The sequence below is a fragment of the Ochlerotatus camptorhynchus genome, unplaced genomic scaffold, assembly GCF_037179485.1.
Source record: "Ochlerotatus camptorhynchus isolate MF236.1 unplaced genomic scaffold, CSIRO-AGI_Acam_v1.1 ptg000177l, whole genome shotgun sequence".
NCBI lineage: Eukaryota > Metazoa > Arthropoda > Insecta > Diptera > Culicidae > Ochlerotatus > Ochlerotatus camptorhynchus.
In genome coordinates this window covers 1,994,173-2,058,436 of record NW_027040667.1, presented here as the reverse complement: position 1 = coordinate 2,058,436, position 64,264 = coordinate 1,994,173, and the positions used below count along the sequence as shown (strand labels likewise).

Genomic DNA, 64,264 nt, shown 5'->3' with positions numbered 1-64,264 from the left:
GGAAAATCGGATGATACATTCAGAGGAAGTCAGAACGGTTTCGAAAATCGGAAGACAGTTTCAGGAGTAGCGGTTTCTAAAGCAAGCTAGATGAAGCTCGAGAAAACCTGCCAATATAAGTCGGAAAAAACCTCCGAACCATGGAGAGGAAGACGAAAGAAATTTCTGGGATGATCCGATAGATACTTTCGGTAGAAGTTTAAAGGAAGAAACTTCCTGATCTAGTTTGGAAGAAACTTCCTGAGATAGTTTGGAAGAAACTTCTTACGAAAATCGGAAGCTTCTTCCTGTGGGAATCCCAGCGCAGGTGTACACAGGTTATCCAAACCGAACTACCGGACATTAAACACCCGTCCCGGGAGTCCCGTGATAACGACGAAAAATAACAACCGCGGACTACGTTCTACGGGCGTCTTTATTTACAAGTTACAATGGACTAGTCAACAAACATAAATTGTACACACATCAGCAATTTATGCTTCGTCAAACTCTCACTCACGCACTCATACACACTCATACTGGCAGCTGTCATCAACGTTCCCGGAGCTGCTATAGACACTCTTGTTATAGACACGCATCCAGGGGCTTTCACTACTTACTTCCAACACTTCCGGTGTAGCCAAAGGTTTTGGGGACAGTCAAAAGAAACTTCTAGGAGAAGTTCAGAAAAATATTTCGGAAGAAAGATTCCTGGGGGATTTCGATAGAAATTTCCGGTGGAAATCGGTAGAATCTTCTAGGGAATGTTAGCACACTATTCCGGAGAAGCCGAACAACCTGGCCAAAGAACAAGCGAAGCCAGAAGATGCTTCTGAGGGAAGTCGAAAGTAATTTCCGAACAATCGCAAAATAAGATGGAGATAAAAAAGGGAACAGTACACTACCATCACAATAAGTTGCAGCAACTTGATTGTAATTGGAATAAGTTACATATAAGTAACCACAACTGTTCGGGGAACAAGTGTGCTGCTAGGGTACTTCCAAGGGATGATTAAATAAACGTCAATATTAAAAAATGAACATTCTGACGGAATTTTTTGGTAATATCAAAGATAAAAATATTTCCCGATTCCCAGGAATTACCAGGATAAACCGTCAGCTGTTTCTTGATTCCTGGTGTGTGGCATACATTAGCGCTAGTGTAAGCAGGTCTTAACTTGACGATTAACGAGTCTGCAAGCCGTGTGTGCAGCCCCCAGTTGTAAGCGCAACAGTTCAATGCCGGTAAACGGAAGTCTCTATGGCAACGCTTCACAAACACACACGGGCAACTCTTCACTCACTTTCGGAACAGCTCTTGACAAGGTAAGTCGCACACCTGGGTAACCGAAAACTTAGAGGAAATGGAAGCACTAGTCGAAAGAGTATCAAGCATAATATATTATTAAAGCAAGGCTCAAAAACTTTAACATATTCCAAAAGATAAACGTTTGTTACAATAGTTTTTTTTTCTGACACGCGGTCATTTTTTTTTTTAAATCGGTATGATAGGGGAAATGTATATCATGTCGGCCTAAGTGTCCCTAATTTGGGCCAAACTTAAATTCAGTAATCGACTAAATTTTCAATAGCAACCAAAAGTATCCATTAGTACCATCCCAATGACGCGTTCATCTAGATACAATTGATAAATAGCAGATTTTAGCGATGGACCCACTATTAGATCTATAGGCCAACATTAGAGCCATTTCCCCTATCTTAAATAGGGTAGAGAGCTACTTCGGACTAATCTCCCATTGTCTATCGAGCAGAACACATTAAATAAATCCATTGTTTCAGAGTTAACAAGTCTTTTTAACGATACTTTTGTTCACAATCTACCGAACTAAGTTAATAAGAACGTGTGATATGAATGTTTGCACCCATTATTCTCAAAAACAAAAGAAGCGCTCTGACCGAATCAATTTTTATCTTCATTCGATAGGCCGAATTGAATTCAATTAAGTTTCAATGCGTTAGGCCGAGTTTAGAATCCGTAGGCCAAGTTTGGGGTCAAAAGCAGTGTTAGATTTTCAACAATATCCAGAGTTGGTAAATATCACGGTCGTCATGTGACGATGAGAAAACAGGCCCTTCCCGAGACGAAACTACCTAGGGAAAATGTATGTAATGTCGGCCTGAGTGTCCCTAATTTGGGCCCATACATAATTTCAGCAATCGACTAAATTTTCAATGGCAACCAAAAATATCCATAAGTACCGTCCCAATGACGCGTTCATTTAGATAAATTTGATAAAGAGCAGATTTTTAGCGATGGGCCCAATCTTAGATCCATAGGCCAACATTAGAGCCATTTCCCCTATCATTAGCTTTCTTGTCATTTTTCAATGATCAAGCACTCATGAGAATAATTCTTATGCGGTTTTTACATCAACATTTCTAACTGATTTAGATGAATTTAAGCAAACAACCGTATGTAATCGGTAGAGTGAATGTATTATTAAGATTTCCTCGGTACAAGTAACTTTAATAGCATTAAATGAACTAGTAATTACGTATCTCTGTATCTCTGAAAATCACTAGCGTGCACAGGAATCTTGTTAAGGAGGGGCATTTTTTTATATGGTGCATTTAATCTGGGGATGGGGAGTACTCCAAAGTATGTGGTGGATGGTGCTGTCCTTCTCCCACTATTTTCCTACTGTTCAATTTAGCTAATTTTATTTATTTTTTGCTCCGGTGGTGGTTCATCCTCTTTAACGCTTACTGCTTTCAGACAGCCAATGGAAATTTGCAATTTAATCCCATCGACGATGTCGATGATGATCGGTTCGTCAAATGGTTGCGATATTAGGGCTTTAACCGAAATGATATATTTGCTGCAACTTTGTTGCCTTGGTGGTTGGATTCAGCTGAAGTCACGAAGTGGTGAGAGCGCCGACAAACCGACATGAATGCCCAATAAGAATCGCATTCTCCTTTCGCATGCACACTGCTTCGACAAGTACACACTTAAAATCAAAATCTTTCCTCGGTGAAATATATTGCCGTAACCAGGCATGGAAAATCATTTGCATTCATTTCGTGCATTCATTTACAGGGTGCGTGACGAATTTTTGCAGTAAATTTCAAATAGTAATTTCTCATGCTTGTGCGTCATGATTTAGATATATTTGGCAGCACTGGATAGCTTATACTGTTAGGTGTAAGATTTAAACAAACAATGTTGAGTAAACGTAAAGATGTCGAAACAAGAGAGCAATCTGTCAGCCGTTGTCGCTTTGTTGCGCACCGGAGTATGCATGAAAGAAATAATTCTTTCGGTAAATGTGTCTGAAAGAACAGTGTATAATATTTAAAAAGGCTTGGGAAAGTGATAAGACGTAGCACCTGCTCATACTGCTAATAAAGCACAGAAATGGCTTACGGAAAATATTTCGTAAATTTGGGAGGAAGAAATTTGGCCCCCAAGCAGTCCCGATATCAATCCGTTGGATTATTTTGTATAGGGCGTCGTCCAACGGGATACCAATAGAACCCCTCACACCACACTTAAGTCGCTAAAAGCTAAAATCAAGGCAGCGATGACATCTATAGATCGAAACATTTTAAAACGTGCATACTGCAGTTTCCGGAAGCGTCTAACTACAGTCGTCGAAAGGGAAGGCAATTTTTGTTGAATAAATTTACTTACAACTTCCATATGTTGCGAAAGAAAATAAATCGCACAAAATTCATTGCTAGAATAACTAACTGGTGTATTTTTTCTCAAATATGCCATTTACTGCAAAAATTCGTCACGCACCCTGTACATTCATTTGCCTCTAACTTTTTTCTTCAACAGCATTCCGCAAAATGATGTATAGAGCTTTTGTAGGTTTTTTTATTAGCTTGACTTTTTCTCAGAACACCTTGGAACTGAAATTCCCTCAGAGTTTCAGAGGAATTTCCTCAGTATTGTGCAGAAATTATTCCAGGAATGAGCTAGAAATTATCGGTACACCCTTGAAATTTCCCTCAAAATCCCTTTGGAATTTCACTCAAAATCTAATTTTTCTCGGTATTCTTTTCGGAATTATATTGGAACTATCTGCAGGATTCACTAGAAATTATTCACAGAATTTTCTTAAAATACTCCCCAGAAATCCTTTGGAACTGTCCTCAGAATTCAATAACCTTAAGGTTCTTCTCGGATTTTTTTAGAACTCTCCTAAGAGCTCGTTTGAAATTCTTCTCAGAAATCCACTGGAATTATATTTAGAATTCTTCATGTTTTTTTTTTCTCAGAACACCTTAAAACTGAAATTCGTTTAGAGTTTCAGAATTTTTTCCCGGTATGAGTTTGAGATTATCCTCGGAATTCGCTTTAAATTTTGCGTAAAATCCCTTGGAATTTCACTCCAAATTTGATTTTCTCGGTATTCTTTTCGAAATTATCTTGGAACTATCTGCAGGATGCACTGCAAATTATCCGCAGAATTTTCTTTGAACTCTACCCAGAAATATTTAAGAACTGTCCTAAGAATTCAATATCCTTGAGGTTCTTCTCGGAATATTTTAGACCTTTTTTTCTCAGAACACCTTGGAACCGAAATTTCCCTAAAGTTTCAGAAGAGTTTCCTCTGAATTCTCCAGAAATTCTTCCCAAAATGAACTTGAAATTATCCTCGGAATTTCCTTGAAGTTTTCCCCAACATACCTTTGTAATGTCATTCAAAATTTGATTCTCTCGGTATTCTTTTCGGAATTATCTTGGAACTATCTGCAAGATTCACTAGAAATCATTCGTTGAATTTTCATGGAATCATCCCCAGAACTCTCAATATCCTTTCGGTTCATCTCGGAAGTCAAGTTTAAGTTGTCCGTCCATCCACCAAAACGTTGTAGGTTTTCTGCCAGAAATGTTAATAAAGCTTGCCCCTCCATTCACCAGTGCAATTTTTACATCAGGAATTTTCAATTCAGCTTGACCCTCCATGCAGCAGATTGTTGCAAATCTTACACCAGAAATTTTCAATACAAACTTATCCCCAGAAAACCTACACCTACACCAGAAAATTTCAGTTGACCACCACGATGCAAATTTTCCACCGTTAATCTATCTATCTATCTATATACAGGGTGTTTGGTTCCGGGTTTCACATATTTTCAGGGTAGATAGGGCTCCTAAAGTTATGAAAAAATCCCCATGAAACATAGGGTCGGAAATGACTGCTAAGTTAGTTATTCAACATTTTATGTTTTTTTGTATTGCCAACTTTGGTTAGCTATATTTTTTTAATCTTAATGTGATTTTCAGAATTCCACCTTATTAAATGAAAGATTAAAGTCTTAGCTATCAATGCTCTTTGAAAAAGAACTCGATTAAAGTTAATTATCATACATTAAAATTGAAAAGTATGTTGAAAGTTCCAAAAAAATTGGTGAAATTTCGTACATTTTAGTGTTTTTAAGTTGAAAATTTTCATTTCTGTTTATTTAGTTCTTCTACAAAACATTTTCCATGCAGTTCCCTAGATTTGTGCCTTTGGTAACCTTGTAGGCTTTATGGTTTCTTCGTAATTATTGGTTTAAAACAGCCATAAAAACTTGTGACGTTTTCATAAAATGCGCTATAGTCACCCTATTCGTTCGTACGTTCGGCTGTTGCAGTGGTCAACGCACATGAAAATTTGGTAGAATGTTATTGTAAATGTTTAGCTACATTCTTAACTTTTGATTACCGCACATCTTCTGCGCCGAAAGAAAACATAACTGCGGAGATGTTTCGCGGTATCGAATATTGCTCAGTCTCAGCAGAAAACACAACGAGAGACACCGAATCGGTGAATTCTGAGAGCGGAAGGGAGAGAAGTAGGTAGCGGTAATAAGTCGATGTCCCTTTTATTTCATAGCACTCGCAGCTCAGCTGCGGTACTGTTTCGATGGAGGAGTGTGGAGCTCCGCTGCTTCTGTATACACACTTAGTTTTTTTTTTGCAGGAGTCAGTATTTTTTACTGGATTTTTGGATTACTGAAAAACTTGGTTAAAATTCAAATGACTTATTCGTAAAGATTGGATAAAATCGAAATTTTTTATTTTTCATCATTACACGGGGTTAACAATAGTTAGTCTGTAAATGTTCGTAACACATTTACTCAACTTTGAATTTTTCACAGATTTTTTTAAATTTTACCGAAGAGTTCCGCAATTTAAAAATTCGGTAAAAACTACTTACTCGATAAGTGTGTACTGATGTATGGTTGGTGAAGAGGCTAGCATGTGGAGGGTATTCTCGGGCTAGTGAATACCACCCATCCCCACTTTTAATTTAGTAATACACTATTTATTCATTTCTGTTTGATATGTTTACAAAGTTTACAAACAGAAATGAGCATTGCAGTGTAGTTACCAATTTTCCAAGTCATAGACTTCAGATAACTGTTCAAAGTCCCAGATTTTTTTTATAAGGAATCATGAACAAAAAACCAAAGACCACTATGACAAACGCGATCGGTCTGAAGGGATCTTTACATAGAAATTGTTTTAAGGTGATACGATCCAGAACCTCGGGCTCTGGTTCCACTTCGCTTTTTCCAGGAGTCCATTATCTGCTACCGGAAAACATACGATAAAAAAACTGTGATGACAATTGAGTGCCTTAAATCACAATAATGTCCGAGATTAACTCCCAAGAAAACTCGAAGTGGCAGTGAAAGTGCCTGTGGACGCTGAATCGTATCACCTTAAGAACTCAGTATGCCTTAAGAACTCAGTCACAGTAATTAATTGAAAGCTTTATATGCCAACCAATGTATGAATCTGTATTATTACAAGCACAGTGATACTCTATGCCCAGGGAAGTTGAGAAAATTTCCAACCTGGGAATGGAACATACTGAGTTCTTAAGGTGATACGATTCAGCGTCCACAGGCACTTTCACTGCCACTTCGAGTTTTCTTGGGAGTTAATCTCGGGGATTCGTTCATTGTTGTGTTGCAGATTTTCCACCAGATATTTTCAATATAGCTTAATTTTAAATAAAGCTTGTGCCTTCATTTACCAGACCAGTGCAAGTTTTCCACCAGAAATTTTCTGTTCATTTCATTTATCAGAGCGATGCAAATTTTGCACCAGAATTTTTCAATAAATCATGATCCTCCATTCATCAGAACGGTGCACCAAAAATTGTTAGTGAAGTTTGTTTCACCATGCACCTTTGTGGGTCAATTGAAAATTGGCTTTACCTTTTTTCATGCACCATAATGGTGCAAATTTTCCACCATAAATTTTCAATGAAGCTTACATTCATCAGAACGATGCAAATTATGCACCAGAAAAATGAATAAACCTTGCTTCTACCACAAACGAAGTGACAGACGACTAACTGGCGAAGAATAATGAATGATAGTATTTTTGTTTTGGTTTTGCACAAAGCTAATTTTGTGTACAATGATTCTTTGACAGTGTGCAAAGAGTGTATCATTTTGTCATTTTTTTATGCATTTCAGTTTTGAGTAGAGTGAAAGAGATAGAACCAAAACATTCTAGTACATTTGGTGAAAATGCTAGTTCAATCCAGTAGTAGTGTTGCCATGTGGTACAATCCAGTAGTAGTGGTGTTGCCATGTGGTACACTGAAAAATTGCAATAGCAGATTAGTCACCAAAGTTTTCGAGCCGCTCCGTCTGTCACTTCGTTTGTGCTTCTACTCTACATTTACATGTTGCGAGCTTTCCACCAGAAATTTTCAGTTAAATGTGCAGCTCCAGATTTTTAGCGTGATTCAATCAATTCATTATTATTAGTCATTCATTTTGATAAGTCCCTCCATGTTATTCAGTTTGGTTAGTCCCTCCATCCACCACCTTGATGATATTTTTACACCAGAAATATTCAATAAAAAGCTTTTTCTTTGATTTACCACCACGAAGTTTAATTTTTTCAACTATTTTTTTTGCCCCACCCTGTGCACGCCAGTGCTGAAAATATCACGTGAGATCTTTCATTGAAAATGACATTTGCCAGCCTTGCTCCAGAGAGCATACGACGGACCTTACCGTGTGATCTATCGGACAGGCAAGTACATGGACGTATTGGTAAACCAGAAACTTCAAAGAATTTCAATCGATCAGATTAAGCCAGCACACACTAGTGCAGACATCCCATCCGATTGTCCTGAAAGTAAAAAAAAATAACTGTAGCTACACCAACGTGCCACAGCGTTAGATTCTTGGTATAACTGGGGGTGAAGATTGGCACACCCCTGGTCACTCACATCTAGAGAAAGAGAGTCACCACGCGAAGAATTTATCGGGAATAAAAATATAAGTTTAATCGCTGATTTTGCGTTCCTTTATTCGATCTTCCATATTCGTCCACGTTTGCACAACATAATTATAATATGACTTCCCCTATCTGATGGTTATGTTGGTTTGCCTGGGCGTGCGTTGAATTTCTAGAAATCATCGAGAGAAATCATTGTGTACAAAAGCTGTTACGCCCTAATTCCAGCTCTATCTAGATATATCTAGATAGAGCTGGAATAAGGGCCTAACAGCTTTAGTAAACAATGACTTCTCTTGATGATTTCTTTTCAAGGCTCGTTACGCCCTAATTCCAGCTCTATCTAGATATGATCTTTCCCGGTGCGATTTGAGTTTTCCCGCATATTTCCCCGGCAAACCTGAACCCTTTTTCCGGTTGGAAGGACGCCCTGTTATTAAAGCTTGCTTCAGATAGAATTGGAACAAAAACAATTGCCTGTATTTCAGTTATTTATTATTGAATTCAAGATCTTTTTTTATACAAATGTAGCGTTTTCTTCATACTTTTAAGAAAAAAATACGGATATAATTATTCGTCACGGTTTCGTTGGAATTCTCGAATTTTTCCTGTAACACGGCTCATTAGGCGGCGCACACCTTCTTCGTCCATCGTTTTAGCTATCTTATTCCATCAGGTCTTCATCTGATTGATGTCTTTGACAACCTTTCCCTTTGCCTTGAGTCTCCTCTTCATGATTGCCCAGTATTTCTCAATAGGGCGGAACTGGGGGCAGTTGGGTGGGTTAAGGTTTTTTCGGAACAAACTGGACCCCTTTCTCTGCATACCATTCTTGAACGACTTTGCTGTAATGACAGCTTGCCAAATCTGGTCAAAACATTACGGGATGGTCGTGGGATCGAATGAACGGCAAAATTCGTTTTTGGAGACACTCTTTTTGGTATAGTTCCGACGTCATTGTCTTATTTGTAACGAAAACTTTCGTTTTTTTGCCACAGCTGCAAATGCCCTGCCAAATCATAAATTTTCGTGCAAATTTGTCGGCAAAAACAAATTTAAATTTGGCTGGAACATCCCCCCGAGCCGTTGGCAACTAAAATTTTTGACCTGGGATTTGCCCGAAGTCAGCCTTGACATAGGTTTCATCGTCCATCAGAAGACACCCGTTGAACTTGGTCAGCACCTGGTCGTATAGCTTCCGCGCACGGATTTTGGCCACACTATTCTGTTTTATGGTCCGATTTGGCTGTTTGCTAGCTCGATACGACTTGATTCCTTCCCGGAGTCGAGTTCTCCTCACGGTACTATGGGCAGCACCGAAATTTCTGGCCAAATCACGGTCCGACAGATTGGGATTCCTCTTAATCGTCTTCAAAATCTTACCACGCAGTTTTCGGTCGACAGTTCCACTCCGACGATTGGCTTGAGGCTTCCGAATCGTCGTCAATGTTTCCTTATACCGTTTGATAACGCGCCATACGGTATTTCTGGGCAATTTCAGCTGTTTAGCTAGCCTAGATGCAGACCACAATGGATTTTCCAAATAACTGTGCACAATTTTTTCCCTTCTTTCGGCTTCCATGTTGATTGCATACAAAGTACAGTCGATTTGCGGAATGTCAAAAATACATACGTGAAGCTGACAAAATTCCCGACACGTGGGTGCCAAGAACTTCCAAATCCGTCCACCAGAAGCACCACAATATGATCAAAAGTTTGTTCCAATTCTAAATGAAGCAAGCTTTACGTTGAAATTAAAAGCTTTGATATCTTTGATTTCCTATTTTAATAGGACTGTTTTACTGCTCACATAAAAATGTTTTTTATGCGTAAAATGAAAACGACCTGCAAAGGTTTGAACCAGATTTTTATTGCAAAAATGTAATTTGTCGGTGTTGTATTCTATTTCCGGTATTACATTTTTACTCGAATTTAATCGCCCGATTACTCAACTACATTATTCTTCATTTTCGTCAACTCTGTTCCAGACCAACAGTTTTAAGGTGGAACAAAATATCTCTCCCGATACACGGTGAATGAAACATAACATTCTCCTCTTCTTCTGGGATGCTCTATTGCTGTCCATCCCGACCATAATCTATCTCGAAGTCATTATATCTCAACGGGCGTTTGATGTGTCTCTTTGGGCGATCTTCCATCAATGTTCTCGTTGTTGCAGGTTCCTCCATTGAATAATCTGAGGACTCAAACTCCAGAACTGTACTTTCAGCTGACACCTGAGTGTTTGAAGCATTGGGGGTTGGGGGTAACTTCCTTAGGTGTGCCGAATTTCGGCGAAACATTCTTCCAATTGGGGTTTCAATAACGACTTGGTTGCCCTCCTTCTTGACGAGAGTGCAAGGATCCGAGTTGAATGGTGTAGATAACTTGTTTTGTTTCAGAAAGCTTCTTGAGGGTACTTGATCACCCCTTTCAATATTAGATTCATGAGCCTGATTAGCTTTGTCATGTTGCATCTTAGCTGCAGTTTTGTAAGAGAAATCCTTGTCGCGAATATCTCCATCCTGTTCATATTCTCTAACTTACAGCTCGGGTATCCAATCTTTGAATTTCCTTCCGAAAGCCAACTCATCTGGATAACAACCTGTACCTGGATGAGGAGTAAGCGAGTAGACATAGCTAAACTCCTCTAAATTGTGTTTCCAATTGCACTGGTTCAAAGCAGAGATGCGTAGCTGTTTAAGTATGCTTCTGTTTTGCCTCTCTATTTCCCCGTTTACAAAACTCCATCACTTCAGCGCTGGAAAACTTGGTCGCATTGTTCGTCGTTATCATTTGTGGTATACCAAGCCGCATTACCACAGGTCTCACACGGTTCACGATATCAGCTGTGGTAGTTTGTTTCATCACTTCTATGATTCTGTATCTACTGTACAGGTCAATAATGACTAACAAAGATTCACCAGAAGGCAATGGTCCGAGAATATCCATGCTGAGGCTAATCCATGGTGCAAGTGGTAGTTCGCGTACAACCATTGGTTCTGGAGGTCCTGGTAGACTAACCGTTTGACAGTCAATAGAGGAACGCACATTGTTCTCAGCTTCTGTATCCATTGTTGGCCACGAAAGTTTGGATCACAATCTTTGCTTCGTCTTCTCGATTACAGGGTGTCCAATGTTCGCCAACGCCAAAACTTTATTTCGAAGACTTACGGGAATCACTAAACGCGCACCTCGCAGGACTTCACCAGCTACAATCATCATCTCCGACCTGAATGGGAAAAACTTCTTGATCGATGTTTCCCATTGTCCTGACTGTAGTACTGTGTAAGCGAATGATGAACAAACTGTCAACCACGTTTGCTCCTGAAGAATATGAAATCAAATCGAATCGTGAAGTGCATCGAAATGTCGCACATCTGAAGCGGTTGCCAAGTAACAAACCTACTCAACATCAAACAGCGGAAGGATTGACATCAGTACATGAGGACTTGAATTCATTCATTCATGATGACATCGTTGGTGCTAAATCTACCAGTAACGTTACACGACCAATAAGAACACAGCGTAGGCCTGCTTATCTTAACGAATATCATACGGATGCAGCTCATGACTTTTTAAGTATAGGGGGGATGTCGGGGCCAACTAGGCTCTTTATGAAACAGTAGCGATAAGTAGGTAGAACTGGGAACACTCCACAACGAGAGAGGGCAGTTGAGAACGAGAGTCGACAGTGACTACATCGTGTACGCGTGTACGGAGAATAAAGTGCGTTTTTGTAAAGATCAATTTCATGTATTATTATTCCAGTGTTCACTCGGCTATCGACAGAAGCAGACCACTCTCAATGTGTGTCACGCGATCGTCTGTTTACTCGGCAACCATTGCAATGCATTGTGTAGCCACCCCCCCATTGTTCTTCATCAGCAGTTCTTTCAGTCGATGCATCGTCGACTTTGCAAAGCAACCGTTTCGTGATGAATGTGTGAGTGCTGACCACGTTTTGCGTCCATTACTACAATGGAAGCGCTCTGACCCTCGTTGGCGAATCTGTCATACAAGTAAACCACTGGAAGTGGCTCCCGTTCTGGTAGAGGAGGCTTATTGGATAGCGGAAGATAAAATGTTTATTGTGTTGTACCTTTTGACTATAGTTTTAAGATGTATTGTATAGTGAACAAGAATCCTCGGCTCTGTAAAGTTAATTCGGTTGAGCCTTATCAAATAAATTATTAATAATAATGTATTATTTTTCCGTTACTAATATCTAATATTACTAATATCATAGATTCTCCGTGTGGATCGTATGCAATTGTTCAAACTTCGAGAGGCGAGATAGCGAATCCGCAATGTTCATTCTTCCGGCGACGTGTATGATTTTGAAGCGAAACGCTTCAATTATGTGCATCATATTGACCAGAAATTTACACTACTTTTCGAACTGTGTAAGATAGTTAACCAACTCCAGAAAACTACGAACTTCCTCCACCATGCGTGGCTCCCGAAATTTCATAATGACTTCTACCATAGAGGTACCTCTAAGACTAGTAGGTCTCGTAGAAACGTGCTTAACTTTTTGGCTCATCTCTGGTACTATCTTCGGTCCCAAGCAAATCGATGCACCCCTCGAAACATAGGAAAACCCCGAACTCCTCATTTTATATGTAAAACTTTCATAGCGTATCAAAACAAACATTGTGTAGTCCTAGAATTTTGACTGGAATGGGGTTAGTTAATCGATTTGCTTGGAACCAATAGGCTAGTAAAGTAGTGGCCAATTTAAAATCGTTGATTTCCATCGGTTGCTTCTACCTTCTCTTCCGATGGACTTATTCCATTTTCAGACAACTGATGTCCCAGGAACGTGCCTTGTCGTTGTGCAAAAGCACATTTTCTTCCGCATGACTGAAGTCGATCCAACACAGTTCGAAGAATGTAGTCATGTTCTTCCTTGCTTTTCGCAAACACTAGAATATCGTCTATGAACGGCTTTACACCCGGGATGCCACACAAAATCCTCTCAATGATGCTCTGAAAGGTTTCGGACGCACAGCTGAGCCCGAACATGAGCCGCTTATACCGGTAATAGCCGTTATGTGCCGCAAAAGTTGGATGTTCTGGAATGCTTTTCCAAGAGGTACCTGATGGAAAGCCTTTATTTAATCGATTTTGGAGAACCACTTACAATCACCCAGGTGAGGAATGATGCTATCAAAGGTCGGCAGTGGATAGTGCTGTGGAATGATTTCAAGGTTTGCGGCTCGCATATCCACGCACAACCTTACTTCTGAAGGATTTCCAGTCTTCTGCTTGACTACGAGACGTGAGATCCACGGCGAGTCATGAGGTGCCGGTTCACTTCAGCATTAACGGATTTTTCCTTCGTTGCTATGTCCGTCCGAAACATCTCCGCTATCTTGATCGGATGGCTTCCGTACGCCTTCAAATATTCTTCGTATGTTTTGTTTGGTGATCCACTCAATTACGTTGACTCCAACTCCAGAATCTACAATCCATTCAATCATGATTTCTCCCACAGCACAAGTAACCTTTTCACCACAATTGTAACTACATTTTGAAAGATTTTGAACGTTAGCTGCCCCTGGACCAATTTCAATAATTTTATCATCAATGGGTCAGAAATATTTCTACGCATATGTCAAGGTCATGAATCGGATGTCAGTTCCCATATCAAGATAGAGCTGGAGTAAGGGCGTAATAGCTTTAGTCACCATCAGGTAGGGTAAGACTTCCCCTACCCGACGGTAATGTTGGTTTGCGTGGGCGTGCCCTGAATTCCTAAAAATCATCGAGAGAAGTAATTATTTACATAAACTGTTACGCCTAATTCGAGCTCTATCTAGATATGTTTAAATCTAACTTACCATGTTCTCGATGGCAACCCCCAATGGGGGTACAATTTCAAAAACCAAAGTCGGTCGCGGCATGAACGTGGTCCAGAGATGATGGATTCTAATTCTTAATACACCAATCGATAGGATTTTTTCTACGATTCTGTTAAAATTAAGACTTTATCATTTTTCAAAATGTTACTTTTGAAAACTGCACGAATGTGTAACTGTTGCTATGAAAATTAAAATTATCACCGACTGCTTGCGAAAAGCGATTTCCCTAACACAGATTTCAGAATTGAATTCCATTCGGTCTCACCAAACAGTGTTTATTCAATCACCGCGTGGTGAGTGGTGGTGTTCTCCAGTACACAACGGAAAACTGCCTGCAAGCAGCAAGTTGCAGCCCACATGAGCATCCATAGAAGGAGAAAGCAGCCGCACCGCTTTTGATCGGAATCAGTAGCTCTTCGTAAGTCGCTGTGGGCCATCTATGTCAAGCGCGTAATATTAAAGAATATAAACAGAGAGAACCCCACTCAAATTTCTATTCCAACACAAAACACAAGCTCCTGCTGCAGTTAATAAATTAGATTTTTTATATAAGACCACGTAGTCCTATAGTTCGTATACGTCACCATTGCGTACAATTTCATAGGGCTGTCCCTTGTAGTTTTTCCATCTTGCCGATACGAAACTGCTGAAACTTCGACTTTTAGCCACCGACTGATTCCGTATCCGTTCTACTCCCGGTAGGTCCGAACCGACTCGTCGCCAATGTTGTATTCTATTTCCCGTATTAAATTTACAGAATAAAACTCGAATTTAATCGCCCGAATACTCAACTACGTTGTTCTTTATTTTCGTCAATCAAGTCTGTTCAAGACCAACAGTTTAGTGTGGAACAAAATATCTCTCGCGATACACGGTAAATGAAACATAACAGTCAGTATGCAAGATTTTTAATCAACTACAAGACAAGTATATTACGTTCAGCACCTTCTGATTTTAAGGATAATGGTGAATTTCGAATCCGTCCGCTTATTATTCAGCATTGTTTAGGGAGCGATCTATCAATTGCAATTAATCGGCAAGCAGATTTGGGACGTCCTTTTATCAGATATTTTAGCATCAATAACAAATCTTATAATATACCAGCTGCGTGGTAAAATTCGAGTGGTAAGAAACGTAACTTCCAACAGGCTCGACTGGTGTGATCCATTATCAGCGACCGCGAAGCCCAGTACCAAGTAAGTGATATTCCACTACTGACTTAAGCCAATAGGCCAAATACACAACTTGCAAGCTCAAAAACTTCTTGAATCATCGTTATTATTTCTATAGTTTTCCAGCTGTTCGCTGCTTATCTGCGATACAATTTGTTTCTTCCATTTCTTCCAGTTGTTTCACAAGATACTAACCTACGCTTTCACACATCGCACGAAAAATGGTAATAGGTGAGAATTGAAAAAAAAAATGTTTTTGAAAGAAAAACTATTTAAAAAATAAATCACATCTTCATAGTCTGATAATTGAAAGTTTTTAAAAATGAACGTTGGAGAATATCTGATCGTTTTTCTACCGGATAGTAAAAAGTCGTTAAAACCTATACTTTGCGATCGAACGTGTGTCTATCGCATGCCTACAATTATGTACCGCGAAACTAAACGAATTTCACTAATCCTCTCTGATTTTACTCTTTTTTCGCCCCTTGTAATTCTTATTCTTGTCTGTCTATTTCCGTTTTTGCTTCACTCTGTATGTATATTGTTAAGAAATTGCATTAAAGTACGGATAGTGTGGGATGATGAATAGGGATGTGAGATCGGGGTTTTGAGGGGAGGGGGGTTTAATTTCAAAGCTGCTATACTTGAGTCTGACTACTCTGTAGAACCATACATGGCCGATGAGACTTAGCTTTTTAACTGAGTCAAATTCAACTTCAAATTGCAAAATGTGGGGTTACTCAGTGAATGAGAGAAATTTTTCTCGCTTTTCCAGGAAGAAAATCGACGAAAATTTCATTCAGTCTAGGAGATTGAGTGAAATATCTCTATACTTCCCGCATATTAAAAAAAAATCTTGAAAATCTAGGAGCGTTTTACTAACTATATGAACCACCACACTTTTTGCACTTTTGAGTCGAACTTACTGAGCTACTCTCATTGGCCGTGTATGTGTGAAACAGGAAAATCTCGAGCGAAGCAACTACGAGTTTGATTGACGAGTAAGTAGTTCGTACGGTTTTTGAGACAGCAAATTAGCGAACAAATTTAAAATACCGTAATACACCGGATGCCGGACGGTTCGTTAATCCGGACACTTATTTTTTAATCAACCCTAATAAATATGTGCCATGATTCTTAAGGATACTAGACTCATTCCAGGTGACGTGACACGTGATTACTCTTTCCGTTTAAAACTTATACTAAACTTCATAATATGGCAATGTTCTGTGCATCAATAGAAAGTAGACATGATTTACTTTGTTTTCCAATGAATAGTTATGAATATAGTCACTAAAATCCTGCTACTACAGGGCTACTTCAATTCATTTGGCATATAAACATGTTTTATGGTATTATGGAATCATAAGATGTTATAATGGGCTGTAAGACATTTCGCGAAATTTCTTTTGGCGGAATATTTCTAGACCAACAATTGAAATAGGCGGAACAACCAAACGCAAATTCCTTCAGAATCAAAGCACATCCAAGCAATCTAACACCGTCATCTGATAGAGCAAAGTTCCTTTATCGAATGGCATTGTTAGATTGCGTGGGAGTGTTTTGATTCTCGAGAATTTTGTGTTTAAAGCCATTGTTTACGTTTGGTTGTTCCGCCTATTTCAATTGTTGTTCTAGATTTGTTGACTGAATAACTTGAAGTATGTTTTGCAGTGGCGTTTCCTTAACCTTAATCTACCTGTGCACCAACTCTCAAAACATAAACAATTATCAAAATATTACTTGCAATGGATAGATATCGAGTAAACTAGAAGATTAGGTGTATTTTTCAGCCGATTCGAGTATGAATATGGCATTAAATCTGGTTTTGAAAGTTGGTGCACAGGTAAAAGTGAGATTACGGGACCCCACTGGTTTTGACTATTGATCTTAATCATGATAATATAGGCCAATTTTCCTACTTTTAAACATGAGCAGTTCTTTCTAATTATGTGAAATCTGAATTCAATGATTTTAGGAGTGTTTCCTTTCTTTTAAACTTGAGTTATAATAGTTCTTTCGAGTTTTCCTGCACACTTAAACAGAGATCCTGAGTTCGGTAAAAAAAAATTACCGTTTTAGTTCGGTAATTCTAAACATCACAGATGTTTCGGTATTTTCTCGCTTTATTGCTGAAAACTGTAAATAAAATTACCGAATTTCCGTGATTTCATTTCAATTCAACGAAAACGGTAAAAAAAATTACCGGCAGATCTGTAAATCAGCTTCATCACTGACTTCGGTGAAATATTTTACTGAAGTTTCGGTAAACAACCCGTTCCATTACCGAGTTCGGTAGTTTTCACAGCGAGAAACGTCAAATTCACCATGTTGTGATTTTCGACCTTCTTAAAAAAAATCACGTGGTTCCAAACGAGCCAAGACTGATGACGCAGTATTGAACAATCCCCTATCAGGTGTTGTAAAATGGATACAGGTGAGACGTATGGTATAATAAAAATTAGTTGCTTTATTGATATTTTTTGTTCTAGCCCGAAGATGATTTTCCGCAGGATAGTGGAAGCATTCCACTATTGGTAGTGCGAGGAAATTTCCCCGACGTGACGGATGGATGTGCAGTATGCTGGGATACCATTGCTATTCCCGTTGGCGACGATCTAAAATCAGCATTTGGGATCTTCATCCAATGCTTCCCTGTTTTCGGTGTACCACTGAATCCTTCCGACAAAAACTTTTTTTTTTGTTCATCGGTTGAGCAGTTTTCAACATCAACACATTGACCACAACTGGAGCCAAATTTTTGCATGGATTGCAATAACTGCCAGCTACGTGTAAGTTTTACATAAAACATGTCCGTAAGAATTGAATAAAATAAAGACTAAGGAAAAATGTATTTAATTTAAATAATTGATAAAGCCAAGAAAACACCTTGAAACAATATAAAGGCGAATTAAATTTGAGTCGGTAAACTTTTTTTTAAATTACATATCTTTCGGTCATTTTCATTTTCCATATCAGCTCCAAAATTACAGTTCTCCGGTAAAATCAATTACAAATCAAGCTTGTTTTTTCGGTAAACGTTACCGATCGTTCGGTAAATTTGACAGCTAGTTTTGCTGATTCAGTTTACAGATTTTTCGGTAATGTTCTCGATTACCGAACACATTACCGACCGTTCAGCTGTTGAGAATTCGGTAAATGAATTACCGAAGTCGGTAATTTTTTCTAAGTGTGTGTACTCCTAACCTCCAACACAAAATGTGTGTAAGGCAATAATCAAAATAAAATTCGTTTCACGAAATTCCGCGAAATGTCGTACAAACGTTATAATGCTATTTTGTATTTGTAAGTTACAATAAGAATTTGTACGGAATGTGTTGTACACATAAAACCTGTCAATTTTGCGTTTTTCTGATCGCTGTTCGCGAAGAATGAAGAATGGGTGCGAGAACATTATAAAATCGCTTATTACAACCATCATAAAGGGAAATTGGCAGGTTTTATTTTTGACAGTGGAGGCGTGGTGGGGGGGGGGACACACACCCCTCACCATCCCTCTCCAAAGGGGGAGTTTGGTAAAGAGAGATGAAAAAACCGATTTGTACCTTCCTTAAAAGTTGTCCTAACTCGCTGTCAACTCTCTATATGCAATTTTCACACTGCCGTACTCTAACGGAACTATCAACTCTATGCTTTCATCTACTCCATCTATCGTATAAAAATTACCACTAGTCTGTTATTTGAAATTAGCATCTTCAACTAGGTTTTATTTATCAAACTTCTTGTTACTTTCAAATACAAACTATCAAAATATTTTATGATTCCATATTTCCATAACACATTTTTAATGCGAAATCAATGGAAGTAACCCTGACAGAAGTAAAACACTGCGTGCCGTGACAACATGACCTAATCATAGCATTATTTCGACTTTAACTCCATTTTAAGAGAAATGTTCGGTAAATATAAATGTTGTGATATTACTAATATAATTTCAAACATATTTTTTAAGCATTGTCCAAAGTAAACATCAATTTAAAGCAATTTCAACACAGAAAATAAGAAATCTAGTTGAAAATTCACGGTGAAGATTCTCATGGAATATCCAGATTTCGGTGCATTACGGTGCTTAATGTTTAAAGAGAATTTTAGAATGTTCGAAAAACTGTCTGATATCCGAAAAAAAAAAGTTCAATACACATTGTGCCTGACGTCAAGATTCGTCTGTAAGTAGCCGCTTGAAAACCTCATATTCTCGCCGATCAAACTCAGCACTCGAATCAACTCGATAAGGTAAATAGGTAGGTTTGTCGATGTATCTTAAGTCGTGGTGAGGGACTGAAGAAAATAAATTATACACTATACCTTTATTTTCCTACTTGAAGGAGCCTTCTGCATATCACTCCCAGGGTTGGGTTTGTCATTCGTCTATTGCCAAATGCCCGCGTAGTTACCTATGAGCGTAGCCGGAAGGGGACCTCCGGCCGTAAACAGTCTGGTACCGCTGCTATCGTAACAGTGTGTGTAGATAGCCGGAACGTATTTGATTTGCTGGAAGTTGTCGATCTCCTCTTCGGGAAATTGTGCCTGTAGCAAGGGAAACACACATCAATTTAGACACTTACTTTTCGAACCCAGTTCAGCGTCGGATGTCACACAGTATACTCACTACGTAGCCTCGGCTGGCCTTTAGCACTACCGTGCGAGAGGCGCTGGTTTGCGATTCGAGATACTTTCCAGCACGAATGTCGTAAAACATCAACATTCCCAGTCCCGTTCCGATGGTCAGAATGTTACCCTGGAAACTGGCCGAGCGAATACCGCAACCACTATAACGGGAGGCGATCTTTTTCACTGCCTGTGGATAAGAACATTTCGATTAAAAACTGGATAAGGAGTGTCCTTCAAAACGCCAGCTACGAACCTGCAGTGTTCTCGGATCCAGCAGCAACGTATACGACCGACAACCGACTGCGTACAGGCCGTTAGGTTGGCAAGCAATGCATACATTCTCCTGACAGTTCGGTAGCTTTCGGGACAGCTTTTGCGAAAACGTTTCCGCATTGAACAGGTGCATATATCCGTTGAGCGAAAGCAATGCGATTTCCCGATACTCTTTGTGGAAGCAAAGTGCCCGGATCTTCTGTGCTCCCCGGCATTCCTTTATCGCAACCGGACTAATGTGTGCATACTTCGGGACAGCTTCCTGTTCTTCACCTTCCTTGGCGACGGGAAATTCCATATTGTCTTCATTGATGCGCCACAGGGCAACTTTGGTATCGCGAGAACCGGATACCAGAAATTGATCATCCAACCAACACATATCGAAAACCCAATCTCGATGGCCGTTCTCGCCAATGCACAAGGGATCAAGCGTTGGAAGTCGATATATGGCAATATCCGCCGAATGCCGAGCTCCCGTCGCCAGCCAACTGTGGCTCGGATTAATCTGACATGCGTGAATTCCGGACTGAGTATCTGGACTTGCTCCACGGCTATTTGGCAATGTTGGAATCGCATCGACTTTTCGGGTGTTTACGTCGTACACCATCAGCTTGTTACATTTCGTACCAAACACCACCTGAAGAAGGAAAACAGTCACTTTATAGGTACAACAAATCCATAATCCATTCGTTCCTACCTGCCGATTACTGAGCCACTGCGAACAGAAAACCTTGTTGATGTTCCCCAGCGCGATAGGGGTTTCCTTGAACATATCATGGGTCAAGATATGCCTGCTGGCATAAGCCGGATCTACGCTGCGTACTTCCTGTAAATCAGACTCCCGACTGCGAACGTAGTCCACAAAATTGAACGACGTACTTAGGACCTGATGCTGTTGAGCTGGAGTTTCCTCTTCACTATCACTGTCCTCGTAGGTGACAAAATCATCCGGTTTGTCGGGTTTTCGTCTTCGCTCCTGTCGCAGAATCCGTGCCCTCTGCCGTCGGTCGTCCAAACGAGAGGGAATGTAGCAGTTTGGATAGATTCCAGCCGCGGGTCGTTTCACAGTTTTGGACATTTCTTGCGTTTGCTCGTTTGCCTTGATAACCGGGGTGCTCTGCCACCAAAAATGGAGCCTTAAAGTACGCAGCACTAACGAGCTCTCTTTGTGTCGCACTTTGCTGTCGATATCAGAACATTTTTCACGGTTTGCTCACACTCACTCCATACGGTATAATATCCGCAAACAATACAATTCACCAACTAAGATCGAGAAAATGATTTTAATCAAACTTTTTCGGATTTTTCGTCGACAAAAATTGATTTAGGTGAAAGTTTATGATTATCGAAAAATAATACTCTGATTCAGATGTCTTCTTGACAATTCTGGCTTGTACGGGTTTGGCCGAATATACCGAAGCGGGCGTTGTTCCGAAGTCGGTACAAACTGGAATATTTTTCGGAACCTAACAAATGCCAATTGATTGGACGTTATAAGCTACACTCCAAAGATTTTTAAATCTAAATAGATTAAAAGTTACGCTAAATCTAGAAAACGAGATAAGTATAAAAATTGATTACGCGTCAGAATGTATTTTCTGCATGTATTAGAGACTTCTGAGTGGATTCTGTTTATATGTGGACACATGAAAACCATGTGGAATTTAACATGGAAGCCAAACAAATGTGTCGAATTTTATGAGTGTACACTCAAAAATATTACAAAACCAATATTGATTAAATTTTATGCATTTTATTATTAATCAAAATCTATACATTGGTCCGATTAATATTTTCTTCAAAACTATACTAAGTCCGATTATCGGAGTGGAATTCGATCAGTGTATACTAAAACGATCAAAAATGACAATGTCAAACACGATGGCACTCGTAGTCGTTTTTCAGTTCACGTTGAAGGTGATAACGTTCTCAAATGGTTCTGCAAACATCGTCCGCTCATTGATCGAAAGAAGCATACACAGCAAAAAAAGTTGTTGAATATTACATCAAAACTGCTGCAACCAGGCCAATCCATCGGTTGTGTAATATCACATTGTATGATGTACATCGATTTTGCGAACAAAATTACATCCATTGATGTAATATTGTATCTGCTTTTTGCTATTACATCATTATTTCATACATTAGCTTGAATTACGTTGATAGATATTACATTTTTTTTTGCTGTGTATAAGCCTGCCGGAAGTGGAATCAGAGCGTGCCATCAATGGCAACCCTGTATCGATTAGCCAATAAACTGCTGATGCACAGTAGTTTCTTCTATCTGTTCGACTTAACGGCCAAAGCGTTGCATATAACAATTCCGGTGGACCCAAGTTTTAGCCGCTTATCAAAGATCAAAACGGCGGGTAATGATAAACCTGGGTTTCGATAATGATAATTTATGGTATGCTTTTGCTTTAATTAAAACTTTAATTTTTATTTGAAAACAATTATATTAAGCATTAAACGAAAAAGAAGCAGAAAATACATTCCCTCGAATAAGCCGTATGTATGCATTGCAAGCATATTTCGATTTTATACTATGGCAGGTATAAATCATTTTTAAGGTATTAGTACACGAGACAAATATTTGTCTTAATTTGACAGATACATTAAATGTATCTGTCAAATTAAGACAAATATTTGTCTCGTGTACTAAAACCATAGAGGTAACTCTAAGACCAGAAGGTCCCGAAATAACGTGCTCAACTTTTTGGCTCAGCTCTGGTACTATCTTCGGTCCCAAGCTAGTCGAATCACACCTCGAAACATAGGAAAAACCAATAACCCCTCATTTTATCTGTCAAACTTTCATAGCGAATCAAAACAAACATTGCGTAGTACTAGAATTTCGAATAGAATGGGATACGTTAATCGTTTGCTTGGGACCAATAGGCTAGTCAAGTAGTGAGCCAATTTAAAATCGTTAGTTTCGTATTGATTGTTGCTAATACCTTTATACTAAGTCTGTATTCTCTCCTTTTATACCGACCTTTGCGTCGGCACGGAGAGTTGCGATTTAGCGTAACTTTTATACTATTTAGCTTCCAATATTTTTTGAGTGTAGGAAAATCCACTCACCCCTTATTTTATCTGTCAAACTTTCATAGCGGATAAAAGCAAACATAGTGTAGAACTGGAATTTCGACTAGATGAGGTACGTTAATCGATTTGCTTGGGATCAATAGGCTAATCAAGTAGTGAGCTAATTTAAAATCGTTAGTTTCCACCCAGGGGTAAGTCACTCTGCCACCTTGTGCTAACACCCACAAAAACACACTTCGATACACTTCAAACACCCACTAACACACGTCCGTCGCATGAAAAGCTAATGTTTTCATGAATTCTGGCACCACTGCTATTAATTTTTACGTTTGTTGATCAATTGGCGTTGACTACGACTCTGTAAACGTAATACTGTGCGTGAAACATGACAGACTTTGTACTATCCTTTCACTCCACCCAAACTTTCCCATAAGAAACTGTCTAAATTTGCTGGAAGAGCAAATTTTTCAACGGTGCCGTCAACGCTAATTTAGTTGTTTTCTTCTTCCAAGAATCAATCTCTTCAAATAGAACAGTGAAGTATTCTTCGTCACCAGTGGTTGCTGCTGTTGCGGTGGCATTTCAAATTTGTCGAATTTTCTACCGGGGGACAGGTATCAGAATTTCATTTAATCTTCAGCGCGTTTGGCTTCGCTTTCCCTGAGTTGCTCTACGGACGTACGGCTGTTTATTTGGACTGTATAGAGATAGGAGCATTGTCAGGACATATTTTGGGAATCTAGCAGGTAAGTGTTAGATCTCATAAGTTAGGATTATAGCTAATGGAATATATTATTTTCTAGATGGTTTGCAACATTGTGCAGATGAACTCGTTCCTAGAAAGCTACCTAATCAATTTGGAACGAATTCTCATCTCCACTAAAAATGTAAAATAAATCGACATAGTGAAACAAGCTGGACGAGAAAGCAGCGGAACACCTACGTGAAGATGCCAAGGATGGTGACCATCTGGAACAATTTCGGAGGAAATTAAACGAGAGAGGTCCTAAAGTTGGGTAAAAACGATTAATACCAGAAAAGAATAAAATGTTTTATAATTTAGTTGTGATGAGAACTTCTAATGATTAAAATAAACTGTTAATGAAAAAAATCTTCCAAAATCTTGATATTCACCGATTTCACATTGATCGAGCCATTCTCATTCATCAAAACGGATTGTACAGCTTCTCAACTGTTCGCAGGGTTGGTCATGAATTGTCAATTTTCACATTCAAAATGAATCTGAAACTAGCATTAAAAATATAGTATATGAGTCACGCTTGAATGCCATGATTAAATGACATAAAGTTTACCTTATTACATGACAATTGATTCCATATTCGTTGAAGGTCTCATCGATGCTCATCAGCAAGATTTTGTTATCCTTCATCACCAACAACCCGTGGATGCCGCGTCTACGCTCCGGATCTGGTGGCTCGGCATTGTTCTTTTTAGCTTCATCCTTTAGCATTCGCTGGTCGATGTGGAACTTTTCTTTTATCTTTTCCTTCAAAACATCCATATTTATCGCTACGACCAACATTACATTCTTGGGTTCACACTACTGGATCTGCATTAGCACTGAAACCAGGACTGAAACTCATGTATTCGATCGACATCTTAAATTCAACCACCTGTCGATTCTCGAACTCCGACTTTTTCGCTCCACTGAAAATCTTGTGTCCGACCGTTCCCTGGCCCTAATCAATTTGTTATGGTTATTTTGCTCAACGACGTTTTTGGGGTATCATCCAAACCATTTGTGGAAAAGTTCGACTGTTGGGGTTATTGTTTATGGTATTTGTTTATTAGGAGGACGCAATAATATTATTTTTAGGCGTTTATTTCGTCTTCCTCCTGCAGTGAGAGGGCCAATGCCCGTTTCAAGGACAAATCTGTACACAATCAAATAAAAAGGAGCCGCAGGAGGATCTGTCATTATCAGTGATATGTTATGGTTCACACAGAGAAATGGCTGAGTGGTGCGAAGTGAAATTTTCTTCATGTTGGTAGTGTTGAAATAAACGTTTCATCACCGTCGGTTGGTAGAGAGAAGTGTCAACCGGCTTTTTGTGCAGAGCCGATTCGTGACTTTGTGATTGTTTGTTGACATTGTTCATAGCTGGAGTTTTTACGGAGTGGAATAAAATTCAGAATGAAGTATTTTGCTCTCTTTTGCAATTATAAAGATGGACACGACGAAAAGCGAAGCCTATTCAGGTTTCCCAAGGATTCAGCAGTACGAAAAGAGTGGCTCAGTTTCTGTGAGGGGGGGGGGGAGTCAAGAAAGAATAAAACCCTGACACATCCTCTACCTGACTTGCAATCAAACATAGTAATTTTTATTTGTATAAATTGTTGCAAATCAGATGCAAATTTAATGTGGCCGACGATATCTATGGAAGTGCTGTCGAAATTCCCTGGGACCTCCAATGGCAACGATTTGACTTCCCTCCAAATCGCGTGAAACTCGAACATGAAAACTCTATAGAACCCCCGTAGAACCTCGCTGGCAGCAACTAAAATATCCACTGAAACCTCTTCTGTCGCGGGAAAAATCTGTTGAAATTTCCTGGAACTTTTGTACTATCATCACAAATCTCCTTAGAACGTTCTCCGAAGTCACAGTCGTTCCTGAGCGAAAAAAAATCGGAGGGGTTTTTTTTCAGCGCAGGAGTCTACTTTGGTCCAAAATACGCAATAATACTGTTATTTTTAATTGTTTGAGTCGTTTCAAATCACGAAAAACATTACTGAAAAATATTTATTTTTTATTTTGGACGATAACAATACTTCTATCTATTTCAACGAACCACAATGATAAAAAAGTGGTTCGATTTGACAGCTCGAAAGTGGTTCGATTTTGAGGTCCGTCTTCGCACCACTCAGAGAAATGGTTTTTAAATTCAAATGGATATATTTTTGACTCAGGGCCTAATATATTTGTGATATTGTTTCAAATATGTTATTCGGTTAATTCAACGAAAAATATTTTTGAATCAACAAACCGGTTGTAGAGTCAATAATCTGCTTGTTGATTCTAAAAACTATTTTGTTGAAATAGTGATACAATATTTTTGAATCAATAACCGAGGGGCAATTCACTGCTCTCAAGAATGAATCGAAAATACGTTTATGAAAAAAATACACAAAAATTCATCATTACTCGTCATTACTAAAAAAAATGCAAAAAAATACAAAATTCGGAAAAAAATACAAAAATATTCGACGAATAATAAAAATACACGATAATTCGTCATTTGGACGAAAAAATCGAAAATATGTACAATCAAAATGCTGAATTCGAACAAAATGCGTAAATTTATTATTTTGTATTTTAATCCGAACTCGAATCACAAAACAATGCATTAATGAGTAGAATTTCGCCCATTTTTAAGAAAAGTGCCTTAAATCATTTATTAAATAAAAAAAAACATTTTGAGTAGTTGTGAGCCACAAACAAGTAACGATTATTCATTAATGCGTAACAGATGCTTATTAATGCGTAATGAGCGATGTAAGGGGCTGTTCATAAACTACGTAGACAATTTAGGGGGGGGTATGGCAATTATCCGCGGCCCATACAAATTTTAAAAATTTTGTCTGGACAATTGTCTACGCAGGGTTTGGGGGCGGAGAAACCTAAAAAAACTGTCTACGTAGTTAATGAACAGTTCCTAATGAGTTAATGAGTTAAGCCTCTTTTCTTTAAAATGGGTGAAATTCTACTCATCAGTGGGTATTTTAAAGTTAGCGTGTGTTGTGCATTTGTCAAACAAAACGTCAACATTGTGAGTTTGATCCGTTTGATCCTCGGTTCGAGTGGTAAACATAAACACTGAAATGGCAGAATACACTTATAACTGATTTCCAATACATTAATGCATAAAAATACACTTTTATTTTTATAATACACAAAAAAATACATATATTCAAAAAATACAAAAAAATACATTATTACACAAAATACACGTTCATTCGATAAAAAATACTTCAATACGTTCATCAATGCGTTGGCCTGAATCGAAAATACACAAGTGAATCGCCCCTCGTCAATAACAAAATACATTAGGCTCTGAAACAAAAATCCATTTTTCTGCGTGTTGAGAAAATGGTTGCCAGTAAATATTTTTTCTTCGGTTGTAGTTTTGACAGCTCGGTCAATAGGATGAAACACCTAGAAACACCTTCCAGCTAAAGCCCTACAGTAAAAGTATGGACGACTGTCACCACAAAACTGAAAAAAAGCTGTTCCAATCGAGCAAAGCGGTGCATTTTGACGGTTCGATTGGAACAACTTTTGACAGACGTCCATACTTTTACTGTAGGGCTTTACTTCCAGCACCCAAAAACACACATGAAACACAATAAGCACAGACACAAGGTGTTAGAGTGACTTAACCCCTGTTTCCACCTGTTGTTAATACACATTTAAATTTTGTTGCCGAATTTGGTACAGTGAAAGACGTACCGAGATTCAGCTAACAAACGGGAATTTTGCAGAGATCTCCAACAAACAGAAATTTTCATGAAATCTCTGTAAAAATAAATTGCCGAGCTGCTCGGTGGTGCCAATTTCGGCAAAAAATCTAAGTGTGTAGTATTCTTTATTTAAGAGGTAACTCTAAGACTAGAAGGTCCCGAAGAAACGTGCTCAACTTTTAGGTTTAGCTTCGGTCCCAAGCTAATCAATGCACCCCTCGAAACATAGGACGAACCCACGAACCCCTCATTTTATCGCTATGAAAATTTATCTATATTCCATCTCATCTAAACTTTCATAGCGAAACATAGTGTAGTAGTAGAATTTCGATTAGAATGGGGTACGCTTAAAGATGTACTTGGGACCAATAGGCTAATCAAGTAGTGAGCCAATTTAAAATCGTAAGTTTCCACCGGCACTCAATTTTGCATGCTGTATGGAGTAAAATGAGTAAACTGGCTTTGTTCCAATGAGTGGAATCTATCCAGATTCTGGGTGAAAGATTCTGATATCAATTTTTTCTAAGTATATTTATTCATACAAACAGGCCGCCATTACCGTACTGATAAACCGACATGAATGACCATAGCAAAAACAGTAAAATCACAGACAAACAGACATAACACATTGTATATTTCTCACTGTAAAACATCGTCGCTAAAACATTACCGCCATCTGTTGAGTACACTGTTGTGGGTAGTACGCTGAACAGATGGCGGTAGTGTGTAAACGTCAAACGCAAGGGAATTGACTATGCGCGCCACAGGTGGCGGTACTACCAACTACGATACTTTTAAATTGACCGTTAAATGCTTGTTCGATGAACAACTTGGGAGAGTTATGTCTGTTTGTCTGTGGTAAAATTATTGATCAAAGAACACTATTGACATCTGGCTCCATGTTCGCGGGAAATATTTAACTATGCCATGAACCCGCTTGCAAAAGTTATGGATTGGTTCGTGTCTGATCTATTCTGGACAAATTATTTTTATCTAGATAAAAAATCCTACACGCTATTTCAAAACTACCCAAATTTGGGTAAGATCCACCCAGATCCGTCAAAACTGAACCTACCCAAAAATGGGTAAACTGTGTTGGAGGTGACAAGTTGACAAATGAACAACATTAACATCAATCCGATCGACGTTGTTCATTTGTCAACTTGTCACTCCCAACACAGTTTACCCATTTTTGGGTAGGTTCAGTTTTGACGGATCTGGGTGGATCCTACCCAAATTTGAGTAGTTTTGAAATAGCGTGTATGGTTTTGACAGTTCGGAGCACTGCACATTTAAATCGGCCGTTTACAATTTTCGGGCATAAGTCAGAATTAAGTGTCTTGTCGGTGATTACCAAGCATGGAAAGCTGGATAAGTTAGATTCATTTGCCGTGATTCTCTCTTTGAGTTGCTCTCTGTGGTCGTGTAAAACCCTACAATTGCCATTTATGAAGAATAGCCCTGTGGCTGAAATCATTTAACAATAAATCAACAATAAACAAGAACGTACGTTACATGTTCCTTCAATATTTCTTAAAAGTGAGTAAAAATCTACTCTCTTTCGGTAAAACTGGAACTACTCTAAAGTGAGTAAACCTATAGTTACTTTGTGCAGTATTACCATAGAGGTATTACTGAGAAATGAGTAAACAATGTTTTTAGACAAACAGAGGAGAAGTTACTCACTTTGCTAAATCAATGTTACTCAGATTTTGACATTTTGTACAAAAATATCAAACTGAGTAGAAGTTACTCACTTTTGAGTAACATTGAGCAAGCGTGTATGAAAAGGGATTTTTGTTCTTTTTATTTGATGCTGTTGTTAATAGTGAAGAGGGTGAAGAGTGATATTAGCTTTTTAATTCGCGTTAAGCAGAACTAAAAATCAAACATATAGGTATGGTTCCACAGTCAGCAGTGCAAGAGATCGAGGATTTCTTCGGAGTGTACTTGTTGGTGAGCAAAAATGCTAACCCAAAGTTTGCCGGTCAAACGTACATCGGTTATACCGTTGACCCCAACCGCCGGATAAAGCAGCATAATGGCGGCACGGACGCCGGCGGGGCTAAGCGGACATCCAAGCGTGGTCCTTGGTGAGTCCTTGACATTTCTTATTAACCATGTACACTCAGGTCTTTTTTTTACACGGGGGATATGTACCGTGTAACAAAACCTACCGAGATTTTGATTTTTCACATGCTTAAATGTTTTTCAAAAATCGGATTTTAATGCCATTTGTAATTATAGCATGCTATGGTCCATATATACATTTGAAAAATTTCTGTATTTACACCAAAAATTGTGATTTTTTTAAAGTATGCCATTCGATTACCATTATGTCGGAAATTCGAAGTCACCCAAATTTGAGATTAGCTTACTTATAACCCTTAAATGCATGATTTTTTATTTTGGAATAATTTTTTTTCTTGTGATATATATTGCGCTTACTATTAAAATGTTGTTTCACTATGTTTAAAGACAAACATAGGTATGTTATCAATTGGCAACACTATGCATTTAAGGAATAAACCACATAAAGTGCAGGAATCAAGGAGCTGCCAGCATGTTTCTGTTGTCTGCTATTGATCACATGCGGTTTAAAAGTGGAAAAGCTTCGGCGTTCACCTCTTTGTTCACTCTTTTGTCAACCTCAAATATTCACAAGCATTCCCAGCAATCAAGAGTTCATGAATAATCGACGAAGCATTATAATACACTAGCAACCCCGCAATCAGATACTATCGTAATTTTCAGGAACGTCAGGAATGCATTGAATATTATATTCTAAATGCTCCGTATTGCGAGGGGCATGCTATACAAAGAACCGGTGCGTTGAAGTTAAAATCGTTAAAATCCAATCAAAAGTACTTTAAGTAATTATTGTGTTTTGAATTAGTACTGACGGTAATTAAATTGTAACTAGCCCCGTAACGTGGGTAGATCACCTTTTCGTGGTACGTTACGGGATGTAAGATCTACCACCGATTCCTAGTCTTGACTACTTCAAACTAGGGGAACAGGATTTTACAGTAATCAAAGGAACACATCTTAGTCCTTGTTACTTTTTATGCCTTGTTGATAGTGATAAGTCCTCGGGTTGCGTGGACCGAGGATGATCTTGAAACAAGGAAAAAATGAGTTAGTTAGTCTTCACCTATGTGATTCCTAATCTTCTATTCGTTGTTTCCTAGTTTGAAGTGGTTAAGACTAGGGTTCTGATGCATGGTCATTATCGGTGTCATGTCTTGTTTTTTTTGCTAAGGAATCCAATTTTGACTGACAAAGGGGCGCGCCTTTGGAGGGTGTTTCAACATTCCGAAGGGTATAAATAGCGGGACCTTTCAATTAGAATCGATTCCTTGCGATAAAGGCAAGAATGACAACTGTATCAAAACCGAATACTTCATCATTTCTCAATAGTGATGGAGTAATACGACATGCACTAAACTAAGGACACGGGATATACTACAATAGATCAAATTACTGGTCGCAGTGGTTTTATGTCCCGAACAGAGGAAAAAAAAAATTAAATTGTACTATCCGCACTTAATGTAATTAAAAGTATGGAAAATGTAATCAACGTACTTTAATTACAAAATTTCGACTGTAATTAATGGACTTAAAAAGTAGTTAGTGTTCTACTTTGTGTAATTTATGTAACTAAAGCAGTAGTTACTGGAATTAATTTAATTGCAGCCGTTGCCTGCGTTGGAGTTAAAGGTTATTGCGTGCCCCTAGGCGTATTGGTCGTTCCGCTTGTAGTGTAATATTACGTTATACGATGTACACAGATTTTGGCAACAAATCATTTTAGTGATTGTAATATTGTATCCCTTTTTTACCATCAATGAGTTCAATACATCATCATGAATTTTTTTCACATTGATTGATACTCTTCAAATTACCCTACAATAAGCGTTTGTCCTCAATTAGCTCTAATCCCATATGCTACGTGTATTCGTTAATGCCGGTTCCTATAGTGCGGTCCTGAGTGGTGCGAAGTGAAATTTTCTTCATGTTGGTAGTGTTGAAATAAACGTTTCATCACCGTCGGTTGGTAGAGAGAAGTGTCAAACGGCTTTTTGTGCAGAGCCGATTCGTGACTTTGTGATTGTTTGTTGACATTGTTCATAGCTGGAGTTTTTACGGAGTGGAATAAAATTCAGAATGAAGTATTTTGCTCTCTTTTGCAATTATAAAGATGGACACGACGAAAAGCGAAGCCTATTCAGGTTTCCCAAGGATTCAGCAGTACGAAAAGAGTGGCTCAGTTTCTGTGAGGGGGGGGGGGGGAGTCAAGAAAGAATAAAACCCTGACACATCCTCTACCTGACTTGCAATCAAACATAGTAATTTTTATTTGTATAAATTGTTGCAAATCAGATGCAAATTTAATGTGGCCGACGATATCTATGGAAGTGCTGTCGAAATTCCCTGGGACCTCCAATGGCAACGATTTGACTTCCCTCCAAATCGCGTGAAACTCGAACATGAAAACTCTATAGAACCCCCGTAGAACCTCGCTGGCAGCAACTAAAATATCCACTGAAACCTCTTCTGTCGCGGGAAAAATCTGTTGAAATTTCCTGGAACTTTTGTACTATCATCACAAATCTCCTTAGAACGTTCTCCGAAGTCACAGTCGTTCCTGAGCGAAAAAAAATCGGAGGGGTTTTTTTTCAGCGCAGGAGTCTACTTTGGTCCAAAATACGCAATAATACTGTTATTTTTAATTGTTTGAGTCGTTTCAAATCACGAAAAACATTACTGAAAAATATTTATTTTTTATTTTGGACGATAACAATACTTCTATCTATTTCAACGAACCACAATGATAAAAAAGTGGTTCGATTTGACAGCTCGAAAGTGGTTCGATTTTGAGGTCCGTCTTCGCACCACTCAGGTGCGGTCCCTATATATTAACCGTGCTATAGGAATCTTGACTGTATTTTTTTGCTGTTTACATAATAAAGTGATGGGCGGTGCTAAAATTCCTAAAAATAGACTGGGCTACTCCAATTAAAAATAACATAATCGAACAATAATCCAAATGATTGAACTATTCCACAAATGGTTTGGATGATACCCGAACACGCCGTTAAGCAAATTAACCATACCATTTTTATTAGGGTTTTATCATACGGGTCCGTATTTCTGATAAATTCAATCAATACTGAATATTTCGTAGAACCGGCATCACTGACTTGCATTTGTTTTGTTTTTATTCAACACATGCTGCAGCTGACGCGTTGACAGACCGAGGGAAAAGCAACTAGTGAAAAAAATGCATGGACGAGGGATGTTTCGTTTGCAAATCAATGCTTCGGAATGTGCAAGATAGAGGGTGCTAGCACAGACAAACAGACATAACACATTGAATATTCATCATTGTAAAACATCGTCGCTAAAACATTATCGCCATCTGTTGAGTACACTGTGGTGGTTAGTACGCTGAACAGATGGCAGTAGTGTGTATCGTCAAACACAAGGGAATTGACTATGCGCGCCACAGATGGCGGTACTACCAACTACGATACTTTTAAATTGATCGCTAAATGCTTGTTCGTTGAACAACTTGCGAGTATTATGTATGTTTGTCTGTGGTGCTAGTGTGCACGCTTGATGATATTTTTTGAAGAATTTTCTTCTAAGAGTTACTATGTCTGTTTGTCTGTGCTGATACCGTCGAAGCTGATTGAGCGAGTACCTGATTTTCTCGAACTATCAGAGCCGACCAAAACTTTAGACTTGCCTCACTAAAAGTAAGGCCTATGCTTCTAATGTAGTACGACTAGGGATCATAATAAAGCTTGAGGCTAGTTTCCCTTCTAAAGTGAGAGTAAAACACTACTCATTCAATTTATTCAATCAATATGTTTATATATATGTTGGCCTATGGATCTAAGATTGTTGGGCCCATCGCTAAAAAGTTGCTATTTATCAATTTTATCTAGATGAGATGCGTCATTGGAACGGTACTAATGGATATTTTTGGTCGCTTTTGAAAATTTAGTCGATTGCTGAATTTATGTATGGGCCCAAATAAGGGGCATTTAGGCCGACATTACATCCATTTCCCCTACTAGTTTCAAATATTAAAAATTCTACTCCTGCTAAGATATGCTCATGCTATGCAGAGAGAAAAAGACGAACTTTAACTTTTCTAAAACTTATTCCTGCTTCACTATCAGTTACTATTGTAGATGCATTTGAGACCAAGGTAAATCTTATCTGCGCATAGACGAGCCCGCATAAACAATAACCATAAGAAGCGCTTAAGCACCATTTCGGGATATCATCCCAACTTTATGTGGTATGGTCGTTCCATCTATGATATCGTATGTGTAAGGTACCCGTTTATTAGGGAGTGCACCGATGAATTTGAGTTCATGCACTGATGGAAATTTGACAGGGGAGCAGGGCAATGTTTACTAAAAATGAACACTAAATGTTCATTATTAATGAACATTGCCCCACTCTCCTGTCAAATTTTCATGAACCCAAATCCGTCGTCTATAGACGAGTGCAAGGGTGAACTTTTGTTCATCTACTGAAATAAAAATTACACAACAGCGGGGCCCTGTTTACTAAAAATTAACACATGAATAATACTCGCGTAACATTTGAAAAGGGTCTATCATCTTTTATAAATAATTTGCTAGGTCATTTTCACGAGAACCGAAGTACGCTCACGCAAACCAAGAGCACTATCGGGAAGGAGAGAATTTCCCCTACCCGATGGTGTTGTTAGTTTGCGTGGACGTATTCGGTTCGCGCAAAAAGGGCTTAACAAGTTTTGTGTACAAAAGTATTATTCATGTGTTCATTTTTAGTAAACAGGGCCCCGCTGTTGTGTCACTTTTTGTCGAGTGAATGAACTCAAATCCATCCATGCACTCGTCTATGCGCTCCGTATACACTAGACTCTCACGCGACTCCTATGATGCAGACTAGAAACATAGAAACATGAATTAAGAATTTTACTTATGCTACTTTCTAATCAGTGTCTGTATTTATATCATTTACCATCACACGCAGAGAGTAGCGCTTCAACCCAGTGTAACTGAGTTGCGTTTGTTTTGAAAATCCTCGCTGTTACATACGAGCGAAATGAACAAACGAGCTCATTATACATTATAAATTCAAATAAGCAATGCCCTTGCTGTATCTCTTCGAACCGACAGGGGCTCCAGATGGATCAGTTGCAACCGACTTTCATAGCTAGGCAATCGGAAGGGATCCGTCCACGATAGTTTACGTAGCGCATATCTCAGGGGCCGTCGCTGAACAGACTCAACTCTTTTGACACCATTGTTGGAGTGAGGAGTCCAGACTACCGAGCAGTATTCTAATATAAAGCGAGACAAGGAGTAGTACAACGATTTAAGGCAGTGATATCCGTGAAGTCTTTGGCAATCCTGAAGATAAACCCTAGAATTCTGGAAGCTTTGTCGACGGCATACGAGATGTGCGGATTGAAAGAGAGTTGTGCATCCGGAATCACAGCTAGGTCCTTAATTTGGCTGACGCGTTCAAATTCAGTGCCTTACAAAATATACTTGAACATAATATGTAGTCTGTTTCTTGCGCGAAAAAGAGATAATCGAGCATTTGGACGGGTTAACCTCCATATGATTCAGAATACACCAATCAGCAAAAGCATTCAGCTGACGTTGAAGAGAGCAACAGTCTTCAATTGAGTGAAATCGAAGGTAGAGTTTAAGGTATTCTGCGTAAGCTAATCGTGGTCCCTCAATTACCAGGTTCACGTCGTTGAAGTAAATCGGGAAAATCAGCAGTCCCATGTGACTACCCTGGGGTACCCGAGAAGGAACGAATATCTCGATACCTTAAATTGGTATGGATGAGCCTGACATAAGAGGTAAAATACCAAAAAATAATACCAAAAAAATGTTCCCACAATACCATTCCAATACCAAGTTATGATTAAAACAAAACAATACCACCCAGGTATTTATTTGGTATCCAAATATCAGTTTTTGGTATTTACAAAGTATTTTGCATGTATTTTTTTGGTATTATTCCTTGGTATTTTACCTCTTATGTCATGCTGGTCAATACCAAATTTTGGTATCATATCAGAATGAGGTATTCATTAGTTATTTTCTCCTGCTCGGGTATACCGGACGTGGCAGCGAATATACGGGACTGGTGATCACCAATGATTAAAGTAAGATAGCGATCGGTGAGGTACGACTGAAACCATTGCAAAAGGCAGCCGTGGTTGCCAGGCTTGTCCAGTTTTGCGATTGATATGCGTGATTCAATTTATCGAAGGCAGCAGATAAGTCAGTATAAATGACATCCGTCTGAGCATGATTTGACATACTGTTAGAGATGTAAGGTAGAAAAGGGGCAAATGCACACCGAGCAAAACGCCCGTTTGATTTTTCATGGCAATTCCACTCTTAATTCTGGGATTTTTTGAGCCGAAATACTAGTTTAAGGAGTTTAAGGAATGCTATGAAAAATCGTATCGGGCGTTTTACCTCGGGGTGCATTTTGGGCTGTTTTCTTCTAGGAAGTAAGGCACAGTAAGTTTGTGGCAGTGGAGCGACCATCCATAAAACCATACTACTATACGGCTTATAGTGAGCGAGTAATGGTTCCATAACAACGAGTTCGAACAATTTAGCAACAGCGCTAAGCGAAGTGATGCCACGGTAGTTGCCAACGTTCTGTTTGTTACCCTTCTTGTGTACTAGAAACATGTGCGCTAGCTTCCAACAGGATGGGAAAACGCCGACAGTCACAGACCGTTGAAAAACGTGCAGCAGTGGAGACAACAAACTGTCCAAGTGCGTTTTGAGGAACGCCGATGGAATTTCGTCAGGACCCGGATTGTACAACAAATTGAGTTTGAGGAAGCCCTGGAAAACATCTCGGGATTGATGTCAATTCTGCTCATGGTTTGGTCAGAGAGTGGTACGTAACTGGCAGCCAGTCGGGCATGGTCGTCACTCAGTCTCTCGCCCGTGACGACACTAGCACATTTTTCAGAGTATAGCTGACAGATATCTTGCGTAGATGTGGCCACGTTACCATTATTTATTATAGACGAGGGCAGACCAGCTTCATATTCGTTGACAAACTTCCAAAACTGCAATCCACGTTGATACTGAAGAATGCACCGTTTCGCAACTCGTTGCTATTCGTGATTGATCCTTACATAGTGACGTTGAAGGGATAGTGTGCGGTGCTTGATGAATTTCTTAAGAGTGGCTCTCTTTCATGGCGGTATGCCATAGTGGATGGGTCGTATCATGATGAATCTTTTTCGGAACGTGACTTTGGAAATAGTTTGAGCGGCGGACTTAATGTCAACGGTGTCCAATAAGTCGTCCCAATCTAAACTGGAGCGTAACTCGGCGATACTACCATGGTCGGCGTTGCGAAAATCGTAGAGAAAGGTGGCAGTTGAAATATTAAAATCATGCATCAACTAATTGCTTAACGTCACTAGAAGCGGCGGGTGCTGCCGATCCAGTCTCACCAGAGGAGTGGGTGCCTCGCATAAGAAAGGAGCTATGTTCTGGGTGCTTACAAAACAAAAATCCAAACTGCGGTTGTTCTGGTTAATAACATGATTGATTTGAGAAAGAGTGGCTCCAGAAGGAGTGAACCGTTGGAATGGATGGCAGAGTGATCCATATCAGGATAGAGGAAGCCGTTGCGAGTTTTTTTTCCATGAAATCCCCGGGAGATTGAAGTCACCGAACATGATATTTTCATCGATTGCTTTAGCGGTATCCAGAACAGAGGAAAGTACACCGCACAGAGAAACAAGGTACGATCGCCCAGTTTGATCGACGTCCACACCTGCTCTAAGCATATTGCAGCATTATTTTCTAGTAACCTTGCTTTAAACATAGAATGTACAGCCACTAAAACACCTCCACCGTCAACTTTCCGGCTATTAGCAGAATTCCTATCGCAACGGAAAACTTCGTAATCGTCGCCGAACACCTTACGAGAGACCGTGCGTGAATCCAATCATGCCTCCGTGAGAACAATGATGTCGTACTACGCATTTGTTGATATTCACCAGTGCTTAATTCTAGATAGAGCTGGAAATACGCCGTAACAGCTTTTGTAAACAATGACTTCTCCCGTTGATTTCTAGCAACTCAAGGTACGCCTACACAAACCAACATATCCATCGAGTATGGGGAAGTTTTCCTCTATTCGATGGTATTGTTGATTTGCCAGGGAGAGTAATGACTTTCGAGAAATCATCGAGAGAAGTCATTGTTTACAAAAGCTGTAACGCCCTAATTCCAGCTATCTATAGAATTAGGTACTGCAGCTTGACGTCACAAGAATTTTGTTATGTTAAAATTCAAATTCATGCTGGTAGTTGGTCTATCTGTTAAGGTTGTCTTCATTTTCAGCTAAGTTACGTGTAGAGAAATAATTTTTATCAGCACTGCTAGAACGCTTTCTTCTTGTGGTGCAGAGAACAACTGTGGTAAAGCCAAAAATAAATTCTGCGTGCGCCTACACGTGACCTAGACCTAAACCTTGCGCATCTGTATTACTATTCGTGTTCTGCGTATATTGAACATAACCAGACAAAAAGAGACAAAGAAGATGTACATATTTTTTAGGTTTTGGGGTTTTCCTTGTTTTGCCTTTACTTGCGTACTGTTGGGAATATCCTAGGGGTATCCCATTCTAAACTTTAGTACTAGTATACATTAAATACGTTTAAATATCTCATAGGTATTCTTAAATATTTTTAAGTATTTTAAACTTGCATAATTTCCATCATAGTTACCGGTTGCTAGTGTCGTTGGTTGTTGTTGTAAGCCCCGTCAATTTTATAGTTTTCGTCCCTTATGAAATGAAATTAATTCCTGTTTTAATCTAATTTAATTGCAATAAAATCATGATAATTGGTATATGTTTTTCAATTAAGCTTATCTAATAGTGTAAAAAAATCGTGTTATTCAAATTACTGATGCTTTAGAGCAGAGAGCTTCTAGAATCTCTCTATAGTTTCGAGCAGACTTTCCAGTGCGCTATTATGAATTTGGACTCCTTTACAGAGCTGTTCCAGATTCCTAAGAAAATAAGGAACAAGGAATAAGGTATGGAGAAGAAAAAAAATCTTGGCTATACCTATACAACTACGACGATGAAACGAACCTTTTACAGTAGGAAATTGTGCTGATTGCATTACGCTTTTCGGGTTGGAAAACAGTTACTTTAGACTGGTGAAGTAGTTTAATTGACATTTTGCACTTGATGTTTTCATTTGAACATAAATTTCCCAGTTTAAGTAATTGGAACCACCAACGACAAGGTGCTGGTGATTGGGGATTTCAAAAACACTAGCATCGCTATCATTCTGATCCGTAGTGGCAAATAGATTATCCCGGTTGAATCGAAGCGGTAGTTAAAAATGAAAGGTACATTGGGGTAAATGAAAAGTGGTGGGACAAGTGGCTAAATGCCCAACCCATTACGAAACAAAGGATATTAAAAAAAATCCAGTTTAATAAATTTTAGTGGGTAGACAACAATTACCCACTTGCGCCACCAATTTATAACTTATACTGTTCGATCTTTCCAGAACGTGACATGTTAAAGAAGTTGATTGGTTTGTTGTTTTTATTCAAAAGTTTGAATAATCGATACTTATTTATTCACATGTCATGTGTTGAAATAAATTGATTAAATTTAAGTTTTACAATCGTTGCTGTTAGTTAATAGAATCAATGAAAAAATGAATTCTACTTCAACAAATAGCAGATATGGCTTATCAATCATGTCCAGCTCTAATAATGGTTTAACAGATGAGAATTGACGGTTCCAAATCCGAGGAAATGTATGTAGCTCATATTTACAACATGTTTACTATGTGCGCCATAATTCTGCGCAGCACCTAATTCTGCGCATTTCGGCAAAATGTTGCAGTGTTTTACAGTTTTATCTTAATTTATATTTTTACCATGCACAAGTGGCTAATACCTACCATCATGTTCAATTCAATTCAAATTATATACAATTTCAATTTATTTTTGAAATTTTCAAAATAGGCACTTTACGGCAAAATAAACACGTTCGGTGGGAAGCTACAAGATGAAACAGATGCCACAAGCTCGGCAACAAGAACAATGCGAATGGTTTGGAAAACCTTCACAACTTCTTGTTCAGATTCGATAGCCCTAAGAGTCTTAAGTTAGTGTTACATGGCCTAATTATAACGGTCGAAAAGTACTTAATCTTATAACGCAACGATCGATAAAACCAAACAAACAACGAAGGGAAAGGTTCCATGATTGTCAATCTGACTTCTTCCTGTAACATGTCGAACGAATCATCCTAAATGCGCATCAAAGTGTGACATAATTAATAGTGCAGGTATAATGCGAAAATGATGGAATCGGTTTCTACATTGGAGAAATAATCAGCGGCTGTTTTTTCCACCGTTGACGACATTAATTTATAGGTGAATCATTTTTGCAATGATCTTCTCTTATTCCAAGACCATATCTTGATGCCTACAAAACAAAAAGAAACATTTAAAATAGCTGTTAAAGCTTAAAATATTAAAACTGCAGTTTTCAAATATTCACACAAAATCCTTGACGACATCCGATAAATAAACAACTAAAATGTGTTTAGCAACGGTGGTAAAAACCTAATGCAAAATATAGGTTAAGTATTTTTAAGTATTTCCGGGTATCTTAGGTATTTGTAAAAACTTTCTGAGTATAACGCGAGAAATATAAAGTTTAGAGTGGGATGCCCCTAGGGAATATCCTATTTTAATTATAATTATTTCTGCTTGCAACACATATTATGCAATAAGTTTTTCTAGATTAAAAGATAGCAAGCTAATTGATATCGATATGCTTAAAGTTTCCTCAACACATCGCTTCGCTATCAATCATAGTAACCTCCTGGTTGGTTACTGCTTGAACCGAATATCTGGCCCTTGTCATGTTTGAAATGGGATATTTAAAAAAAAAACCATCCCATCGGTTTCCTTTAGAGAGGATCTAGTATAAGAGAGGAGCGGATTCAAAACAAACTGCCTTGGCAACCTATTTTTAGCTGATTAGCAACACTGGCAATGCAATCAAGATAGGCGCTGCTCGATTGGCTCTGGCTTTGACAGTTCTTTTGGTTTATTTTTCTTTCCTGAGTGAGACACCCTGTAAACGGCAAAATTAATCCTGTTGAAAATCGTAAAAAATAACACACACAAAGGATAAAAAATACTCTCCGTTATTTGATTCCAAAAATGCCAGAATTCCATGTTTGGCCTATAATCAAGTGACCGAGAATTGTTCAACCGTAATTCAACATACATATACCACGTTCCGATGTGAAGGCGTGAAGGAGTAGCAGCAAAAAGATGGAGCAATAATGGTAATAATTCGAACCATAATTAACTTAAAGTGGCAATACAACAACGTCATTTGAAAAGCCGCTCAAGTTGAAAGTAGGCTATGCCACATGATTGATATTAAAAGGCTAGTAAAGTGTCATTATATTGAAAACCCGTTATATATAATTTTAAATCCAGCAAAATCTAGGATTTAGAATTGTTTTATTGCTTATTATTGCACGTAACCACAACAATCTTGGCAATTCATTTAATTATTTTCTAATTTAGAGAGCCTTTTAGCTCCCATCGTGTGTCGATTAGTTTAGGTTTTAATGATTATAAATGATTTATTGAGATATATTGTGGACAGGGTTGTTAATGACGGTAACTTCGTCTTATTCCATTTATTTAACGTCGGTATCTGTTCCGCAATCTAGTGCCAATCACCGAGGCACATCAATTAACGACAATCGAATGTGCAGGGAGGCAGCTTCCACACCTGCGAAGGATGTCGTATCCATCAACACACATGGGCCAAACCAGCGGCTTTATTTCCTTTCAGAAGGCACGTGACCAGAGAATTTTTATGCATCAGCAAAATTCCACCGACCTCGGGGCTGGGATTGAACCCAAACCCATTGGGGTGAGAAAGCAGTTACGCTTATCAATACACCACCGGCGCCGGCAACTTTCCATTGAAAACGTTAACGTCATTAACAACCCCGTAGCCTGCAATTATTATTATTATTATTGAAAAATGAATATTGAAAATCCTAAAGAAAAAAAAAATCAAATAACATGTTTTGCTCTGGAATGGGGAATTTACTCTCTCTCTCTCTCTCTCTCTCTCTCTTACATCTCCATTGGGTGCACCACTTTCCTTAGGCTCTGAACCATTTGGTGGATTATTTTAACTTTTGGTTAAAATTTGACAGATGAAAAGTTATCGATTAACCCTGCTATCCGAGCGTGGTTACTTCTGACAGACAAGAAGTTAAATTTTGACAACTATGGCTGAGTTCTTCTCGAAAACCGGTCGATCGACAGCACAGGGATTTTCGAACATTGAAAATAACTTTCGAAATGTCACTTTTAACCATGAGTTAAATTTAGGCTGTGAACCATTTGCCGGGTTAAATTTAACTCGTGGTTAAAAGTGACATTTCGAAAGTTATTTTCTATGTTCGAAAATCCCTGTGCTGTCGATCGACCGGTTTTCGAGAAGAACTTAGCCAAGGTTGTCAAAATTTAACTTCTTGTCTGTCAGAAGTAACCACGCTTGGATAGCAGGGTTAATCGATAACTTTCCATCTGTCAAATTTTAACCAAAAGTTAAAATAATCCACCAAATGGTTCAGAGCCTTAACTCGGCAAATGGTTCACAGCCTTAAACGCTGTCCAGACTGGAGAGTTATAACATGTTATAACGGTTGTCAAATAATTGCAACACAGAAACCACCATCAAGATAGCGCTATAACATGTTATAACTCTGTAGTCTGAACGTACTATTAGGCTGTGAACCGTTTGCCGAGTTAAATTTAACTCGTGGTTAAAAGTGACATTTCGAAAGTTATTTTCTATGTTCGAAAATCCCCGTGCTGTCGATCGACCGGTTTTCGAGCCACGGTTGTCAAAATTTAACTTCTTGTCTGTCAGAAATAACCATGCTCGGATAGCAGGGTTAATCGATAACTTTTCATCTGTCAAATTTTAACCAAAAGTTAAAATAATCCACCAAATGGTTCAGAGCCTTAGGCTGTGAACCATTTGCCGAGTTAAATTTAACTCGTGGTTAAAAGTGACATTTCGAAAGTTATTTTCTATGTTCGAAAATCCCTGTGCTGTCGATCGACCGGTTTTCGAGCAGAACTTAGCCAAGGTTGTCAAAATTTAACTTCTTGTCTGTCAGAAGTAACCACGCTCGGATAGCAGGGTTAATCGATAACTTTCCATCTGTCAAATTTTAACCAAAAGTTAAAATAATCCACCAAATGGTTCAGAGCCTTAGTGATCTTTAACAGATGAAAGATTGCAACTTATCCAAACCATTGCTTGAAATTAACTAGTCATGTTTATAAATCAGCTTTATTACATTGAAACATCAATTTGTAATTCTATACTTTGCAGGGTGATGGTAATGATAGTTCACGGTTTTCCGAACAACATCTCCGCCCTAAGGGTAGGTATTTATTTCCCCTTTGCATGCAACCTGTAGAAATTAGTGGTACAATTCTACGATCATTGATCTTGTTTGCAGTTTGAATGGGCGTGGCAGCAGCCTAAGATGTCTAGACGACTGAAGCAAATTCCCGAACTTCAGAAAAAACAACGCAAGGAGAGCAATTTCGACTACAACTTTCGCATTCTCACCGAAATGCTCCGTATTGGTCCATGGAACAGACTTCCGCTGACAATTCGCTGGCTGACCGATGAGCTTCATCGTGAATTTGAGGTAAAAGTGTCCCTAATTTGCCCTTAACCTTCGAAAAAAAGCTAACGAGACCCATAATTTCGTTTCCATTTATATCACCATTTTACGTAGATAGGAAAGGCGCCCCCTATGCATATGCCAATTTGCTTTGGACGTGTGAAGAAAGTGCCGAAAAAAGGAAAAGCGACCAGGGGCATTCAACGGAGGCGCAAAAGAAACCCCAAAACGGCAGCGTCGGACGTAGAATTGAAGAACAGTAAAAGTAAGCAAATTACGGTTAATTACGATTGCGATGTGGATGAGTATGACCTGCTTGTGATGGTGGCAGAAGGGAAGGAAGCGATCAATCGGAACCAGCCTGTGAACATGCCTTCTTCTGAGGCGCCACAATCGGATGGCACTAATGATGATGGTGATGATGATGATGACGGTGATGATAATAATGACATAACAATCATCTCTGACAACGAGAACGACGATCCAATAATAGAGCTTGTTAGTGACGAACAATCGGGTGTCGATTGTATGATTTGCGACGGACCGATTCGCTCCGATAGAATAAGAAAAGACTTCGCGCTGCGTTGTGTCCAACCACGGTGTAAGTTGATTTGCCACATTGAATGCCTGGCCAATCGCTGTTTGGAACCGGAACAGTACGTTCCCGTTGAGGGAAGCTGCCCGATCTGCGAAAGCCACTTTTTGTGGGGAGATCTGATAAGGAAAGTCAAGGGCTGTAGTGACCTTGTGGAGGATTTGAATAGTACGTATTTGTTGGAGGTGGACGACGTGTCCGACAGTGATGATGATTAAAATGTGCTAGTTTGGCGTGACCCTTTTACTGATCTTTTTTTTTATGAATGTACATATTTCTTTAACTGTTATAAATAAACATTTTTACATTGAATCGATCCATGTGTTTGAGCTGCCTGGGTTATACTTAAATGTACCATTGGAGGACCTATCTTAGCTTCCAGATATATATCCACTGTATCTGAACAATGGTCTTTAATTTAAGAAAAAGAAATGCAAGCTAGCTGGTTGAAATAGGGCATTTCATTGAAATAGGGCAACAGACTATTCCAAGCAGCCATAAGCGTTAATCTAGAGCCTAGAAACTGCTTCATTTTTGCACTGATAGTGCTAATAAGTTAAAGCCTTTCACGAGCACTGCTGATCAGCACTGCTACTGCCAACGGAATTAAGACACCACTTCGAAAAACATGCGTTTGATCACGACTACCATCACAATCTTTCCTGTTTAGAGACCTTCGCAGTTTTCAACTCCCATCTCCGGAATAGATCTCATCTTGATTCTGAGTCACATGCAGCAAAACGCCAACCACGGAAGCGTAAAAAATCCTCAATTCCTGTAAACAAGAATGCATTGCCTGTGGCATTATGGGAGACTTCAATCCCAGTCGCTCATACGGGGGCTTTACAACTGTGTGACAAGTAATGTATTAGATATAAGAAAAAAGTAACGAAAGGGGGCAGGGGGATTGATTTTCCCTAAATTTAGCGTGACGTATTCAATGCATACCAAACTTTCAACAGCTAGAACTTTGATACCCTGAAGACAAATAACAAAGACCCATCCCCTTTTGCGGGCAATGCTGCTGCTACTCGTTGCTAAGGCTCCGCTAAAAGCGGAATTTACAGTGGCTCCTCCGGGACGTGACCGAGCCGGGATTTGTATTGGTGTTACTGGTACTTTGTTCACTCAGTACGCCGCCGATGCGAAAATGAACGGATGCGTGACACGTTAGCGTTGTTATGATATACTTCATAGATTGGATACTAGCGACACTCACGTCTCTTCTGAAATTCTCAGTTAGACTACTTTCAGGAATAATGCTGGGGAGTAAACATTGGTTCCAATCTAACCAAGAGTAACAGAAGCATGACTGTCGCTATTCCCGGCCACGCCCATCTTTACCATAACTAGGGATAGGGAAGGAAATGTTGATGTAGTACTTACTTAACGAGAGGCCACCGACTTGGCGACACCCTCATAAGTGCTACGGAGTTGGAGGGTTGGGTAGGGTATTCGGTTAGGATTCACCTCAAGTTGGCGATGCAACCAAAAGTATGTATTGTTTATTTGTTGTTTCTTTAATCTCTCGATAGCTGGCTATCGAAAGAACATATTCATTTTGTTCAGTGATCATGAATTTTAAGAGTCATGACGGAGAGCTTGGGATTAAACCCATGATTTTCTGCTCAGTAAGCAAACACGATCCCTCCAGGAATGCGGATGCGTGACACGAGCGCACTTTTAAAACGTAAGTATTTATTTCCGTAGATTCTTAAAGTTATCTCCTATCGATTAGTGTATTTTGATTTTAATTTCATCTATAAATGACAAAGTTATGAGTGTTCAAAATCTAACACCTTTTAGTGACGGTCGCAATTTTAGATTTTCGGTTTACCCCGTGTACATTCCCATAAGACTTAGTCTACGTGTAAAAGCTTGGTGAAGCAAATTATTTTTTTTACATGAAATGGTATGGGAAAGGTTTTAAAATGTTTATAGTTTTCAAACGAAGTAGTTTAAATCAATTTGAGGGGGAAGAAAAGTCAAAATCTTCCTATTTGAACCACTTTCATAAAATATTTTGAAAAATTCCGAATATTTAATATAATACGTCAAGGGGCAAGCCACCTGTACTCAGAGCTAAAGGGTGATACGGTCAAAATTTGGTCAAGGGAAAACGCGTGTAAATCGGTGAAATCGTTTATTTAAAAAATCAAATTAAATTTCTTTTTCAAGTTCAATTAGTATAAAATTCAGGAAAAATTTTCAGTTAGGCTTCCGCTTTTCCAAATCCGAATTGCCGGGCCTTACGCTTGACCCCTGCAATCAGATTTTGTACAGCCACCTTGTCCACCTTCTTCGCCACAGAAAGCCAGTTTGCCTTGAACTGCTGCTCGCCCTTAGCAGTTTTTTTGGTCTTCTTTAGGTTCCGCTTGACAATAGCCCAGTATTTCTCAATTGGGCGGAGCTCTGGCGTGTTGGGAGGGTTCTTGTCCTTGGGAACCACCTGCACGTTGTTGGCGGCGTACCACTCCATGGCCTTTTTACCGTAATGGCAAGATGCCAAATCCGGCCAAAACAGTACGGAACAACCGTGTTTCTTCAGGAAAGGCAGCAGACGTTTATTCAAACACTCTTTCACGTAAATTTCTTGGTTGACAGTCCCGGAAGCTATGAAAATGCTGCTTTTCAAGCCACAGGTACAGATGGCTTGCCAAACCAGATATTTCTTTGCGAACTTTGACAGTTTCATGTGCTTGAAAACATCTGCTACCTTTCCCCTTCCTTTTGGGCCTGTTCATAAACTACGTAGACAGTTTTTTGGGATTCTTGACCCCCCCTCCCCCTGCGTAGACAATTGTCCATACAAAAAAAATTAAAATTTGTATGGGCCGTGGATAATTGTCAACCCCCCCCCCCCTAAACTGTCTACGTAGTTTATGGACAGCCCCTTTGCCGTATAAAACTCCTGTCCCGGAAGCTGCTTGTAGTCGACTTTGACGTAGGTTTCGTCGTCCATTACCACGCAGTCAAACTTCGTCAGCATCGTCGTGTACAGCCTCCGGGATCGCGCTTTGGCCGTCGTATTTTGTTTATCATCGCGATTTGGAGTCACTACCTTCTTGTAAGTCGATAGTCCGGCTCGTTTTTTGGCTCGATGCACGGTTGTAGACGATACACCCAGCTTATTTGCGGCATCTCGGAGAGAGAGGTTAGGGTTTCGCTTGAAACTACCGGCAACTCTCTTTGTCGTCTCAGCGGCTTCCGGTTTTCGATTTCCCCCCGATCCAGACTTCCTGGCTGTCGACAAACGTTCCCCAAACACTTTTATTACATTTGTAACGGTTGATTTGGCAACTTTTAGCGATTTTGCCAACTTTGCGTGCGAGTAGCTCGGATTTTCGCGATGCGCGAGCAAAATTTTGATACGCTGCTCTTCTTGCTTGGACGGCATTTTGACAACTGAAGAGTGAATTCCAAAATCAAAATAGGAGCAACATTCTACACACACACCTTCAAAATGAGGGGTGTTCAGGTGTTTTAAATGCAAAATTGAAAGAAATACGTCAAGTTGATATTGACCAAATTTTGACCGTATCACCCTTTAATGTTTAGGCAGCGAATAAATTTGAGTAACTCATGATTACTCCAAATTGATCAAAGTAACTCATGATTACTCCAAATTGATCAAAGTAGTTGCACCCGAGATCGAACATTTATCAACAAATAAAAAATAAAAATGTTTGAATAAATATCAATTGTCAAAGTTATCTTTATCGAATTATTTTATTATAATGATATAAATACTAACCAGTCCAATTTAATTCATTTACAGCACATTACCCTTATATGTTATATCTTGAAAAAAAAAATTAGTGTAGTGACCGAGCACGATTTAAAGACTACGTGCAAGCGTCGCAACAATAGACAACAGAATGCCGGTGCTATTTTAGCTCAACTCATTTCAGGTTAATCCATCGAACTCATCTGTCCCTAACAACGTCGCATATTTTATCTCTTTCTCTCACATTCTATTTTCGATAATATCGATAATATTATTTTATCGCAATCTTACACTTCATAAGTGTAACGAACAACCTGTAACCGAGTCTGAAACGAAAGCCTCGTTCGAGATTATGTCTTTACGTTATCTAAATATTATAAAAGTTACGCTAAATTGCAACTTTCCGTACCGACGCCAAAGGTCGGTATAAAGGGAGAGAATACAAACTTAGTATAAAAATGGTTTATGCGTGCAATAGAATAAAATCGAAATATACTTATAATACATCGATATGGTTTATTTGAGAGAATGTATTTTTCGCTTCTTTATTTTATTTATGGTAAATATTATTGTTTTCAAATAAAAATAAAAATTGTTTCTGATGGAAGGTTTTTAAATTATTTTATTTTTTATGAATATTATTTAAAAAATACTTACAATTTCGATGTTCATTAGGATGAACTTGTGCTCACGCAGTCTAGCTGCCCAGCAGATCACAGACGCAGTAGAAATCCGCCGGGACGAAGCTCTTCGCCAGCACGAAGCTCCGAAGAGAATCCAGATGTTCTTTTTCCTATCATTTTAGTAAACACTGATCGAATTCCACTCCGTTATTTGGACTTAGTATAATTTTGAAGAAAATTTTAATCGAACTATTGTGTAAATTTTGAAAATCCATAAAATGCATAAAATTTAATCTATATTCGGTTTGTAATATTTTAAGTGTACGTTAATCGGAAGAAATGTAACATACACTGAATTAAATTTGTCTTTCATTTTTAATTTATCAATTGATTGAACTATTCTTGCATATTGAATGTAATTTCTTATAATATTCATCCCATCTACTACAATAAGCAGGATGTGTGACCATAATATTACCCAAGCAACACACATAGAGCATAATAAGTTGCTGTAACTTGATTGTGACTGAAATGAGATACATACAAGTAGCCACAGCTGTTCAGTGACAAGTGCTCTGCTAGGGTACCCAAGCTGAACATCCAATCAAAATCAATCCATCCACAAAGATCCTTCGCATCTGTCTTCTAAACCTTAAGTGTAATCATTTAAAGGGTCTAAATGGGATATTTTTGCTTGGGTTGTACACAGCAAAAAAATAAAGGAATTTTACATGACATATAAACCACAACCATTTTAAAATTACACGGCATTAAACTACGTTTTAATTTAATGTTACATTAAAAATCATGCACATCAAAGGAGTATGATAAAACTCATAAAATTACACTTTTATTCGATTAATTTTCTCTTTCAGTGTATTATTCTCGAGTCATTTTATAGTGGAGAATGTCGGACAAAGTGTATTGTAAGTTTTGTGCGCTCAGTTTTGGTTATGTGGAGCGATTTATCGTGCATAAGCGAGTCCACAAATATATAATAAACAGACAAAATATTGACAAAAGCGGCTTGATACCAGAGAGCACTTTTAGTTCGCTCAGAAAATCAAAAATTTAGGAATGGAAAAATAGAAAAACATTCAAAAATGCACCCATGGTTCCTTTTTTCTCCTGACTGATGTACTGTGCCATGAAGGCAGGTTATTCTGCGTGGGTGATGATTCCGCGTACTTGATAATCAGTTCGATTTTATGCAAATTCGATCAAAAAGCCAAATGCGTGTAATTCTCAATGTCCTGTAAAACTACAAGATGAGCCCATCTAAAGCCATACATGTAAAATTCCAGTGACGTTTAATTTTACATGTACATTTAAAGTTGTGTAAAATTAAAAACCAATTTAATTTTACATGTTCATGGAAATTCATGTAAAATTACAAAAAATTCCAGTTCCAAATTTCTGATTTTCTGAGGGAACTAAAAGTGCTCTCTGGTATCAAGTCGCTTTTATCAATATTTTGTCTGTCCATTATATATTTGTGGACTCGCTTATGCACGATAAATCGCCCCACATAACCAAAACTGAGCGCACAAAACTTACAATACACTTTCTTACAATGCTCGTGTAAATTTAAATCAACAATTAAATTTACACGAGCATGTAAATTTATAGGTTTTATCGTTGGAAATTCTATATTTTTCAATAATTTTTTACATCGCATGGAGAATAATACACTGCAAGAGAAAATTAATCGAATAAACGTGTAATTTTATGAGTTTTATCATACTCCTTTGATGTGCATGATTTTTAATGTAACATTAAATTAAAACGTAGTTTAAAGCCGTGTAATTTTAAAATGGTTGTGGTTTATATGTCATGTAAAATTCCTTAGTTTTTACTGTGCATTATACAGTTAAAATTGTTTTGTAATTTTACACGAATTTCCATGCACATAAAAAGAGCATGCATATTCATGTAAAATTTAATTGGTTTTCAATTTACACGACTTGAAATAAACATGCATGTAAAATTTAACTTAACTAAAATTTTACATGGATGGCTTCAGATAGGCTAGCTTTGTAATTCTACAGGACATTTAGAATTACACGCATTTGGCTTTTTGAACGAATCTGCATAAAATCGAACTGATTGTCAAGTACGCGGAATTATCACCCAAGTGGAATAACCCGCCTTCACGGCACTGTAAATACCCCACACTTCCACCACTGCATCAAAACGGTCAGTCAGGAGAAAAAAGGAACCACGAGCGCATTTTTGAATGCATGTTTTTCTATTTTTCCATATCAAAATTTTTGGTTTTCTACACGAACTACATAGCAAAAAATTCTGAATTATAATTGTGCAACGAGCAACTTGAAAGCAATGTTGTTTACAAATATGGGCTGTTGTATACAATATTTGCAAACATTTCATGAAATGTCTCAGAACTTTACACGATTTATAATGTAAACTTAGATGATATGTGACGTTCCTTTTATGTGCATCATATAAAACAGAAATTTACATAGTCGCGCACGGAACCCCTTTGGATAAGATTGTGTTTGTTCTCTGTTTTGTGCGTGCGTTCGCCTTCATAGTTTTCGGCTGCATTTGCCGGATTAGCGCTGGCACTCTGCCTCCCGGACAGTTATACGTGTGTGAGTGGTAGTTTTCTCGCTTTCCGAGAAGTTTTAGAATCGAGAAAGAAAACATGATTCATGATGTTTGCAAAATAACAAGCATCAGAAGGTGTGGCGCTGCGTGGTTTGATTGTTTCTCCCGGACCAGAAATTCGTGGCATCGCGAGTGAAAATTTTAATTTCAGTTTATGTACGCGCTGCAAGGTGCGTGTAAAGCTTGGCACGATTGGTGTTGGTGTTGGTACACTTGCAACTATTTTAGCAAAAAATAAAAAAAATAAATCAAAAGAAATTGATATCGAAAGTGTACCAAAAGTGCTTCTGAACGTGTTTCGCAGTTGGATGTGGTGAAATTCGTGGTTGTTTTCAGTGAAAATTGCGTATCACAAATTTGCTCAATGAGTTCCCTTTTTTTTGCCGTTCGACGACATCGGGAATGCGCTCCCGGATATATTGATTTGGTGAGTACGTTCCAGTTGAGGATTGTTCTTGTACATTTCTCGATTGCATTTTCGAGGGGACGTGTCTGCTTTTGTGGGCAGTGCGTGTGATGGTCGGTTTGGTAGTATCCTTTTAAATATAATGTCTCATGTCCAAATAACCTCGATTTTCGGTCTATTGATTCAATACTTTAGTATTATATTTTCAAAACATACAATGATGCATTATGTCATTTCATGGCACATAAAACAAAAAGTGTGTGTATAGGACCCAATAATCTAGGTTATTTGTATTTTGTTGTACATCTTTATTTTTTATTATATTTTTCATTTTACTACATATTTTATATACATTATATATTACATGATTATATATAAATTCATAATGTAAATTACAATAAATACTGGGACGGGAGGGAGCATCAGGGCATCATTGAAGTTGTAACTGGACAATGGAGTGGAGTGCCAACCGGAGTCTAGGAGGGAATGTGTACTGTCATTTTAGATAGTTACATTCCACTCCAACAGTTGCAATGAATTTGACGCGCTCTTCTTAAACAAACCATCCCGTGGAAAGCTTAACATGTATTGCGAATTTCGTTATTCATTTTGTTGGATAATATTGTTGGAAGGAGATTCTCTTATTCCCGCGGGTTTCGCGTAAGTGCCTCTGCTTACGGGCCCGTCCAACCCTTTTTGGCCCTTCATACAGCATTATGTTGAATTCAGAATGATGACGGAATTTGATCTTGCTGTTGAGTGGAGCCGCATGCAGGGCAAGACCCAAGCTAGGATGGTGGCTACTTATATACATACATATCATATAAAACAGAAATTTACACTACTTTTTCGAACCGCTTTAATAAATAATTTGTCTGTCATCCATTTTCTATTTGTGGACTCGCGCATGCACGATAAATCGTTCCACGTAACCAAAACTGAGCGCACAAAACAAAACAAACCGAGCGGAGAAAAAACTGATCGAATAATCGTTCCGTCCGCCATATTAGCTTTCTCAATGTTTGTTGATTTAAATTTACACGAGCATGCAAATTTATAGGTTTTATCGTTGAAAATCCGATGTTCTTCGATAAGTTTTTACATCACGTGGTGATATTACACTGCAAGAGAAAATTAATCGAATAAACGTGTAATTTTATGAGTTTTATCAAGTTTTTATTATATGCATGATTTTTAATGTAAAATTAAATTAAAACATAGTTTAAAGCGATGTAATTTTAAAATGGTTTTGGTTTACATGTCATGTAATATTCCTTATTTTTTGCTATGTTTGCTTTGTTAAGGTGAGAGTCAATTCTTTCGGTGACATTGTCAAAAATAATTTTGTCAATATCGCGTGTCACTGACAATAACAAAACTCAGCACTGCTCAGAACACCTGCTGTATAGAACACCTGCTGTATAGGAATTTTCAATATTAGGCATATTTTCCTATATATTAACTTTATTCGAAAGTGATACGACAATAATAATAGTGACGAAAATACCCGACATGGCAATCATTAACAAATTTTCTAAAATTCGGCCATTTTGAAGCTTGCAAAAAAATCAAAATGGCTTATCCGGTATTTTTCAATAAATCATAGCACGAATACGTCACTGCTAATCAAAATGTCGTCCAGGCCAAACTGTCCATAAAATCATATCAGTCCCATTTGGAAAAAACAGCAAGCCGAGAAAAACACTGTTGGAAATTTATTCGTTCGTAGGCTCTTGTGGAGGGGATAACTTAATTTTGGTATTTTTCACGATATTTTTTGAACAAAACATGTAATTTGCAGTGACCGGTGTAAAATGCCGTTAGTTTATAATTGATTCCAATGGATTACTCATTTACCTCATGGGGCCTCCCTTAGCTCAGTCGGTAAAGGCGCAGCTACAAACCAAGACCATGCTGGAGGTGGCTGGGTTCGATTGCCAGCCGGTCTAGGAATTTCTCGGGTTGGAAAATTTTTCGACTTCCCTGGGCATAGAAGTATGATTGGACTTGCCACACAATTATACCAATGCAAAAATGGTACAGGCAATGAAAGCTCTCAGAGATAAACTAGCCTAAGGCTAAAAATCTAAAAATAAAGATAAAAAAATGAAAGCTCTCAATTAATAACCATTTGCCCGAGTTAAATTTAACTCGTGGTTAAAAGTGACATTTCGAAAGTTATTTTCTGTGTCCGAAAATCCCTGTGCTGTTGATCGACCGGTTTATGAGAAGAACTCAGCCACGGTTGTCAAAATTTAACTTCTTGTCTGTCAGAAATAAACACGCTCGGATAGCGGGGGTAATCGATAACTTTCCATCTGTCAAATTTTAACCAAAATTTAAAATAATCCACCAAATGGTTCAGAGCCTAAGTTGAGAGCACGCAATAAGCTTATATGTGATATGCAATAAGCTTGAAATGCGAAGAAGAAGAAGAAGAAGAAGAAGAAGGATTACTCATTTCTGACAAAAAACCATTGACTGTTATGATTTTATAGGCAGGAAAACTGTGGGAAAAACCTCGAAAATAAAAACAAAGTCTTTGTAAGAAAAACATACACTGTTGGAAAATTTTAGTAACTTTTGGTAAAAAAATAAAAAAGAAACAAGTTATTAAAAGCTTAAATAACAGAAAATTGACTTTTCACTAATTGATGAATATTTTTCATTAAAAGCTTACGAAAAAGGTAGCCTTTGTGAAATTTTCAAGTCAGATGCTTCAAAATTATAAAAAAAATCATAGAACAACAACTTTGGAAATGGCCGAATTTCAGCAAAAAAGTGAATGGTTGCCCATAACAAGCAATTGTGAAAAGTTTCATGCAAAAAGGTCGCGTTTGATCAATTCGTCATTTGGTATGCAACTGCTCTACTGCCTATATTTTAACAGTCTTTCTATAAGTAAGATATTTAAGATTACCATTGTAACAAAAACGGTCTACACACTTGATTGATGGCAAATATCACATCATCCTCTGTGATTTAAATAATATATGATTAGAGATTCGGGACGGGAACTGACGGGGAGAATCATTCTCATTCCCCCGTATGATTTATTCCAAAATCGGTAAACTTAAATCAAGTGTTACGAGTTTCAACATTAATTCATCAAACAATACGTTAGTTTAAACTGTATCGATCGCAAGCCTGAATAAGACACACGGGGGCGCGAAAAAAAGCAAACAGAACTTTTTGCGGACTAGTTAGATCGATTTGGAATTTCCCCGCTAAAATTCAATCAATTTTCTCGGTATCAATGAGCATAGGAAAAACATCCAAACGCAGCTAATATCCACCATCAGCGATTGGCATGGCCTACCGTAACATTAGATTTATAGATCTGCACGACCGTACGCCAGTTTTGGCGTGTGCCAAATATCCGGCAAACTCGAAAATTTTCACGCCTAAAATTGGTTATAAAAAAATATGGAATGCTCTTGATGCGATCCCCAATAAAGAAACACCCCGCCGAGTACCCGTCTCGAGAGAAAGAGAGTGAAATGATCATCATAAGCAAGCAAGTAGGTAGGTAAACAACAAAAAATGCGAACGGTTTTTTTTTCACCTAACCCACCGTGAGCGTCGCGGGCATTTCTCTCATTGAAATCACCATACCGATTCCACCACCCTGCAGGGAAGGCCACCATCCGAGCCATTCAGCCAGTCAAACGACCACAGCCTACATCAGCACTTTTCATTCAACGTTCAGCACTCACCGCGAGTACATCGGTACCAATCGATCTTTGGGAAAACTCTCTCAGTGAAGATATTCAAGTGGCTGGAAGATTAGCGCGAAGTATAATCGGTTTTTGGGTTTAAAATCTACTAAACAGGAAACTGAACGTTTGTACGGTTAAAATCAGAGCAGAACTCCGAGTAGGCTCAAAAGTGCAAAACAAGGTATTGTTTCTGTAAATCAATTGGAGTTTGAAGCAGAACATACCCGTCGGACAACGGTTCATTCGCACACTGATATTAATCTAGCGTCTGTGTTTTACTGGACTGTGTGTTAGGAAGAACTCTGCACTCTGGAAAGTAGAGTGCAAAGAAATTGAGGCAAGCAAATTCAAGATAATTAGTCCAACGGGGTTGATCGTTGGTAGATCGTTACTTGTAGCCTGGACCAGAAAAACACTGCGAAGAAACCCAAGAAGAAGATTTTTAAGTGCTAGAGTGTGATCATTTGCAGCCAATTAACACTACTGCCGCCGCAGAATCGATTGAGAGTATCCCCAGGAAAAGTCGGTCGTTTGTGCATTATATTTGGAGAAAAGCAAGTCGTGCAGTGAAAAGCAACAATATGTTTGGTGCCAAAGCGAGGAAAAATATTGCCATCATCTTGGTGTTGGTGGTCATAGTGGCCACCGTGTGTGACGCTCGGAGGAGGTATCCTCAGCGAAGGAAGGATCTAGCGTCTCGGAAAACTCTGAAGCAGCTCGAGTATGAGGCTCGTGAAACCAATACGCCGAACTTCGTTCGACTGGTCCTGATGCGGCTGGTCTACGGAATAGCGACCCAGATGGGAGTCGAAGATCGACTGGATAATGCTTTTGGTGGTGCCTTTGTTCCACCGAATGCGATCGAGGAGAGTGACGATTATTTGGATGTCTTCAGCGACGAGGGCGATGGTGACTACGGGCTGTAGATAGGATGATATCCAGCGGTTTTCAAACAACTTCACATTAGGTTAAGGTAAGTTTCTAAATTATTATTTTTTTTGCGGAAAGTAGGTTTAATCCAACAGATTTTCCATCAAACAACTTCTGCACTAAGTGAAATGGTGCGAGTTGGCGAATATGGGGTATTGAATTAAAATTAGTCATCCTACCTATCTGCCTGAGTTCCCTGAGCAGCAAAAGTACAGCAGTGCTATGGTTGTGGGTGGTCGCGGGCAGTCAACGACTACTTTGCACTAATCAAAATAAATATTTTCACCTAGGATATCGCGTCAACAAACATTAATTTAAGATTTCGAAAAGCGTAGTCATGTTTTCCCCCGGAAAAGTGCCAGCGATTTAAGATTACAGAAAGTGCAATGATATTTTCACCTGGAAAATCTCATTTCGTGAATTTAAATTAGTTTTGAGCATCGTTCATTATAGCAGGTAGTTTCAAATTTGAAAACTAATTTATATGGATAATTAACGCCAACGTGTATATTTTTAGAGGATTTACAGTTTTAGTCTATTTTTGAGAATCTGTGCTTTTGAGCTATCGAGCAGTTCCACGACAAATGACGAATCGATCTGACGCGACCTTCTCTAATTTGTACGGAACATTGCATAATTGTTTGTTTTGGTCCATCACATTTGAGCTGAAAGTCGACCATTGAATGTTCAAAATGGCGTATTTGATATTTTTCAACAAATCATAACTCGAAAACTTCCAATTGAAATGAAATCTGACACAAAGTTGTAGGAAATTTAATTCTTTGCACAGTAATTTTTTTTTGAGTAATTTACGATAGAAAACAAAAAAAAAGAGTGTTTAAATCTAAATAACAAAAAAATGTTTTGAATATTTTTCATTAAAACGCTTATACAATCTTCTGTTAAATTTTCAAATTAGACACTTAAAAATTATCAAAAACATCTTTAAATAGTCGATATAACGGAACTATAAATTCTATACTTTCATCTTCTCATCTATGGTATTAAATGTTCACTTTACGTCTGGTTCTGATGTTAAGCATCTCCAACTATGTAAATCGTTAACTACACGCATGAATTAATAATAACTCTAGGTAAATTTTTTGAACTTTTTTATACACTATCCGTTCCCATAATCGGTTCGATTTTGGCAATAAAACCACAAAATAATGTAGTTTTGCTCCTTGTGATTACAATCTTTAATGAAAGAGATCAGTTCCACGCCGGCTCGAAAATCGTTTCGGATCAATGTATTTAAAATTGCTTGTAATTTTACACAGTTGTTTGTTACTGCCAACATGCCATTTTACACACTTGTTTCCTTAGTTTTGTTCGCATCTCTAACTTCTGAAAAGGGCTTATGTAAAAATGACACGCATAAATACAAAAATACATATCTCCCGAATGATTAATTTGATCGAGATGGTGTCTTCGGTAAAGTTGTGAATTTTGGTAAAAAAAATCTCAACTACAAGGGTTAATCAACTCTGCACATCACGGCACACTTATCGACATGTTAGGGCAGACTTTGACAAATATGTCACAGAATATAATATAAAACGGCATCACTGTTTTTTGCTGACGTTTCTCTAATAGTTGCTTAGGTTTCACACTTTGTTGACAGTCGTAGATCTTCGGTTCAGGATGATTTTAATAAATCCATCGGACTAGACGATCAACCCAAGCAACAATTTTTGTTTTATTGAAGTTTTATAGCAGTTGATGTAATCGAATTATAAAACCTTCACTGACGACCACATTACTTTAACAACTTCCTGGGAACCGCTATACAGCCATGTCATGGCCAATTGGCCCAGTTTTGATGCAATCATTAAAACTTGATATGCGAACTACCTTAGGAGCATAGGTTTTATGTCAGTTTTAACACATTCTACACGTGGTTGTTAAAAATGAAAACAGAAAACCTATTCCAGGTCAGAAAGTTTCAACAACCTTTTGATGACTACAATAAAACTATATTACAACCACATAAATCGCTCCTGAAGAAGTTGATAAAACATGATACGCAAAACATTTTGACAACCTTGAAGGTTTTCAGTTGGGGTTTTTGGATGATAGTTAATATTGAGAAATATCATGATCCTTGTCAGTTGGTAGTCATAGCTGATATTATTGTATATTGAAAACAAGACGTATTTATTACAATTTGAAACCAATTTGTATATGCTTCACAGCATGCCGTGCAATATTTATGGTGATTATTATACCAAATAGGAGCATAGATTTAGTGTGCCATATGAATACTAAAAAATAGGGAAATTTTTAATTTGTCTGCATTAGCACCATGCATTAAAGAGTCATTAAAAGATTATCTTTTTAGTACAAAACTGTTACTAAACTGTTGAGCAATAACCAGTCACATATTATTTAAATATACACATAGATGTATGAAAGTGTTTTATCGCCTATCAATTAAAGCGTAATTATTCATACTGTGTGAAATTTGTTCATACGGCAACTTTTTTTTCGTTATAACTTGCTACTTCTTAAAAATATCTCAATATAACATATTCTCCTAGATTGGAATTCTATAGCATAACTTAAACCTAATGGTTGTATCTTTCCATTTCGTAGTCCAAATTGAGAGCGTTAAGTTATATTTAAGCTCTATAACTAGCTTGCGGGTTTTATTTGGTACAGCGAATCAAAACAAAACAAACATCATGGCAACCTGTCAAAAAATCAACATTCCATGCGATCCTCCTATTTTCTCTTGTAATCAAGATGTAAGAAATGCTTATTGGATTCACTAAAAGCTTTTTCAATACAAGGTTCAAAGCCGTGATGCCAATACTGGCCATCTCCAACCGCATTTAGTGAAACTGTCTGCGTTGCTTTAAGAAGGGTTCGTGGATCTTTCGGAATTGTATCGGAAAGCCGCTTGTTCAATATTTTTAAGAGCTCCTTCACCGCACTGTGCCTTATGTTATATGAGGGAGCCCATAACTGTAGATCATCCAGGAGTTTCATATTGGCGATCGTCTCATCACAGATAAACAGACGTAACACTTCATTGTGTATCTTCGTTCACGCATTTAACGGTTGGTTTGAATATTATCAGTTCCGCGAACTACTTGCCGCAGCGCTGGCATCGGATCACTTTGACGTTTCTATACATTCTATAGAACTTTTATGCAATATTGTTTGTGAGTTAGCGAGCAATCTTGTTTTCCGCGAGAAGCCAGAGAGATGTCGTTACTGAGGTCTTATGCTTTGAGATACTATATTTTCAAGAAAAACTTGTTCAAAGAGTTACGTCTGTTTGTCTGTGGTCTCATCTTCATCGTGTTCAAAAGCACTGAAGGGGTTTTCATTTCATGTATCTGAATAGATTTTTTTTATATATATATATTGATGATGACAATTTTCAGAGTGTTTTTGTTGTTTGTTATTATTTCTTATCTGTGAATCTTAGGCCTCTGATAAAGCTGATAGTTGTAATGAGGCTTTAATGAAGGTCTAAGATTGCTTCAAGTTTTATATCGGTCATAAAACATAATTGTATGTTTTGTTTTGGTTTTATTCTGCAGTTATAAGTAGTGATACAGAACCACCTTACAGCTACCGTTAAAACTATGAAGTCCGAGTTTTAATTTAGTGGTTATAATACAGTTGTATATACAACTTGAGAATAAATCTTCCAAGCATTTAGATTGTTACTTGGGAGATTCTGGATTAGAAGTCAAAGCTATAGGGCTTCGTTCGGATCTCTCCTGCAGCCAGCACTTCGTCTGATTCCCTGCAAGAGTTGTTAAAGTGTGGTGATAAATACTGGCGCCGAGCTCATAACCAGCAACAGCAATAATTAGGTCACCCTCAGGGTCATCCACTTTAGCAACCCTCATGATTGCAACAGTTGCTTGGCGTTTCCGGTAGCGGAAAATAACGGTAATCACGGTTAATTCCACAGGCAATAAGCGGTGACCAGATACATACACAGCAAAAAATTAATTTTAATATCACATCAAAGTGGATGCACTTCAATCGTCTCGAAAATATGGTGTAATATTACTTGCCAAAAAGGGGAAAATTATCATTAATACAGTGCATGTGCTGACATTACGTTGCTTTTACTGCATTTGTTTATTTGTGTGGCCATAAAAATTACATGAGATTTTCGACATGATTGAAGTGCATCCTCTTCGATGTAATATTAAAATTTATTTTTTGCTGTGTAGCGTCATACAAATCAGGCCCCTTCCTCCCGGATGAGCGATATGCGGAGCCACCGGTTGCTCACCCTGTTTGAATAATCATGATTCGTTAAATAAATATTATGTTAATCACAAACATACAATCACAACCGTCATTAAAACCTCAGGGTTGCCAATCGCATGATATACTTGATTGGCACACTTCGGCACAGCTGTTGTTAGTTTCAAGATATTCAAAGCTTAAAATTTACGTGTAATTTAGGCAATTTTCTGCCTTTTGGAATATTATTTGTTAGTGTCCAATCTTGAGAATATTTTTAACGAAAAGCGCAATTAATTTCCTTGAACCTTGCAGTTTACATTTTTTTTCAATCAGACGCACGAGTAACGAGATAATAAATAATGAATAAAAGCCGTATGGTAAAAGTGCATCTTTATTTTTGGCTGTGGTGCTCAGGGTTGCTTCCACTCTTTTTCTATAACAAAATGTTTTTCAGAATTATGAAACCATTAGTTGTTATAATGATATTCGGTACTTGTAAGCTACAAGAAGAGGTTGTAAAGTATGCGTTTGACTCATAAAACCTGTCAGTTTAGGTTTCAGAGTGTCACAGCCAACGATTTTATGATTCGTGAGCGTTCACTTAGAGTGAGCGCTCACGAATCGTAAAATCACTTATTTTGACGCATTGAAAGTGAAATTGACAGGTTTTATGTGTCAAATACATACTTTGCAACCTCTTCTTGTGACTTACATGAACCAAATATCTTTATAACATCTAATGGTTTCATAATTCCGGAAATCAATTTATTATAGCAAGTTAGTAGAAGCGTTAGCGTGATGCTGGACTAAAAACAATCGTAGAAAGTGCTTCACAACCTTTTTGTGTTATCGTCTCAATCATATAGAATATGATTTAACCGGTTGTAATATAGTTCGCATATACTATAGTACTTCATTATTAGGGCATATTTTATACATAAAAATGTATTCAACAAAGCAGTGTTATACTAGGTATTTATTTGAATCATGTTAAATAGTTACTTATTTTAGAAATATAACAATCATTTCTTAATCCTACCTAAAATCTATCTGAACAGATTAAAAAACTTTGCATCATTATCTGAACAGTTTGAGAACTGTTTTGCTTTAATTTTATTTCCATATACAGGAATAAATTAATGAAATTGTTGCACTCCTTGATACACAATTGTTTTTCTTCAGTGTATACTTTTTTTTTCTAGAAAAGCACAATACTGCTACACAATTTCGCCAAAGACACCATTTCGATTAAAAAATTCATTCTCGAGATAGGTATTTTTGAATTAATGGATATCATTTCTGCATAATCCCTTTTATAAAGTTAGTCGCGTACAATACCATCGCGTAGTGGCATGTTGGGCAATAACAATAAACTGTGGAAAATATAACATTAAGTTAAGAAACGGCCTGTTAAAAAATTCGAAAAAAATAACGTCTATGTCAATAACAACGTCTACATCATAAATTAAATTTCAAAACAAAATCGTTCGATTTTGGCAACACAAAATTTTCGGGCATTTTTCATAAACGGTTCTGTATTTTTTTCTGTTAATTTTTGAATATGAATCGATTTTGCAAGTCTATAAAATGGTTTTCTGTGCAAAATTTTACAAAAAAAATGTTTATTTAAATAGTTTAATTTTTTTCAAAAGTTGTTGTTCTATGATATGTGCAATTTGAAAATTTGTAGTAGTGAGTAGTAGTGAGTAGTGAGCCAATTTAAAATCGTTAGTTTCCACCGGTTGGCATAACTTTAAAATATAAGCAGTGACATATTTTAGAAATGTGATGTGTAGTGTAATTACATGGTTATAGTAGAATAGCATTCTTGAAGTTGAGAATTTTAAAGAGACTCCAATGTTGAATTTTTCGGTAGTTCTGAGAAAAACTTATTTTTTTTCATAGTATTTAGGAGAAATGGATGTAATGTCGGCCTAAATGTCCCTAATTTGGGCCCATACTTAACTTCAGTAATCGACTAAATTTTCAATAGCACCCAAAAATATCTATTAGTACCGTCCCAATGTCGCGTTAATCTAGATAAAATTGATAAATAGCAGATATTTAGCGATGGGCCCAATCTTAGATCCATAGGCCAACATTAGAGCCATTACCATTTATCTTTTTCCTTGGCAATCTTTCAATTTGAACTGCGTGTTAATCTCCTGTTCTATTATCGGCAACTCGAAATCAGCAGCATTTGCACAACAAAATGATTAATTTAAAATATGTCTAGATAGAGCTGGAATTAGGGCCTGACAGCTTTTGTAAACAATGACTTCTCTTGATGATTTCTAGAAATTTAACGCAAACCAAAAACCTCATCAGGTAGGGAAAGACTTCCCCTATCCGATGTTTAGGTTGGTCTGCGTAGACGTGCCTTGAATTCCTAAAAATCATCGATAGAAGTCATTGTTTACAAAACCTGTTACGCCCTAATTCCTGCTCTATCTAGATATGTATGTTTAGTTTAAAATATATTTAAAAATACGTTTGCTCATTCGTAAAAACCTGATCAGATTGAAGCTCAAAGTCTAAGAGTTTGTCGGAATACATTCAGCGAAGTGTTTGGTGAGAAAATGCAGTGAAACTACCTTATACATTTTGATTTCCGAAAACAGTCAATGGGTGCCGAAGCTGACATTTACCCTACGATGGAACTTAAACATTATGCCATAAAATTCATTCTTTTATGCGATTTGGACTAAATCTGTAGTACTTTACGATTTTATCTGTGCAATGTTACACAGTAATGACCCGTTTGTGTCCGCCCACCCGAGCATCAGACTTTTAACTTTCAATATTTTTACATAACCGTGTTTCCAAATGTTTCTCATTAGTGACGCCGGTGGTGTAGTGGTAAACGTGGCTGCATCTCACTTTAAAGGGCCTGGGTTCAATCCCAGTCGGCGTCGTCGGGATTCTCTGAGCCATAAAATCTCCGTTGGTGTCCGGTCCATGTGTTGATGGGTTGATAGGTAGGGTCCAGGTTTGGGAGCTGCCTCCATGGCGTCGGTAGCTCGAAGAGGATATTTGTTTGTTTGCAGTGCAGTTTTGCTCATATGAGCGCACAGGAATAGATGGGCGTTCACCAATTCCCTTGTGCTATTTGATACACAATTTTTATAACGGAATCGCATGTAGATCGATATTTTTGCACCCAGTTAGTTTAGATTGAAATAAAAATAGATCGATTTTCGGAGCTGGTTACTCGTGGACTAACCATGAGTAACCAACATGACCAGCCTAGACGTTTTGATTATGCTTTGTACCTGTAATTTACAAGAAGAGGTTGTAATTTTTGTGTCTGACACATAAACTCCTTATTTTTTTTTATTTAGAGCGTGAATATTCATAAATCATCAAATTATGACTCTCTGAATGCGAAATTGACAGCGATCATGTATCAAAAACATGCTTTACGATCTCTTCTTGCATCATACAAGTGCAAAATACTATCAAATGATGTCATAATTTCGAAAAACATTATTTTATAGCAAACCAATGACCGCAACCCTGTCAGAATTATGGAATCATTGGATGCTATAATGATATTTGTACATGTAAGCTACTAGAAGAGGTTGAAAAGTATGTGTTTGATCCATAAAACCTGTCAATATCGCTTTTCGACAGTCATAATCAGCGATTGTTAGATTCGTGATCGCTGACGAATTATAAAATTACTGATTGTGACACACTGAAAGCGATGTTTACAGTCAAACACATACTGTTCAACTTCTTCTTGTAACTTACAGGTACAAAATATCATCCAATGATTTCATTATTCTGACTAATATGTTTTATAGCGAAGTGAGTTGAAGCAACCCTGCTTTCGGGTGTGTTCCAGCTGGTTTACCCTGGGAAAATGGGATTTCAATAATAAGATCATTGGTAGTCATACCGACTGTCTAGAACCATATCGGTTACACCCCGACATGATCTGGAT

At 38.1% G+C, this 64,264-nt stretch overlaps 2 protein-coding genes across 3 annotated transcripts; one reads left to right on the top strand and one right to left on the bottom strand.

Annotated features, from left to right (window-relative positions):
- Positions 1-15,310: 15,310 nt before the first annotated feature.
- On the bottom strand, positions 15,311-21,513 carry DCAF12 (DDB1 and CUL4 associated factor 12-like protein). 2 transcript variants are annotated; one of them, XR_010517668.1, is made up of 5 exons: positions 20,848-21,513; positions 20,131-20,787; positions 19,876-20,064; positions 19,572-19,793; positions 15,311-15,775 (listed from the first exon to the last, which is right to left on the bottom strand). XR_010517668.1 is itself a non-coding variant. In XM_065222762.1 (4 exons), exons 1-4 carry the CDS (start codon positions 21,226-21,228, stop codon positions 19,635-19,637), a joined length of 1,386 nt encoding a protein of 461 aa, XP_065078834.1. In that variant the 5' UTR covers positions 21,229-21,513; the 3' UTR covers positions 18,447-19,634. The 2 variants fall into 2 exon arrangements, 1 of the variants encoding a protein (XP_065078834.1); XM_065222762.1 differs by lacking the exon at positions 15,311-15,775 and having other exon boundaries at positions 18,447-19,793.
- An 8,009-nt stretch (positions 21,514-29,522) lies between these two features.
- On the top strand, positions 29,523-44,299 carry slx1 (Nuclease slx1). Its single transcript, XM_065222765.1, has 4 exons — positions 29,523-29,773; positions 43,169-43,220; positions 43,299-43,493; positions 43,584-44,299. Exons 1-4 carry the CDS (start codon positions 29,580-29,582, stop codon positions 44,280-44,282), a joined length of 1,140 nt encoding a protein of 379 aa, XP_065078837.1. The 5' UTR covers positions 29,523-29,579; the 3' UTR covers positions 44,283-44,299.
- The last annotated feature ends 19,965 nt before the right edge of the window (positions 44,300-64,264 follow it).

Excerpts from the sequence above, each read along its gene's own strand:
- DCAF12 (XM_065222762.1), bottom strand. The coding sequence starts at position 21,228 with ATGTCCAAAACTGTGAAACGACCCGCGGCTGGAATCTATCCAAACTGC. Across the intron at positions 20,065-20,130 it reads TGGATCCGAGAACACTGCAG|GCAGTGAAAAAGATCGCCTC; the intron begins GTTCGTAGCTGG and ends TCTTATCCACAG. Across the intron at positions 19,794-19,875 it reads AGGCCAGCCGAGGCTACGTA|GCACAATTTCCCGAAGAGGA; the intron begins GTGAGTATACTG and ends CCCTTGCTACAG.
- slx1 (XM_065222765.1), top strand. The coding sequence starts at position 29,580 with ATGGTTCCACAGTCAGCAGTGCAAGAGATCGAGGATTTCTTCGGAGTG. Across the intron at positions 29,774-43,168 it reads ACATCCAAGCGTGGTCCTTG|GGTGATGGTAATGATAGTTC; the intron begins GTGAGTCCTTGA and ends TATACTTTGCAG. Across the intron at positions 43,494-43,583 it reads AGCTTCATCGTGAATTTGAG|ATAGGAAAGGCGCCCCCTAT; the intron begins GTAAAAGTGTCC and ends CATTTTACGTAG.